Genomic DNA, 72,089 nt, shown 5'->3' with positions numbered 1-72,089 from the left:
TCTCACATCCATACACGACCACAGGAAAAACCATAGCCTTGACTAGATGAACCTTTGTTGGCCAAGTAATGTCTCTGCTTTTGAATATGCTATCTAGGTTGGTCATAACTTTCCTTCCAAGGAGTAAGAGTCTTTTAATTTCATGGCTGCAGTCACCATCTGTAGTGATTTTGGAGCCCAGAAAAATAAAGTCTGACACTGTTTCCACTGTTTCCCCATCTATTTCCCATGAAGTGGTGGGACGGAATGCCATACATAACTACTGCAAAAATGATAGCTTTGGCTATATGGACCTTTGTTGGCAAAGTGATGTCTCTTCTTTCTAATACACTGTCTAGGTTTGTCATAGCTTTTCTTCCAAGGAGCAAGGGTCTTTTAATTTCATTGCTGCACTCAATATCCACAATGATTTTGGAGTCCAAGAAAATAAATTATGTCATTGTTTCTACTTTTCCCACATTTATTAGCCATGAAGTTGAGAGGGTAACAGGTAGGAAGGCTAGATGCCCCCAAGTGAAGGAAATAAACTGCAAGTGGCAGATTTTTTCCCCCTTCTCTATACAAAATTAAAAGGAGGTTTCTTTTTTTAAATTTAAATTTATTTATTTTAATTGGAGGCTAATTACTTTACAATATTGTATTGGTTTTGCCATACATCTTTGTTGTTATGATGACACCTGGTTCCCCCTAAACTTAACTTTTCTCAAACCTTTAGCTAACCAATGAATTTTTCTTATGGAAATGTTTTTCTTAAGCTATGTTAATGAACTATGTATTTGCCTTGGAATCTGCCTTTCTTCTAAAAGGTTCAGCCTAAGACTCAAACCTTGAACAGAAAATGGCCCAACAAACCAGTATGTCTTACTCATGGAAATGTTCTCCTAATCTATGCTCATGAAGCTATTTATTTAATTGGAAATCCACCTTTCTTTAAGATTCATGTCAATTGTTTTATGGTGGGGATAATTCACCTTGTGCCAATGTTATCTTAAAATGCATGCTATAGGAGAGGGGCCTGGCGGAACTCTTTCAGTTTTGAGGTGATTCTTTATTTGACTAGCAACTTGTTAACAGATATATAACTACTACTACTACTACTACTACTACTACTAAGTCGCTTCAGTCGTGTCCGACTCTGTGTGACCCCATGGACTGCAGCCTATCAGGCTTCTCCGTCCATGGGATTCTCCAGACAAGAACACTGGAGTGGGTTTCCATTTCCTTCTCCAATGCATGAAAGTGGAAAGTGAAAGTGAAGTCGCTCAGTCATGTCCAACTCCCAGCAACCCCATGGACTGCAGCCTACCAGGCTCCTCCATCCATAGGATTTTCTGGGCAACAGTACTGGAGTGGGGTGCCACTGCCTTCTCCCAGGTATATAACTCCTTGCTAAAAAAATAGCAAGAGGGGCAGTCTTTCTGTCCCTTTCTGATATCTATATCAGAAACTTCCTCTGTCTCTTTAATATTTTAATAAAACTTTATTACATGAAAGCTTTGAGTGATCAAGCCTCGTCTTTAGCCCCGGATCAAAATCTTCTCCTCTGGAGGTCACAAATCCCGGTGTAGCTCATGGCTCGCAGCCAGGCCTTTCAAAGTGATGGGACTGGATGCCATGATCTTAGTTTTTTGAATGTTGAGTTTTAAGTCAGCTTTTTCACTCTCCTCTTTCATCCTAATCAAGAAATTCTTTAGTTCCTCTTCACTTTCTTCCATTAGAGTGGCATCATCTGCATATCTGAGGTCGTTGATAACACCAATACAGTATACTAACACATATATATGGAATTTAGAAAGATGGTGACAATAAACCCTGCAATCTTGATTCCAGCTTGGGATTCATCCTGCCCAGCATTTCATGTAATGTACTTTGCATATAAATAAGCACAGTGACAATGTAGAGCCTTAAAGTACTCCTGTCCCAATTTTGAACGAGTCAGTTGTTCCATGTAATATTCTCACTGTTGCTTCTTGACCTGCATATAGGTTTCTCAGGAGACAGGTATGGTTGTCTGATTTTCTCATCTCTGAGAATTGTCCAGTTTATTGTGATCTACACAGTCAAAGGCTTTATCATAGTCAATGAAACAGAAGAAGATACTTTTCTAGAATTCCTTTGATTTTTCTATGATTCAGCAGTTGTTGGCAACCTGATCTCTGGTTCCTCTGCCTTTTCTAAATCCAGCTTTTACCTTTCCCTGGTTCAGAATCAGTTAAAAGCAGATGAATGGATAAGAAAGCTGTGGTACATATACACAATGGAGTATTACTCAGCCATTAAAAAGAATACACTTGAATCAGTTCTAATGAGGTGGATGAAACTGGAGCCTATTATACAGAGTGAAGTAAGCCAGAAAGAAAAACACCAATACAGTATACTAACGCATATATATGGAATTTAGAAAGACGGTAACAATAACCCTGTATACGAGACAGCAAAAGAGACACTGATGTATAGAACAGTCTTTTGGACTCTGTGGGAGAGGGAGAGGGTGGGATGATTTGGGAGAATGGCATTGAAATACATATAATATCATATATGGAATGAGTCACCAGTCCAGGTTCAATGCATGATACTGGATGCTTGGGGCTGGTGCACTGGGATGACCCAGAGGGATGGTATGGGGAGGGAGGAGGGAGGAGGGTTCAGGATGGGGAACACATGTATACCTGTGGCAGATTCATTTCGATATTTGGCAAAACCAATACAATATTGTAAAGTTTAAAAATAAAATTAAATTAAAAAAAAAATAAACAAAAGAAGGTCAACCATAAAAATTTGAGGTTTTACTTTCATTGTCCAGTAGGTGACAGTATAGCAATTACAAATTTCTTCTGCCTGAACTGCCTTTGTTTTTTGTTCTGCTCGTTCCACCTTCCATCGCCTCTATCAGAGGTGTCATCCTGAGACTTAGTTATTGTTTCTGGTGTCTCTTAGACTGTTGTTACCTTGCTGCTGACAGTGTGGCTGGCTTGTTGCCTGGTACTCTGGGTGGGTAGATTTTCTGATGCACCTGGGAACTCCTGGGACATATGATGTCATAAGGTTAGAGTGATGGTAGGTGGTGGAGCTGGGGTTATAAGGGTGCTATGGCATGTTCGTGGTGGCTCAGATGGTAAAAAATGCATCTGCAGTGCAGGAGACTCAGGTTTGATCCCTAGGTAGGGAAGAACCCCTGGAGAAGGAAGTGGCTACTCACTCCAGTATTCTTGTCTGGAGAATTCCATGGAAAGAGGAGCCTGGTGGCTATAGTCTATCTTGTCATAAAGAGTCAAACAGACTGAAGTGACTTAGCATGCACACACATGACATGTTCAGTGTGGTAAGATTCAACAACCTCAGTCACTGTAGGTGTGGAACTAGGAGGAAGAGTCATGGAACCCTAGGTGACTATGGGGACAGGATCCCATGCCTCATGGCCACCTGTACTGACACACCTAATTAGAGATGACATAGGAAGCTCCCTACAGTGCATGAAATCCATGCACAAAATACTGAAATTAATTTCTTTATGGTAAAATATAAATGATAGCATTTCAACAATGCAGTAATGCCAATTTGTGTGAAAATTAGTCATGTTATTTTCCCCTTTTCTCATAGTCTACACCACCACATGGCACCAAGGAACCTAACAGCAGTTTCTTAATTTCTTCTTATGGGATTTTCAGAGGAATCAGAACTGCAGACCCTCTTATTTGTTATTTTTCTCTCCATGCACCTGATCAGTGTGTTTGGAAACCTACTCATTATCATTGCTGTCCAGTCAGACCTCTTCCTCTCCAACCTGTCCTTTGTAGACATCTGTTTCACCTCCACCACCATCCCAAAGATGCTGTGGAGCATCCAGAGACAGAGCAAAGTTATCATCTATGAAGGCTGTGCATCCACGTTCATTTTTTCTTACTTTTTTGCTGGACTGGATATCTTTCTCCTGACAGTGATGGCTTTTAATCGATATGCGGTCATCTGTCACCCCTGCACTACATGGTCATCATGAACCCCCGGCTCTGTGGACTGCTGGTGCTGGTGTCCTGGGTCATCAATGTCCTGCATTCCTTGTTAGAAAACTTAATGGTGTTGTGACTAACCTTCTGTAACGTCTTAGAAATCTCACACTTTTTCTGTGAACTCAGTCAGATGATCCAACTTGCCAGTTCTGCCACCTTTATCAATAATGTGGTGATGTAATCTGTAGCTCTGTTTCTGGCTGATGGTTCCTTCATGTGTATCCTTTACTCTTATTCTAAGGAAGTTTCCTTCATACACAGAATCTCATCAGGTCAGGGGAACAATAAAGCATTTTTACCTGTGCATCTCATCTCTCAGTTGTCTCCTTATTTTATTGTACAGGCTTAAGATGTATCTTAGCTCTGCTGCTACTCACAGCTCAAACTCAAGTGCAACAGCCTCAGTGATGTACATTGTGGTCACACTTATGCTGAACCCTTTCATCTACAGCCTGAGAAATAAAAACTTAAAGAGGGGTCTAAACATGTTCTTTGGAAAGGTAAGTATAAAGGGTCCAGTTGTCCTAGGGCTTAAGGAGTACCTGTGATAGCAAAGCTCAAATTCTTAGCCAAATGTTGCCAATGTTTTGTCAGACTGTGAAGATAGAACGTATCTCTTCTATTTTTCTTGGAATTTATATTTTAATTTTAACCTCTTTATATAATTTAGATAACTCACTCTTTTTTTTTAACTTAAATTTACTCTCTTAAGTTTTGTTATATCTATGAGTGCCAAGTTGTTGGTTTTTTTTTTCCTTCTAATTTCCCTTTGTGTGTTAATCACACAGTCGTGACTGACTCTGAGGCTCCCTAGACTGTAGCCCATCATGCTCCTCTGTCCATGGGATTCTCCCAGCAAGAACACTGGGGTCAGTTGCTATTTCCTTCTCCAGGGGATCTTCCTGACCCAGGGATCAAACCTGCATTGTCAGACAGATTCTTTACCACAGGGAAAGCCAACCTGAGGAAGTATACTAATAAGTTTTTCTGCCTTGTTATGTAATTATTATAAAGGAAATGCCCAAACATTCTGTTTCTTTACTTCTGAAGGCCATGCAGAAAAGGGATGCTGTGAGAAAAGAAATGAAAACTGCAAAAATACTTGTATAGTCCAAAGAATACATTGAAGGGTAAGGGGTCTATGTATATGTGTGCATTCAGTTCAGTTCAGTTCAGTTCAGTCGCTCAGTTGTGTCTGACTCTTTGGGACCCCATGAATTGCAGCACGCCAGGCCTCCCTGTCCATCGCCAACTCCCGGAGTTCACTCAGACACATCCATCGAGTCAGTGATGCCATCCAGCCATCTCATCCTCTGTTGTCCCCTTTTCCTCCTGCCCCCAATCCCTCCCAGCATCAGAGTCTTTTCCAATTATCTGTATATATTTTATTTTAAAAAGCACACTCACACACAAACATGTACACACACACAGACCCATATATATTCCCATTTATTATATTGAGAATAACCTTTACAGAAAATGGAGAGTAATAAAATGAAAATAATGAATATCTTTATTAATATGGACTTTAAGTAATGTAGAAATCTAGATAATAACATTTGAAATAGAATATGAAGATTGGGATACATGTCTCTTTCAATTCTGGTTTCTTCATTGTGTATGCCCAGCAGGATGCTTGGAGCTGGTGCACTGGGATGACCCAGAGGGATGGTATGGGGAGGGAGGTGGGAGAGGGGTTCAGGATTGGGAACACGTGTACACCCGTGGCAGATTCGTGTTGATATATGGCAAAACCAATACAATATTGTAAAGTAAAAAAAAAAAAAAAAAGAATATGAGACCTTATCTTTGATGTGAATTACTTTTCCTGTCTTAACCTCTCAAAATAAAACTGCATTTACATTTATGTATCCAGTGTGTGCACACAGGAGAAGGCAATGGCACCCCACTCCAGTACTTTTGCCTGGAAAATCCCATGGACAGAGCGGCCTGGTGGGCTGCCGTCTATGGGGTCGCACAGAGTCGGACAGGACTGAGCGACTTCACTTTCACTTTTCACTTTCATGCACTGGAGAAGGAAATGGCAACCCACTCCAGTGTTCTTGCCTGGAGAATCCCAGGGATGGGGGAGCCTGGTGGGCTGCCGTCTATGGTGTTGCATGGAGTCGCACACGACTGAGCGACTTCACTTTCACTTTTCACTTTCATGCACTGGAGAAGGAAATGGCAACCCACTCCAGTGTTCTTGCCTGGAGAATCCCAGGGACGGGGGAGCCTGGTGGGCTGCCGTCTATGGTGTCGCATGGAGTCGCACACGACTGAGTGACTTCACTTTCACTTTTCACTTTCATGCACTGGAGAAGGAAATGGCAACCCACTCCAATGTTCTTGCCTAGAGAATCCCAGGGGCAGGGGAGCCTGGTGGGCTGCCTTCTATGGGGTCACACAGTGTCGGACACAACTGAAGTGACTTAGCAGCAGCAGCAACCAGTGTGTGCACACCGGCTTAGTCATGTCCTACTCTTTGTGACCCCAAGGACTGTAGCCTGCCAGGCTTCTCTGTCCATGAAATTCTCCAGGCAAGAGTATTGGAATGGGTTGCCATTTTCTCTTCTAGGGGATCTTTCCAACCCAGAGATTGAACCCAAGTCTCCTGTGTCTTCTGCATTGACAGGTGGATTCTTTACCACTGTGCCACCTGGGAAGCCCATCAATGAACCAGGTGCTTGGAGTGGATAAGTCCCAATATGGGGGCTGCATTCCTGGTGCCTCTGAAAATTCCAGAAGTCATTCTGAAATTCGGGTAACTTCTGGTTCCATGTGGTACAAGTGACTGCCAATAAAGTGTTTTAAAGATTAATATTCACACAAGCTCATGTTCAGTTCAGTTCAGTTCAGTTGCTCAGTCGTGTCTGACTCTTTGCGACCCCATGAATTGCAGCACGCCAGGCCTCCCTGTCCATCACCAATTCCCGGAGTTCACCCAGACTCACGTCCATCGAGTCAGTGATGCCATCCAGCCATCTCATCCTCTGTCGTCCCCTTCTCCTACTGCCCCCAATCTTCCCAGCATCAGAGTCTTTTCCAATGAGTCAACTCTTCGCATGAGGTGGCCAAAGTACTGGACTTTCAGCTTTAGCATCATTCCTTCCAAAGAAATCCCAGGGCTGATCTCCTTCACAATGGACTGGTTGGATCTCCTTGGAGTCCAAGGGACTCTCAAGAGTCTTCTCCAACACCACAGTTCAAAAGCATCAATTCTTTGGCTCTCAGCCTTCTTCACAATCCAACTCTCACATCCATACATGACCACAGGAAAAACCATAGCCTTGACTAGATGAACCTTTGTTGGCAAAGTAATGTCTCTGCTTTTGAATATGCTATCTAGGTTGCTCATAACTTTCCTTCCAAGGAGTAAGCATCTTTTAATTTCATGGCTGCAGTCACCATCTGCAGTGATTTTGAAGCCCAGAAAAATAAAGTCTGACACTGTTTCCACTGTTTCCCCATCTATTTCCCATGAAGTGATGGGACCAGATGCCATATTCTTCGTTTTCTGAATGTTGAGCTTTAAGCCAACTTTTTCACTCTCCACTTTCACTTTCATCAAGAGGCTTTTGAGTTCCTCTTCACTTTCTGCCATAAGGGTGGTGTCATCTGCATATCTGAGGTTATTGATATTTCTCTCAGCAATCTTGATTCCAGTTTGTGTTTCTTCCAGTCCAGCGTTTCTCATGATGTACTCTGCATATAAGTCAAAATAAACAGTGACAATATACAGCCTTGACATACTCCTTTTCCTATTTGGAACCAGTCTGTTGTTCCATGTCCAGTTCTAACTGTTGCTTCCTGACCTGCATAAAGATTTCTCAAAAGGCAGGTCAGGTGGTCTGGTATTTCCATCTCTTTCAGAATTTTCCACAGTTTATTGTGATCCACACAGTCAAAGGCTTTGGCATAGTCAATAAAGCAGAAATAGATGTTTGTCTGGAACTCTTCTGCTTTTTCCATGATCCAGTGGATGTTTGCAATTTGGTCTCTGGTTCCTCTGCCTTTTCTAAAGCCAGCTTGAACATCAGGAAGTTCACAGTTCATGTATTGCTGAAGCCTGGCTTGGAGAATTTTGAGCATTACTTTACTAGCGTGTGAGATGAGTGCAATTGTGTGGTAGTTTGAGCATTCTTTGGCATTGCCTTTCTTTGGGATTGGAATGAAAACTGACCTTTTCCAGTCACTGTCATATAATTTTAAAGCAGAGAAGTTTATTTTTTTAATATAAATTTATTTCAATTGGAGGCTAATTACTTTACAATATTGTATTGGTTTTGCCATATATCAACTTGAATCTGCCATGGGTGTACACGGTTCCCCATCCTACACCCCCTCTCCCACCTCCCTCCCCATACCATCCCTCTGGGTCATCCCAGTGCACCAGCCCCAAGCATCCTGTATCATGCATCAAACCTGGACTGGCAATTCATTTCATATATGATATTATACATGTTTCAATGACATTCTCCCAAATCATCCCACCCTCTCCCTCTCCCACAGAGTCCAAAAGACTGTTCTATACATCTGTGTCTCTTTTGCTGTCTCATATACAGGGTTGTCATTACCATCTTTCTAAATTCCATATATATGCATTAGTACACTGTATTGGTGTTTTTCTTTCTGGCTTTCTTCACTCTGTATAATAGGCTCCAGTTTCATCCACCTCATTAGAACTAATTCAAATATATTCTTTTTAATGGCTGTAATACTCCATTGTGTATATGTACCACATAACCTTCTTATCCATTCATCTGCTGATGGACGTCTAGTTTACTTCCATGTTCTGGCTATTATAAACAGTGAAAGCAGAGAAGTTTCATTTTAATATTTTCTTTATGAATCAGTGCCAAATGGCAACCCACTCCAGTATCTTGCCTGGAGAATCCCAGGGACAGAGGAGCCTGGTGGGCTGCCATCTATGGGGTCGCACAGAGTCGGACACGACTGAAGCAACTTAGCAGCAGCAGCCCCTTTAGGATATTCTATTTCCATTTCTTGCCAGGAATTCCTTTACTAGTCTCAGGATCTTTTTCAAGCATAATTTATACCATTTTTATTAAAAATATCTTTCATTTAATTGAGGAATATATATTGAGTATCAGATATTTTTCAGGCACTACCCAGGCAAGGAGTATTGGATACCGAGGAAAAAACATCTATACAATCCAGTAACAGAGAAAGAATACAAACAAATAAAATAATGATATAATAGGTCAGATGGTGACAAGTGTGATGAAGAAAACAGAAGCAGGTATAAAAGAAAGAGTGAAGAGCAGCCACTATTTTTTATTGGGTGTTCTGGCAGGACTGCAGTCAAGATTATGTTTCAAAAGAGACTTTAAGGAAGAGACAGCAGTGGGAATGAACTCATCTGGGGAAGTGTATGACTGGCAGAGGGCATGGCCCCTGCAAAAGTCCTGAGGAAGGTGCCTGTTTCAATCAGTCAAGTATAGGAAAGGAAGGCAGTGTCTGGTAGGGGAATGAGAAAGATGGAGGGTGATGAGAGATGATGTCAGAGAATGTTGAGCAACAAGGTGACCTCCCTGATGAAGTAATTTCAAGTCACAGGTGTCCCTCCTCCACACCATGTACCTTTACACCTTATTAATCTGGTTGCAAAGACATCCCATGAATTGTTACCATGTTGGTTGAGTTCTGGTCTCTGTATTATTAAGGGTCATCTTGAAAATATAAGCCCAGTTACTTCTGCACAGAAAAGAAACAGTCATTGTTTTCCTTGTTTGATTTTTTCTGTGTTTTGTTTTCAAGCAGTTTATTAAATTTCTTTAAGAGGATTATTATATATATTTAGTTAGACAGTTTACAGAGCTCTATTTCTTTAGGGGCATTCATAGGAGCTGTATTAGTTTTCTTGCAGTCTGTGTGTGTTCAGTCATGTCTGACTTTTTGCAACCCCATAAACTGTCGCATGCCAGGCTCCTCTGCCCATGGAATTTTCCAGGCAGGAATATTGGAGTGGTTTCCCATTTCCTACCCAGTGGTCTTTTGGATACAGGCATGAACCCATGTCTCCTGTGTTTCTTGACTTGGCAGGTAGATTCTTTACCACAGCGCCACCTGGGAAGTCCTCTAAGTGGTTTCTTATTTTCCTTGAGTACTTGTGATCCTCACAGCCTTGCATCAGTGTGCATTTAAAGAAGTTGGTATCTCTTCCTGTCTTGGCATAGAAAGTCCTTCACCAGACAGTCTGTCATGGGCCAGATGATTATGTCTTTTGGTCAGCTTCCTTCTGGAGTCCTAAAATGGGCAGGTCTTATGTCTGGGCAGGTGATTGATAAGGTCTGATGCTTGGGGCCCTGGGGATAGACCTTGACTTTGGGTTTGGAGAGGTTGATGAGGCATCAGGGAACACTGGAATGGGCCTGGCAGTTGGGCTGCAAGAGCTGGCCTCATGCTGGGGTAGACTGAAAGCTCTGGTTAAACAGGAGTCATGCTGACTTGGTGCTTAGATGAGCTTGGAGCCTAAGGTCTCAACAATCATATGGTATCCTATTCTCAGGACCGGCCTACAGCTTGGGTCAATGCAGGATGTCCTCAGGTGTGGGGGCATGGAACATTGTTCTACTGGAGCCTCAGGCTGGGGAAGTCTGCCTGGAGCCTGAGGCTGCAGGGGGTGGCCTGGTGTATGGGTTACAATGAGGTCAGACAAACACTTCAGCTTCTTTCTGTCATGGTGAGGGTGTCTGTCTAAAATGCTTTGTTGCCCACTTGTGGAAAAGTTGTAATGAGGATAACAGAAAAATGTCTTTACTAATTTTTTCTCTTATTAATGTACTATAATCAACAGCCTAGAATCCTGACACTTACAAAGGTACTGTTGTATACAGACAGTTATTCAAATTGATGTTTCTAGTGGTGGAAGAGGAGACGGCGATGGCACCCCCTCCAGTACTCTTGCCTGGAAAGTCCCACAGGCAGAGGAGACTGGTAGGCTGCAGTCCATGGGGTCACGAAGAGTCGGACATGACTAAGCGACTTCACTTTCACCTTCACTTTCCTGCATCAGAGAAGGAAATGGCAACCCACTCCAGTGTTCTTGCCTGGAGAATCCCAGGGACAGGGGAGCCTGGTGAGCTGCCGTCTATGGGGTCGCACAGAGTCGGACATGACTGAAGTGACTTAGCAGCAGCAGCAGTGTTGGAAGAATGCTAGAAATCCTTATATACCTCATATCGAGAAAGGCATGGCAACCCACTCCAGTATTCTTGCCTGGAGAATCCCATGGACAGAAGAGATTAGTGGGCTACAGTCCATGGAGCTACAAAGAGTCAGACATGACTGAATGACTAGCACACACACACACACACACACACACACACACACACACCATCATATACCATTTTACTGACATTCAGTTCAGTTCAGTCGCTCAGTCGTGTCCAACTCTTTGCCACCCCAAGAATCGTAGCAAACCAGGCCTCCCTGTCCATCACCAACTCCCAGAGTTCACTCAGACTCACATCCATCGAGTCAGTGATGCCATCCAGCCATCTCATCCTCTGTTGTCCCCTCCCCGTCCTGCCCCCCAATCCCTCCCAGCATCAGAGTCTTTTCCAATGAGTCAACTCTTCACATGAGGTGACTCAGAGAAAGTATTTCTCGTGCATCTATCACCTGTACTTTTAAAATATATGTTGCTTAATGTATATCATTATATTCTAATAGGGTTTCCCAGGTGGCACTAGTGGTAAAAAGATCCAGTGCTAATTCAGAAGCTTCAGGAGATGTGAGTTCGATCCTTAGGTTGGGAAGATACCCTGGAGGAGGACACGGCCACCCACTCCAGTATTCTTGCCAGGATAATCCCATGGACAGAGGAGCCTGACGGGGTCACAATGAGTTGGACACAACTGAGCATACAGCATGATACTCTAATAAATTAGTTAACAGGAAAAAATTAAATTTGAGGTATTAATTAAAAATTAATAAGTCAGATAATATTTAGAGTGAAGTATGGAATATAGGTCTTCTAACTGGGAAGAAAGCAAAGTGCTATATATGGATATAGGAATTGTGACATTAGGTAAAGGGATTCACATTTCAGAAACTCATTTTTTCTGTAAATGGGTAAACTGGATATAGACAAGGAATGAGCTGACCATAAATATGTTCAAGACAAAAGAACACAAGAAACACAGTTTCATGGATGAGCCTTAGAAACACAATGAAGAGACTTCTAGCTGAATAAAGACTCATCAAGTGGCAAACAGGGCTCAGGACCACTCCCTATCATACTGTCTCATTCAATAATAAAGTCATTATGACAAGTTATTTTATTTTATGTTGGCTTGTTATGCTGCAATAACTGATACAATAACCCAAAGGCACAGAACTGAAGGCAATGAAAATAATCTACCTTATCTTATTTTTGACATTTATTCTGATATTTGAAGATAGCATTTCTGATTGTATCATTATTTATGATACAAATCTCTGCCTGCAATTCCTGGGTCTAGAAGAGCCACTGGAGAAGGGATATTCTACCCACTCCAGTATTCCTGGGCTTCCCTTGTGGCTCAGCTGGTGAAGAATTTCCCTGCAATGCGGGAGACCTGGATCCAATCTCTGGGTCGGGAAGATCCCCTGGAGAAGGGAAAGGCTACCTACTCCAGTATTCTGGCCTAGAGAATTCCATGGACTGTATGGTCCATGGGGTCGCAAAGGGTTGGACACGACTGAGAGACTTTCACTTTCACAAGTAACAGTAGTAAAAAATGACTACACTGATATCCTTTCCAGCTACCTAGGAGAACTTGGAAGGACATGCAGGTTGGTGCAGAAACTCGGCTGACCCTGAATCACATGACTAAGAAGATTCACATTGTCTTGGGAATCATTTATGATAATAAAGATTGAAGAAATGTCCCTGTATAGGAGATATATAATAGATGATTGTGGTTATTCCCTGTCCCTCTAGTGTTCATAATGAAATTTAGAAAAGGATGAGTTATTTTACTTAGAGCAATAGAAAGAATCATGTTTGTATGCATCACTGGAAGATTTCAAGAAAAACAACAACAATGTAATTCAATTCAACAACAAAGTAATTCAATGAAAAACCTTAAAACATACCTCCCAAAAGGTCACACCAAAGAATAAACCCCCCTTAAACAAGTGATATATATCTTACTTCAAAAAGTAAGTGTATATTTTGAAAAATAAATATTATGCAGAGTGATACAAAGTATAAGTTAAAGCTTGCTTCATCATATTCAAGGTCATATGAATCCAATGGTTTATTCAAATATTCGTTTTCATGGAGACATCACTAGGAAACATGTATTTGGTAGACAAAGTTAGGGGCTAGTGTTGGCACTGCGCATACAGGGTGTATAAGAAAAATAATACTCACTCCAGTATTTTTGCTGGGTATTAATTAATTGAAATAAATGAAAGAAAACAAATGATTAGCTAAACCCACTATATGTTGCTGCTGCTAAGTCACTACAGTCGTGTCTGACTCTGTGCAACGCCATAGACGGCAGCCCACCAGGCTCCTACGTCCCTGGGATTCTCCAGGCAAGAACACTGGAGCACTATATGTTAAATCTATATAATTATGAAAAACAACTGTTATTGATACACAAGCAGTTGTGCTTATATGGTGAGAAATGGTGGTCTCAGATTTTCCTCTCCTATAAACTTATATAAATGACCTTGTTTTCTCAAATGTGTTCTTCTTTACCCCCATAGGTTTAGTACAGCCTATAGTTATGCTTTTAGGAAAACTAATGGAAGATTACATAGGATTAAATATGACATTTGAGAAAAAAATACTGAGAAATGCATATTGTCCCACGAGACAAATGAGATTCTTCAAATATTTAATATTCGAGGTTGGGAATAAATTTGGAAGACAAAAAAAGGGGAAAGTGTTCAATATCAGAGAGAGAATAAAGCAAAATAATGGTAGTTAAAGTTTTTTAGATAAATGGAAGCCAAAGAAATAAAAATTCCAGAAATAAATAGAGCAAGTTCTAGTTTCAAAATGTGATTCAAATAATCACAATTTATGGCTTTGAAGTTGTGAATTAACAGCAGTTCTTCAACATCAAGTCAATTATCTCTTTTATAGTTTCCTTTGTAAATAATATTTTTAGAGCTCCTTTTATGTCATTATTCCTGAGACTGTAGATGAAAGGGTTCAGCATGAGTGTGACCACGGTGTACATCACCAAGGTGATTACACTTGACTGTGAGCTGTGGGTATCAGCAGAAGCAATGAACACTCCTAGGACTGAAGAGTAAAATAAGGAGACAACTGAGAGGTGAGATGCACAGGTGGAAAATGCTTTATACTTCCCCTGAGCTGATGGGATTCCACATACAGAGGAGACTATCTGAGAGTAAGAGTAAAGAATACACATGGAGGAACCAACAACGATCAGCACTCCTGCAAAATACATCACCATGTCACAGATGGAGGTGTCAGAACAGGCAAGTAGGACAACCTGACTGGTTTCACAGAAAAAGTGAGGGATTTCATTGTTTGTACAGAAGGACAGCTGCATCACCATTAAGCTCTGTAGCAAGGAATACAGGAAACTCATAATAAAAGATGACAGAACCAGGAGACCACAGAGCCGGGGTTTCATGATGACCATGTAGTGCAGAGGGTGACAGATGGCCACATACCGGTCATAGGCCATCACAGTCAGGAGGAAGTCATCCAGTCCCCCAAACAGTAAGAAAAAATACATCTGGATGATGCAGCCTTCATAGGTTATGACTTTGCTGTGAGTCTGGATGTTCCACAGCATCTTTGGGATGGTGGTGGTGGTGAAGCAGATGTCTGCAAAGGACAAGTTGGAGAGGAAGAAATACATGGGGGTATGCAGGTGGGAGTCTGAGCTGACAGCCAAGATGACGAGCAGGTTTCCAAACACAGTGATCAGGTACATGGAGAGGAAAAGCCCGAATATGAGAGGCTGCAGTTCTGGTTCATTTGATAATCCCAGAAGAAGAAATCCTGAAACCTGTGTGCTATTACTGGTTCCATAAGGTAGATATAATGACTAGAAAAGAAAAAAATAATATGACTAATTTTCATACAAATGGGCATTACTAGCTAGGTGAAATACTACAATTATATATATATATATATATATATATATATATATATAGAGAGAGAGAGAGAGAGAGAGAGAGAGAGAGAGATCTATATCTAGATTTATGTAGAGACAGAGAGACAGTAACTCACTCCAGTATTCTTGCCTGAAAAATCCCATGGACAGAAGAGTCTGGTGGGCTGCAGTCCAAAGGGTTTCAGAAGAATCAGATACAATTGAGCAACTAAGCGCACTCACACTCACACACACACACACACATAGAGTTTGAATCTCATCCCTTTAAAGGATTCTTCGTGGCTTCTTGTCTCAGCTTTGTCCTACAAAAGTCCTACAATGTAATCATGAATGAGGAAAGAATATTAGCAAATACATTTCATGCCAGGTGGTGGCAGCTGCTATGAAGTGTTCACCCAGATGGTTACGAATTTTGCCTGCAATGCAGGAGACCTGGGTTCAATCCCTGGCTTGGGAAGCTCCCGTGGAGAAGGGAATGGCTACCCACTCCAGTATTCTTGCCTGGAGAAGCCCATGGACAGAGAAGCCTGGCAGGCTACAGTCCATTGGGTAGCAAAAAATTGGACATGATGGAGTGACTAACATTTTTACTTTCATAAGAGAGAGGGCTGTTATTTTTTATTGGGAATTCAGGAATCCTATAAACAAAATGATATTTAAAAAGATACTTCAGGGAGGACACAGCTGGTGACAAGAGGTTATCAGGATGGCATGTGTGTCCTTAAGGGAAAAGAACCTGTGAAAAAATCTGAGGGTCTTTTTTTCCCCAGATATACAAGTTTCAAACTTAAGCCATTGTTTGGGGGAATGTAAGAAGGAGGTTCCCTTGGACTGCAAGGAGATCCAACCAGTCCATTCTAAAGGAGATCAGCCCTGGGTGTTCTTTGGATGGAATGATGCTGAAGCTGAAACTCCAGTACTTTGGCCACCTCATGCGAAGAGTTGACTCATTGGAAAAGACTCTGATGCTGGGAAGATTGGGGGCAGTAGGAGAAGGGGACGACAGAGGATGAGATGGCTGGATGGCATCACTGACTCGATGGACGTGAGTTTGAGTGAACTCCGGGAGTTGGTGATGATGGACAGGGAGGCCTGGCGTGCTGCGATTCATGGGGTCTCAAAGAGTCAGACACAACTGAGCAACTGAACTGAAGAAGGAGGTGATGAAGGGTTGTATTAGAGGCTGCTGAAGAATAAAGTGGCTTCCCTGATATTGTTAAAACTTCAAGACACGGGGAGTCTCTTGCCCATGTGTTCTTTGCACTCTGTGTATCCCCTGGATACACAGATTAACTAATAAAGCAGAAAAAATATGTAAATGATAAAAGAGATATGACTATGATATCAAGTCACTTTATCAATTCAACATCCCATTATAAAAATAAGCAATGGGAATAAATCCACAATTTAAAAAAGGAAATGCATAATATACAATAGTGGGAGATTTTTAAGGTGAAATGGTAAAAGAAACTTCTAAACTATATTAATAACAAATTTTAAAATTAAAAACTTGGCACTGCATCTTGGATCTACCACATATTAGCTGTTTGAATTTCAAGAGGCAACTGAACCATTCAAAAAGTTTACATCTTTTCCCAAATAGTGGGAATAGGAGTATTTATCCTCCTGAAAGTGTTAGTCACTCAGTCGTGTCTGACTCTTTGTAACCCCATGGACTGTAGCTTGCCAGGCTCCTCTGTTCATGGAATTCTCCAGGCAAGTATATGGAATGGGTTGTCGTTCCCTTCTCCAGGGGATCTTCCCAACCCAGGGACTGAACCCAGTTATCTCACATCGCAGGCAGATTCTTTCCCATATGAGCCATGAGGGAAGCCCCTATTCTCCTAAGGAGATGGTTGACAATCTATGTAAAAAGATTAGCATGAACACTGGGCTTGGGTCCCTTGTGTTATATAGCAGCTCCCCATTACCTCTCTTGACAGTTTATATAGATCAATGCTAGCAAACTCTGGGCTCTGGGTTTGCTCTCAGGTGATCTCAGGTACACATGCATGGATTTGATCTTCTTGGACCCTTTCCTGCAGTAACTCCTGGACTTGCCAACTCACCTGGTTGGGAACTCTGAGAGGAAGATCACTGCGAGAAGGTCCAAACTCCTCCTGGATGGTTAATAGTGGAAACTGAAGCTCTGGCCCCACAAAAGACAGTGTAAAAGAGGCTTGCATGAGTCTCCCAGCCAAATGTAGGACTCTAACAGCAATAACCACGTTCCATCCACTGCAAGGTTGTACAGACTGAGGGATGCAGCAGAGGAGATATTTACAGCTACCCCTGTCTACTAATCAGCATGTTTCCCTCTTTCTACTCCAACCTTTAGGCCCATGATTTCCCTGTGGGACACTGGTCTGAACAGGGAAGGAAATGTCCTGGAGATTCTGTGTTCCCAAGAGACCAGGTTAGAGTCAAGAGAATCAACTTCTAATTATCGTTGTTCTTCCTCATGCAGTTTGCTGACTTCTTCAGTCTAACCTTTGAAAAATGCCTCATCCCAAACCTGATTTTCTCCAAGTTTAGGAATAGATCACATTCCTTCCTGGAGTAGATCCCTTGACTCTTCAAATATTGACTTGTAGTAGAGACACAACCCCTGATGTCTAGAAAAAGTTGCTCTTCTCCTCCTCAGCAAGGACAAGGAGGAGCACTGTACAGCTTAGCTTGGTGCCACATAGTCCAAAATCACTAGGAATTTCTTAATTATATCACAAGTTGAGTTCTGATTTAATCCCTCATATTGAAATGTTTGTTCATTGTAATGAATATATTTATATTCTTTTCCTACGATAGTCTGAATGCAAAATAGGGAAATAAATAGATTCTTCCCTCTAGCTTCCAGAGGAAATCAAGCCCTGCAAACATGTTGCTTTTAGTCCAGAGAAACCCATATCATGCTTCCGAACTCCAGAATTGTCAGAGCATAAGTTATTTATTTAAATCACTAGTGTGGTAATTTTATCTTAACATTAGAAATTGAATACAGATATTTTTTTCCCAGTAAAATTTTGTTCAGGAAATGGAGATTATACTTCTCAGTTCATTTATTGAGCTTCCCCTGGGGAAAGATATTTTGTGTTATAATCCCATCTTAAGTGGGAAGAGGAAATTTAAATTCAATTCGGGGATATTCAGTCTCTTTATCTGATAGAGATTTTCTCATGGCATGAATGTAAACTTGCTTAAGATTGTGATGTCCATGAGGCATTAAGGTAGGAAAAGTAATTATTTAATTTGTTGTCTACCATTTACACTATATTTTGTGCCTAATTTTCTACATTATTTGATTTTATATCCAGACAAGCATTCATTATTTTTACATGTTTCCTCTCCATCTTTCTCACACATTTCCTCCCAACATAAAACATTAGACTGTGTACAAATCAGTGTGCACATGTTTATTTGAAATAAAAATTTATATAAATTAATACATATATACATGACTGCCTTCTTTGAAGGTTTCGTTTGTACCCATCAAAATATATCCACACAATTAATTTGTTTCTTACAACATTTGTCTGAAGTTATGTTTACTATCTCACATTTTATTCAGAAACAAGGACAGTAAGACCCAGGAGATTAAATTTTTGACAGTTTTCAAAAAATGGAAATTTTTATCATTTTCCTAAAAATGATGTTAGAGTTATTGTGAACTTTCCTGAACTATACATAAACAGAACTGTGCAGTGTGTCCTGTTATTTCTATAAGACTTCTATATTTTGTTAAAAAGTGCATTTTAACTATGTGCAGATTATAGGATGTAAATAATGCCAGTAAGTTTATCATTGTTGCTCAGTCACTAAGTCTTGTCCTACTCTCTGTGACCTTGTGGACTATAGCATGCCAGGCTCATCTGTCCTCCACTATCTCATGGGGTTTCTCAAACTCATGTCCATTGAGTCAATGATGCCATCCAACCATCTTATCTTCTGTTGCCCCTTCACCTCCTGCCTTTAATCTTTCCCATCATAAGTGTCTTTTCCACTTTTCCAATGAGTCAGCTCTTCGCATCAGGTGGCCAAAGTATTGGAGCTTCAGCTTAAGCACCAGTCCTTCCAATGAATTATTCAGGGTTGATTTCCTTTAGGATTTGGTTTGATCTCCTTGCAGTTCAAGGAATTCTCAAGAGTTTTCTCCAGCATCACAGTTTAAAAGCATCAAATTCTTTGGTGCTCAGCTTTCTTTATGGACCAACTCTCACATCCACACACGACTAAATAAGTCTGCTGCTGCTGCTAAGTCATTTCAGTCGTGTCCGACTCTGTGCAACCCCATAGACGGTAGCCCATGAGGCTCCCTCGTCCATGGGATTCTCCAGGCAAGAACACCGGAGTGGGTTGCCGTTTCCTTATCCAATGCATGAAAATGAAAAGTGAAAGTGAAGTCGCTCAGTTGTGTCCAACTCTTAGCGACCCCATGGACTGCAGCCCACCAGGCTCCTCCATTCATGGGATTTTCCAGGCAAGAGTACTGGAGTGGGGTGCCATTGCCTTCAGAAATAAAATACAGCTGGGCATGGATCAAAGAGGAACCTGAACCCCGGGTACCTGATTCACACTGAGCAGTGTTAGTGGATGTCTCATCTGCCTGTGAAAAAGGAAAATGTAGATATAGGGACTCTCAGATCAGATCAGTCACTCAGTCGAGTCTGACTCTTTGCGACCCCATGAATCGCAGCACACCAGGCCTCCCTGTCTATCACCAACTCCTGGAGTTCACTCAGACTCACTTCCATCGAGTCAGTGATGCCATCCAGCTATCTCATCCTCTGTGGTCCCCTTCTCTTCCTACCCCCAATCCCTCCCAGCATCAGAGTCTTTTCCAATGAGTCAACTCTTCGCATGAGGTGGCCAAAGTACTGGAGTTTCAACTTTAGCATCATTCCTTCCAAAGAAATCCCAGGGCTGATCTCCTTCACAATGGACTGGTTGGATCTCCTTGCAGCCCAAGGGACTCTCAAGAGTCTTCTCCAACACCACAGTTCAAAAGCGTCAATTCTTCGGCACTCAGCCTTCTTCACAGTCCAACTCTCACATCCATACATGACAACAGGAAAAACCATAGCCTTGAGTAGACGAACCTTTGTTGGCAAAGTAATGTCTCTGCTTTTGAATATGCTATCTAGGTTGGTCATAACTTTCCTTCCAAGGAGTAAGCGTCTTTTAATTTCATGGCTGAAGTGACCATCTGTAGTGATTTTGGAGCCCAGAAAAATAAAGTCTGACACTGTTTCCAGTGTTTCCCCATCTATTTCCCATGAAGTGGTGGGACCAGATGCCATGATCTTCATTTTCTGAATGTTGAGCTTTAAGCCAACTTTTTTACTCTTCACTTTCACTTTCATCAAGAGGCTTTTGAGTTCCTCTTCACTTTCTGCCATAAGGGTGGTGTCATCTGCATATCTGAGGTTATTGATATTTCTCCCGGCAATCTTGATTCCAGCTTGTTTTTCTTCCAGTCCAGCGTTTCTCATGATGTACTCTGCATATAAGTTAAATAAACAGGGTGACAATATACAGCCTTGATGAACTCCTTTTCCTATTTGGAACCAGTAGTACTAAATTAAGGCAATTCATACTTGATGCACTTTTTTCCCAGTAAAATAGAAGGTAAAATAGGTGAATAGCAGAAACTGATAATATATTTGTTCAAGAGAGAAGAGCACCATGACCACATCTTACATCATTAATGAGATGCAGAAGCACAGGGTAGAGACCCAGATAGACTCAGGAGGAGAACAGCAGAGCTCATGACAACATTTCACCATAGAATCTGATCACTGGCTTTTTGGATATCTGGCACAACATTAGCTAACTTATATCTAATCAAAGTGAACAGAAGTGAGGGCAATGATAATAATCTGCTGCTGCTTACTTTTGGCTTGTTATCATATGTGAAGACAACATTCATGACTTCTTTTCAGACAGCTGTATTAAAAAGATTATCCTATTGGGATTCCTTTTCAGGTAACCAAGAAAGATTGAAAGGATATACATTTTTGTGTAGGGAAACTGATGACCCTGATTTATATGCTTGGACAGGAATTCAAGCTCTTGCTTGAGGCATTCTTTGACCAGAAAGATGAAGAGATTTCTGACCGTAGAGGGGATATATAATGAAAGATACTGATAATGATTAATCATGATACCTTTAGTGGTTATGGCAATACTTTAAATCAGGGAGTTATTTCATTTAGAGCAAGGCAAGGAGGAGCCATATTATCAGCAATATCAATAGAAGGCACATGACAGGCTTCAGTCCTTGGGGTCAAAAAAAGAGTCAAAGCAAAAGAGACACAGAAGTATAGAACAGTCTTTTGGATTCTGTGGGAGAGGGAGAGGGAGAGGGTGGAATTATTTGGGAGAATGGCATTTAAACATGTATAATATCATATATGAAATGAATTGTTAGTCCAGGTTTGATGCATGATACAGGATGCTTGGGGCTGGTGCACTGGGATGACCCAGTGGGATGGTGTGGGGAGGGAAGTGGGAGGAGGGTTCAGGTCGGGGAACACGTGTACACCCATGGCTCAAGTTGATGTGTGGCAAAACAAATACAATATTGTAAAGTAAAAAAAAAAAAAGAAGAAGAAGAATCAGTACAATGTGATGATGGTTAAAATGTAAAGAATGGATACAAAAGACATGAAGAATTAAAAGACTTTGGGTTAAAGATGTAAAAAAAAAAAAAGAGTCAAACACAACTTAGTGACTAAGCAACAACAGTTCAAGGTAATATCAATTCACCTTTTTATTTTAATTTCTGTTTCTGTGCAGAAATCACTAACAGACATGTATTTGATAATCGATTTTAATCAAGAGCTAGTGTTGGAGCTGTGTACACAAAGGTGAGTTAGAGAAGAGGATTACCCTAGTCAGGAGAATAAAAACAAATAGGCTGCTATAAGACACTGTATGTTAATTTATATTATTATGAAATGCAACTAAATTAGTAATATACTATGATTGGTGGACATATAGTGAAAAGCTGTGGTCTTAGATTTTCCTGTCATATAAACTTATCAACTGACTCTTTGGTAAGGACCCTGATACTGGGAAAGATTGAAGGCAGGAGGAGAAGGGGACAACAGAGGACGAGATGGTTGTATGGCATCACCAACTAGATGGACATGTTTGAGCAAGCTCTGGGAGTTGGTGATGGACAGGGAAGCCTGGCATGCTGCAGTCCATGGGGTCACAAAGAGTCGGACACAAGGGAGCAACTGACTTGAACTGTTAAACCTATCAATTGTATTTGTTTCCAAGTGTGTTTTTTCATAGAGTTTGTACAACCTAGTACTCTTGGGAAACCTAAGTAAATATTGCATGGGATTACATTTTTCATTTGAGAAAAATTATTAAGAATTGCATATAGTCCTACGAGATAAATGGGAATGTCCAAATATTTCTTTTCCAAGATGGCAAATAAATTAAGAATAATAGGAAGACAACAAAGGGGGAAACTCTCAGTATCACAGAGAGAAGAAAGCTTAATAAAGTGAGTTAACTTATATAGATAAATGGAAGCCAAAGAAATAAAAATTCCAGAAATAAATAGAAAGAGCAACTTCTACTTCAAAATGAAATTTTAAAAATTCACCATTTATGGCTCTGAGTTTTAAGCCCTGCAATCAGTGGCAGTTCTTCAGCCCCAGGACAATTAACTCTTTATTAGTTTCCTTCCCAAATATTTTCAGAGCTTTTTTAATGTCTTTATTCCTGAGACTGTACATGAAGGGATTCAGCATGGGTGTGACCACACTGTACATCACCGAGGCGATCACACTTGAGTGTGAGCTGTGAGTATCAGCAGAGGTAAGGTACACTCCCAGGACTGAACAAGAAAATAAGGAGACAATTGAGAGATGAGATGCACAGGTGGAAAATGCTTTATACTTCCCCTGAGCTGATGAGATTCCATTTATGCAGGCAATTATCTTAGAGTAAGAGTAAAGAATAGCACCAAGGGAACCACCACCCAGCACCACTGATACAAAATATACCACCATGTCACAGATGAAGGTGTCAGAACAGGCAAGTTTGATCATCAAGTTGGCTTCACAGAAAAAGTGGGGGATTACCTGCTTTGTACAGAAGGACAACTGTACCACCATTAAGCTTTGCATCAGGGCATATAGGAAACTCATAATAAAAGATGACAGAACCAGGAGACCACAGAGCCGGGGTTTCATGATGACCATGTAGTGTAGAGGGTGACAGATGGCCATATATCGATCATAGGCCATCATGGTCAGGAGGAAGACATCCAATCCCCCAAACAGTAAGAAAAAATACATCTGGATGATGCAGCCTTCGAAGGTTATGACTTTGCTGTGAGTCTGGATGTTCCACAGCATCTTTGGGATGATGGTGGAGGTGAAACAAATGTCTGCAAAGGACAGGTTGGAGAGGAAGAAGTACATGGGGGTATGGAGGTGGAAGTCTGAGCTGACAGCCAGGATGATGAGCAGGTTTCCAAACACAGTGATCAGGTACATGAAGAGGAAAAGTCCAAATATGAGAGGCTGCAGTTCTGGTTCATTTGATAATCCCAGAAGTAGAAATTCTGAAATCTGTGTATTATTACTAGGTCCATAAGATTGATGTGACAACTAGCAAAGGAAAAAAAAAATATATATATATATATGACTAATTTTCATACAAATAGCCATTACTAAAATAGGTGGAATTTTACAATTAATATTTTGAGGTTAAGCTACATATGTGTGTGTGTGTGTGTGTGTACATGCATACTAATTGGCTCAGCTGTGTTCCACTCTTTGCAACTCCCATGTACTGGAGGCCACCAGGCTCCTCTGTCCATGGAGCTTTTCAGGCAAGAACACTGGAGTGAGTTGCCAATATATATATTTTCTATGGGATTCATCCTGTTACATGGGTCTCTATGACTTCTTTGTCTGTGAGTTTTTGTCCTAGACTTTGCCTTTCAAAAATCCCTATAGTCCCATTACAGAGAAAGACTGTAAGCAAATATATACCATGCTGGGTGGTGTTAGGTGCTATGAATAAAGGAAAGATGCAGGTATAAAAGTGAGTGGATGGCACTTATTTTTCATTGAGAGTTCAGTTAATCTGCTAACTAGATGATGTTTGAAAACAGAATTCAAGGAAGACACAATAGATGACAAGAGTTTATCAGGTCATGTACATGTCCTGTAGGTAAAAGAACCTGCAATGATACTGAAGATCTTTTTCTAGATATTTAAGCTCAAAAGTAAGCCAGTGTTCAGGGGAATGTAAGAGGGAGGACGATAAAGGATTGTGTCAGAGGATGCTGAAAAATAAAGTGACTTTTGTGCTATTACTAAAACTTCAAAACATGGGGAAAACATCATCCAGTGTATTGTTCCTTGCTCTCTGTACATCTGCTTGAGGCTCAGAATAACTAATAAAGCAAATATATGTATATAATATATATACATGCATATATATATACACATACAAAAGTTTGTCTAGTCAAGGCTATGGTTTTTCCTGTGGTCATGTATGGATGTGAGAGTTGGACTGTGAAGAAGGCTGAACACCGAAGAATTGATGCTTTTGAACTGTGGTGTTGGAGAAGACTCTTGAGAGTCCCTTGGACTGCAAGGAGATCCAACCAGTCCATTCTGAAGGACATCAGCCCTGGGATTTCTTTGGAAGGAATGATGCTAAAGCTGAAACTCCAGTATTTTGGCCACCTCATGCGAAGAGTTGACTTATTGGAAAAGACTCTGATGCTGGGAGAGATTGGGGGCAGGAGGAGAAGGGGACGACAGAGGATGAGATGGCTGGATGGCATCACTGACTCGATGGACTTGAGTCTGGGTGAACTTCAGGAGTTGGTGACGAACAGGGAGGCCTGGCATGCTGCGATTCATGGGGTCGCAAAGAGTCGGACACGACTGAGCGACTGAACTGAACTGAACATATATACATATTATATATATATGTTAGTCTCTCAATCATGTCTGACTCTTTGTGACCTTATGGATTGTAGCCTGCCAGGCTCCTCTGTCCGTGGCAGTTTCCAGACAAAAGTACTGGAAAGGGTAGCCATTCCCTTCTCCAAGGGAGGATCTTCCTGACCCAGGGATCAAACCTGCGTCTCCTGCACTCGGGGCAGATTCTTTGCTGTCTGAGCCGCAAGGGAATATATGTATATACATCTCCAGATTGAAAAAAAAAAAAAAGAGTTACATCTTTATGATAACAAGTCATCCTATCAATTCAACATCCCATAGAAAAATCCGTGAAGAGAATAAACCCAGAACTTGCAAATGGAAATGCACAATATACAAAAATAGTGAAAGGATTTTAAAGGGAAATGGTAAAATACACTTCTAAATTGTATTAGACACATCCTTTTAAAATTAGGAAAATTTCATCAAATCTTGGATCTACCACGTAGTATCTATTTATAAAAGGCAATTTAATCATTCTATATTTTTACATGTTTACCCAAATAATGGGAAGAGTGGTATTTATCTTCCTGAGGTGGTTGACAATACACGCAAAAAGATTAGCCTCACCTTCCTATTTGCAAAAGAATGGTTGCCAGTGGTGATGAGTCTCCATGTTCAGTCCTGTGAATGACAGGGCAAAGAGAAAGCTGCTTGATGCAAGTGTTTAAGCAATAAATCCGAAGCTAACGCTGCAAGATGAATGTGCAAAGGGGAAAATGATGAAAGGAAGTGTGAAAGAGTGTCCAGGAGTGAAACATCCAGGAGTTTTCAAAATGTGAGTAGCACAGCCATAGCATCGAATATTAGGCAGACATTGAAATAGTGAATGAGCAAAACACTGGTGGACTGGAGGCAAGTCCATGAGGTTTTAATGAGTAAGAAGGAACAGTGGACACAAAGAAGAAACAAGACAGCATTAAAAAATAAAGAGTGCATATGACATGCACATAATTCTATTTATTTATTGAAATACAAGTATATGAATATATATGCAAATATATACATTATATATAGATTATATATCTACAGGAAAAGAAGTTTAAAAAGAATTTATAATGTAGAGAGTGTCAGTAAGAATTCAATTAGACTAGAATTAGTGGTTTCTATGCAGGTCAGGAAGCAACAGTTAGCACTGGACATGGAACAACAGACTGGTTCCAAATAGGAAAAGGAGTACATCAGGCTGTATATTGTCACCCTGCTTATTTAACTTATATGCAGAGTACATCATGAAAAATGCTGGGCTGAAAGAGCACAGGCTGGAATCAAGATTGCTGGGAGAATAACCTCAGATATTCAGATGACACCACCCTTTTGGCAAAAAGTGAAGAACTAAAGAACCTCTTGATGAAAGTGAAAGAAGAGAGTGAAAAAAGTTAGCTTAAAGCTCAACATTCAGAAGACTAAGATCATGGCATCTGGTCCCATCACTTCATGGGAAATAGATGGGGAAACAGTGGAAACAGTGGCTGACTTTATTTTTCTGGGCTCCAAAATCACTGCAGATGGTGATTGCAGCCATGAAATTAAAAGACATTTACTCTTTGGAAGGAAAGTTATGACCAACCTAGACAGCATATTGAAAAGCAGAGACATTACTTTGTCAACAAAGGTCCGACTAGTCAAGGCTATGGTTTTTTCAGTGGTCATGTATGGATGTGAGAGCTGGACTATAAAGAAAGCTGAGCACCAAAGAATCGATGCTTTTGAACTGTGGTGTTGGAGAAGATTCTTGAGAGTCCCTTGGACTGCAAGGAGATCCAACCAGTTCATCCTAAAGGAAATCAGTCCTGAATATTCATTGGAAGGACTGATACTGAAGCTGAAACTCCAATACTGTGGCCACCTGATGCAAAGAGCTGACTCATTTGAAAAGACCCTGATACTGGGAAAAATTGAAGGCAGGAGGAGTAGGGGACAACAGAGGACGAGATGGTTGGATGGCATCACCAACTCAATGGGCATGGGTTTGGGTGGACTCCAGGAGTTGGTGATGTACAGGGAGGCCTGGCATGCTGCAGTTCATGGGGTTGCAAAGAGTCAGACACGACCTGAGTGACTGAACTGAACTGAACTGAATCAACCATATGAAGCAAAATTGAATGACAATCCAAAACTAACTTATACAGCAAAATTATATGATAAAAATTTGACAGTAACATCATGGGTCTCTGGCTACAGATTAAATTTCCAATGACTTGGAAATGTAAGGATATAAGGGAAGGTCTTTTAAACTCATAGAAGAAGCAGTGCAGTGTAAGGATATAAGGGAAGGTCTTTTAAACTCATGGAAGAAGCAGTGCAGTGCCTAGTTTTATTTTCATCCTATATAAGAATATACTGATTCATATAAGTTTATGCAATGCAAGAGACACAGGAGATGAGGATTTGATCCTTTGTTTGGGAAGATTCCCTGAAGGAGAGCATGGCAACCCACTTCAATATTCTTGTCAGGATAATCCATAGACAGAGGAGCCTGGAGGGCTACAGTTCATAGGGTCGTAAAGAGTCAGAGATGACCTAGTGACTGAGCACGCTTCCACACATACAGAAGAATATTCACTTTCATTTTTGTTTCTATCAAAGATCTTTAAGAATACTAAAGTGACAGCTCAATTTTTCAGTAAAGAAAAATATGGAGAAAACAGAATAGACTGAGTGATATATTTGACCACATACTATGAATAAACACTCACAATCCCTTACATATACACCTGTACATTCATAAAAGAACTCAGTCTTAAACAGAGATTTGGTTGAAAAACTCCAGTTCCTTATTTGGGACAATGTAATAAAAAACAAGAATAAAAATTCTCCAACCCTTCCTACACAAATGTAAAGATTTTGTATAGACTATAATAGAGAATACAAATGAAAAAGTAATCCATAAATAGTATTCAGCTTCACAGGAAAATAAATGCAAAATAAAGCTATTTAGCATACTGCTTTTTAATTCTCAAAGATATTTTTAATCTGAATACCCAGAGTGAAAAAGAGATAATGTAACATTAATGTATCATGAACTTTTATTACAAAGTAATATTTGCAAACAATACATTGGTCTGGATCTTTCTTACAAATATAGAAATGTTTCAAAAGTAGCCCATCTTAAAAATTAAAAAAAAAAAAGAAATACCCACAATTCATCGGACTACCTCCACACCAAATGATTTTTATTTACTTTCTTTTTTTCCAAAACCCCTTAGATAAGTCCTGCTTTTACTAGAAGCACTATACACCAGCCGTTCTTGACTCTAATGGGTTACCTTCACTTAATAGTCAACAGTCACCCCTGTGAAGGTGCATGCTCACATCCCTTTTCAGCATGATAAATAAATGTATTAATTAGTTAATCAGAAAAGCAAACAACTAGCAATATCTTAGCATTGGGCCCAGCAAGCGGCTATCAGGTGACCTCAAGGATATGTTCTTGGATTTGATTTTCTCTGATCCTTTTCTGCAGTACCTCTTGGACTTGCTAACTCACCTGGTTGGGAACTCTGAGAGGAAGGTCACTGAGGGGAACTCCAAACTCCTCCTGGATGGTTAATGATGGAGACTGACACTCTGGCTCCTCAAAAGACAGCAGGAAGGAGGGTGACAAGAGTCTCCCAGCCATACTTAGGACTCCAAGAGCAACTACCATGCCCCATGCAGTCCAAGGTTGTACAGGCTGAGGGATACAGCAGAGGAGATATTTATAGCTCCCCTTGTCTGCTCATCAGCACATTTCTGTCTTGTTACTCCAAAGCCTAAGCACATGATTTCCCAGTGGGACACTAGTCTGAAGACGGAAGGGAATGTCTTGGAGACTCTGGGTTTCCAAGAGACCAGGTTAGAGTCAAGAGAATCCACAGCTTATTATCATAGTTCTTCCTTGTGGACATTCTGAATTATTCAGTCTAACCTTCCAGCACCTCATCTCAAACCTGACTTAAGATTTTCTCCAAATTTAAGACTACATTACATACTTGCATAGATTAGATTCCTTGAGACTATAAAGTATTTTGTAGTAGAGACACAGCCCCTGATGGCTAGAGAAAATTGCTCTTCTCTTTAACAAGGTCAAGGAGGATAACTTTATTCCTTTGGTACAAACCTTGAGCTCTGCACACCTCAGTTTCATGCCACATTGTTCAAAATCATTTGGAATTTCATAATTATATCACAAGTTAAGAATTGTCATTTAGTACCTCACATTGAAATGTTTATTAATTGTAAGGTATATATTTGGATTTTTTCCCTCTGTAATATTTACTCCGAATAGGAAAGTAGATATGTTCTTCCTTATAGCTTCCAGAAGAAATCCAGTACCACAATCATTTTGACTTTGCCCAATGAGACTCATTCAGTCTTTTGACCTCCAGAATTGTAGGAGCATAAATGTGTTTGTTTAAATCATTAGTGTGGTAATTTTACATTTGCATTAGGAACTGGCTATAGATATTTATTCAACTTCACTGGTTGTTCAGTCGGTAATCTACCTACAATGTAGAAGATACCAGTTCAGTCCCTGGTCCAGGAAGATCAGGTGGAGAAGGAAATGGCAACCCACTCCAGTATTCTTGTCTGGAGAATCCAATCGACAGAGAAGCCTACAGTCCGTAGGGTCATGAAGAGTCAGACACGACTTATCGACTAAACCACCACCAACACCATAGACATTTAGCCAATAAAATTGTGTTCAAGAAACTGAGATTACATTTCTGAGTGTATTCATTTAGCTTCCCCTGGGGAAAGACATACTGTGTTGTAATCTCCTCTTAAGTAGAAGAGGAAATTTAAATTCAATTTGGGGATATTCACACTTTTTAGATGATAAAGATTTTCTCATTGCATAAATGTAAATGTGCTTTAGATTGCGATGTCCTTGAGACATTAATATAGGAAAAGTAATTATTTAATTTGTTGTCTACCATTTATACATATTAATTCTTCTGATCCAAGAACATATGATATTGCTCCATTTATTTGTGCCTACTTCCACTTCTTTCATGAAAGTCTTAAAAATGGTTTAGTGTATAGGAATTTGACCTCTTGGTTAAATTGATTTCTGAATATTTTTACATTCTTTTTGATGCTATTGTAATTGAGAGTTTTCTTTTCTAGATTGTTCATTGTTAATGTATATAGACATAATTGATTTTTACATATTGATTTTCTATCCTGCAAACTTACTGAATTTGTTTACATGTTATAATGTTTTTTGATGGAGACTTAAGGTTTTCATATAGATAGATAGATAGATAGATATAAAGATTTATCTTCTTCACGCAGAAAAATTAATGTTTTTCCTTTCAATTAGGATGCCTTTATTTTCTTTCCTAGGTACTCTAATGAGAACTTTCAGGACTATGTTGAATAGAAGTTGTAAGAGTGGACCCTCTTGTCTTGTGTCTGATCTTAAAGAATATGTTTTCAATTTTTTACCAGTCAGTATAGTGTCATCTATGGGCTTTTCATATATGGTCATTTTACTGTTGAGGTTCATTCCTTCTACATTGACTTTGGTAGAATTTTTATCACGAAAGAATGTTGAATTTTGTCAAATTATTCTTCTGCATCTATGGTTATTAACATATGATGTTTACCTTTAATTCCATTCATATGGTGTATTACATTGATTGATATGCTTTTGTTGAACCACACTTGTGTCCCAGAGATTAACCCCATGTGATCCTTGGTTATGATCCATTTAATGCTCCATAGAACTTGGTTTACAATATCTTGTTTAGAAATTTTTAATGTATATTCATCCAATATATTGGACTATAGTTTCCTTTTTCCTTCTTTAAAGATTTTTTAACTTTTAAAATTAGCTTTATTGAGGTATGATTCACATGCCATCCAATTTGCCAATTTTAAATGTACAATTCAATTTTTTTAGCACATTCTTAGATATCTACAACCATCAACAGTTTTAGAACATTTCCTGATAGAATTCATGAAGCAGTTGTTAGAATCTGCTTATCTATGATTCCCTTCAAGAGTCCCGGCTGCTGTTATTCCAGTCTCTCTCTACCCCCTTGTCATGAAGGTTATGTCAGTTTTCTGGATGGACATGTAGTCACTGAGTCTCCTGCACAGCTGGGGACGCTTGACTCTCACTCATATGCTTTCACTTTTTTTGTGGGAGAAATCAGAAGACCAAACGTTGCACATGGCATTGACCTGTTCCACCTCAGAGGAGGCATGATGCCAGAGAAACTAGCTAACTTGAAACATAAAGAAAGACAGACACCCTCAGTGAGAGTCATGAATGAGGATGTGAGAAACAACTTGCCTGGAAAAGACTAACAGGAGCAGCAAAAATGTAATAATTTATGTTTTTGCATAAAATATTAATCAATTTCTAGAGGTCAGGTATGGACTTGCTGTATGAGAAGAAGTACATTGCAGGGGGTATTATTTCACTGCAACTACTAGATAGTCATGCAAGTTGACAGACCAGGAAAAGTTGATTGTCAAATAAAGCTCTTGGGCAAATAATTACAGAAGCTGGCAGTTTGTAGTTGGGCTGAGAAATTTTATATATGGAAAGAATCAAGATGATACATGTGGGACACACCAGTATCTAATATAGATACATGTAGCATGGTTCATCCCTTGGGGATTTGTTGAAAATCTACTATTCTTGAATTTATTGATGTGAGGTGAGCACACAGGTATGGAGTGAGCACATTGGGATGATAGGATGATACACAATGTACACAATGTTGTACTCAGCTATATGGACTTATGAGCATTTGAATAGTGATCAGAGCACCTCCAGCTATTTAATTTCACTTGATAAGAAAGGCATTGTAATAAACTATATGATATAGGATGTTATGCAGCAATAGCTAACTGAAACAACAAAGCAAACAGTAATGAGAGCACGCATAAAAACCCACTGCTTTTTATTTTTGGCATACATCTTGATTTGGGGACAATATTCATGATTATTATTTAAACTTGTTTCAGATAACTAGATTATCAATTGGTTCATTGGTTTCTCCTTAATGAGGAACTTGTTCTAAGAAACTTGGAATGGTTGGAAGGATATGCACATTGTGCCAAAGTAAATGGTGATCTGGAATCACATGACTAGGAGAAATTTCAGCTTGCTTGTGAGTCATCCTTTGATCCTGAAGAATGAAGGTTCCTGAGGAGGAAGGACATATGAAATCATTCAGCTTGATATTGTTCATTCACTGCTCATGATTCTTTAGTGGTTATGATGAAATTTAGAAAAGTGAAGATCCTTCGTTCAGAGCAACAGAGGAGTCATAACTGTAATCAGGACAGGAAATTTTAAAGTCAAAGTTGAGTGATCCAGGAAAACAATTATAAAACACACGAACCAATAACTAACTCCAATGTATAGACTCCCTCTCTCAGACACCAATTTTCCACTTTTCAATGAGTAGATATATATAGATAGAAATTTTTTACATGTAAGGTTGAAAATTTGCTATGACATATTTAAGGTTATCTGTGACAATAGGACCATACTGTTGCTGTTGTTCAGTTGATGTTATGTCTGACTCTGTGACCCCATGGACTGCGGCAGGCCAGGCTTCCCGGTCCTTCACCATATACCAGCGTTTGCTCAAGCTCATGTCCGTTGAGTTGGTGATGCCATCCAACCATCTTATCCTGTCATCCCCTTCTTCTGCCTTCAATCTTTCCCAGCATCAGGATCTTTTCCAATGACTCTGCTCTTCACATGAGTTTACCAAAGTATTAGAGCTTCAGCTTCAGCATCAGTTCTTCCAGTGAATATTCAGGGTTGGTTTCTTTTAGGATTGACTGGCTTGATCTCCTTGCAGTTAAGGGACTCTCAAGAGTCCTATCCAACACCACAGTTTGAAAGCATCAGTTCTTTAGTGCTTGACTTTATGGTTCAACTCTCACATCCATACAAAACTACTGAAAAAACCATAGCTTTGACTATTTGCACCTTTGTTGGCAAAGTAATGTCTCTGTTTTGTAATATGCTGTCTAGATTTTTCATAACTTTTCTTCCAAGGAGCAAGAGTCTTTTAATATCATTGCTGTAGTCACCATTAGAAGTGATTTTGGAGCACAAAGACCATATTAGGTCAGTCTGTTTATTCACATTTGCATTTCAATATAGATTTTACTGGGAGATACACATTTGATGATGATTTTTAATAGGTGACTATGATAGATACTCGGAGAAGGCAATGGCACCCCACTCCAGTACTCTTGCCTGGAAAATCTCATGGACGGAGGAGCCTGGTAGACTGCAGTCCATGGGGTCTCTAGGAGTCAGACACGACTGTATAACTTTCAAGTAGACAACCTGAGCGACTTCACTTTCACTTTTCACTTTCATGCATTGGAGAAGGAAATGGCAAGCCACTCCAGTGTTCTTGCCTGGAGAATCCCAGGGATGGGGGAGCCTGGTGGGCTGCTGTCTATGGGGTCACACAGAGTTGGACACGACCGAAGCGACTTAGCAGCAACAGCATGGTAGATACTAGGGACACGGGTTGAACAAGCAGCATATAACCCCAGAAGAGCAGTTATAAAACTCAATAGTATGAATAAAGTTGATATTACCAAAATATCATGGAAATAAGGTTATGATATAGACAAAAAATGAGAGACTCAAAATAACAAACTGATTTGGATTTCACTCTGCAATGGAATTATATAGGTTACTCTAGCTGCTAAGTGTGGTCTTTCTATGTGAGTGATACAACTCAAGACAATTCTTTATGGAAAATTTAAAAAAAATTACTTGGGAAGATAGCTCTCATTTAAAGGGAAAAAATGAGGAACAAAAATTTTCCCATGAAGTAAATGGAAATTTTCAAATATTCCTTATCCAATTTCAGAAAAAAATAAGAAACTTAGAGAAGAAAGGAAAGGTATCCATATACCAGACAGAATAGAAAGCTTAATCAAGTGACTTACTTAAATTATATGGAGAAGTTGAAATCAAAGAAATAGAAAGACCAGGAAATAAATGTAAGGAATAAGAGCTCTTTCTGCAATCTGATCAAGAATCACAATTTCTGCCTCTAATGCTTTGAGTGCTGTAATAACTGACACTTCTTCAGCCCCAGGACAATTGGCCCTTTTACAGCTGCTATCCCAAAGAATCTTCTTAGAAATCTCTTTATGTCTTTGTTTCTCAGACTGTAGATGAAGGGGTTCAGCATGGGTGTGACCACTGTGTACATCACAGAGGCTGTTGCACTTGAGTGTGAGCCATGGGTAACAGCAGAGCTAAGGTACACTCCTAAGCCTGTACAATAAAACAAGGAGACGACTGAGAGGTGAGATGCACAGGTGGAAAAGGCTTTATACTTCCCTCGAGCTGATGAGATTCCACATATGGAGAAAACTATCTTAGAGTAAGAGTAACATATCCCAGTGAATGGACCACCACCAAACAGCCCAATTGCAAAATACATCATCACATTATTGAGAAAGGTATTAGAACAGGCAAGTTGGATCACATCTTTGAATTCACAGAAAAAGTGGGGGATTTCCAAGATGGTACAGAAAGACAGTCGTAATGCCAGTAAGCTTTGTAACAAGGAATTCAAGGCACCTATTAGCCATGATATCAGCACCAGCAGTCCACAGAGAACAGGGTTCATGATGACTGTGTAGTGCAGGGGGTGGCAGATGGCTATGAAGCGGTCATAGGACATCACAGTCAGAAGAAAATTGTCCAACTGTACAAACAGTAGGAAAAAATACATCTGGGTGAGGCAGTCTTCGTAGGTAATGACTTTGGTTTGAGTTATTATATTCAGCAGCATCTTTGGAATAGTGGTGGAGGTGAAGCAGATGTCTACAAAGGACAGGTTGGAGAGGAAGAAGTACATGGGGGTGTGGAGGTGGGAATCTGAGATGATAGCCAGGATGATGAGCAGATTTCCAAACACAGTGATCAGGTACATGGATAGGAAAAGGCCAAATATAAGGAGCTGAAATTCTGGTTCCTTTGAGAATCCCAGAAGAACAAATTCTGAAATTTGTGTATTGTTGCCTGGTACCATGTGGTAGTGATCACTACTAGGACAGAAAGAAAAATGACTAATTTTTACACATATACACCTTAGCATAGTGAAATGCTGTAAATTATATTCAGTCATTTTAAATGGCCTTCTGTGACATCATAAGTGTTATCAATTCATTTCAGTTCAGTTGCTCAGTCATATCTGACTCTTTGCGACCCCATGGACTACAGCCCACCAGTCTCCTCCATCCATGGGATCCTTCAGGCAAGGATACTGGAGTGGGTTACCATTCCCTTTTCCAGGGGACCTTCCTGACTCAGGGATTGAACCCTGGTCTCCTGCATTGCAGGCAGACTCTTTATGGTCTGAGCCACCAGGGAAGCTGTGACAACAATGAATAGAAATTCCCATAGGCAGGTTTTCCACCAACAGGTACTCTTATTACACAGTTTAAATGCAAAATTCTCTCATACATTTGAGGAATTTATGTTGAATACTGTCTCTTGGCCTTCTCAGGTGGCTCAGTGTTAAAGAATCCACCTGCCAATGCAATAGATGAGAGTTCAATACCTGGGTCAGGAAGATCCCCTGAAGAAGGAATGGCAACCCACTCCAGTATTCTTGTCTGGGAAATCCCATGGATAGAGGAGCCTGGCAGGCTATAGTCCATGAGATTGCAAAAGAGTCAGACATAAATTAACTATTAAACAATAATTGACTGTATTCTGGGCTAAAATTATAGGATGTTGACAATGAGACTCCCAATGATAAATAATAAAGGAATAATATAAATTAGCAAACAAAAAGTATATACCTGGTGATAGGTTTTAGGGGAAAAAATAAGTATAAATAGAGTGAATGAAGGTGTTACATTTGAATGCAAGTTTAACCAGATCTGCAAACTAGGAGAAATTTGAACAGAAGCCTGAAGAAAGACAAAGCAGAGACACAAAGTTACCTGGTGAAATAGTGTGCCCTGTTGGAGAAAGAGTCAGTGAGAAGGTCCTAAGTATGTCACTTGCTTCAAATTCTAGACTTAAAAGGAAGGCAAAGTGTCTAGGGGAATAAGCAAGAGGGAGAGTTATGAGAGATGGTGTCAGAGGCTGCTGAGGAACAATGCGACCTCCCTGCTACAGGTGAGACCTTAATTCACATGTTGTTCCTCTCACATTTTTTTGTTTGTTTTGATTCATTCCTCTGAGTAGAAGTGGATCCACTCCTTATGCCCTTCTGCTGTTAACATTGCAGGATTTGTCCATTTTGGAGTACATAAACTCAGGTATCACTGCCCAGAGAAAAGCTCATTGCAAACACACACAAATACAGCATATTATGGTTTGCTGGGTTTGTTACTTCTTGGCTTTTCCTACTTCCAATCACAATAATTAAGACATTGTGCTATCTACTAATAGCAAATTATCTTTACCATAAAGAATGTAGAAATAGTACCTAAATTAAAGTTGGCAAGCCTCTTGAGGAAGTGGCATTCTGTTTAATATGAGCTCTTTTTTTGCCTTCTCTGAAAATAAAATTTATGTGGGCTGCCCTGGTAGCTCAGATGGTAAAGAATCTGCCTGTAGTGTGGGAGACCCAGGTTTGATCCCTGGACAAGAAGTTAAAAAAAAAAAAAAAACACTGAGAGAGAAGAAAGAATAGAACATGTGGAGGAAAATAAACACTGCCTATATATCCCAACTCTTGGTGGTTGCCTTGCTCTAGGGCACTGTCCTTGGAGTATGTGTATCTCAGTTCTGCAGGTATTTCATCTTCTTGGATAAGTCTGATGGCCTCAGTGATCTACACTATGGTAACCCCCATGCTGAACCCCTTTATTTATAAAACAAGATCTAATAAGCTCAGGCAGTCTCTGGGAGACAGTGAAAAAGAGAGACTCCTTGGTTTCAGCAGCATCCCAATCCCAGTTATACTCCCTTGATGCCCAGAATACTTAATAAGGTACCCTAAAGGAATTTATCAAAGGAAACATGAATCATTATCTTTGTAATGATAATGCATTTTACTAACTGAACTCTACTAGAAAAAGGAGCAAAAGGAATTAGCCCACAATTTACAACAGAAAATATACAATGTTCAACAATAGATGAGGATTTTAAACTTAAGTGGTATAGAGGTTCTAAATGATTTTAAATGAAAAGTTTTTGAGTCAGAAAACCCCTGTTTGAATCTCAGAACTACCGTCTATCAGCTGTTTGTAATTAGTGAGACTACAGACCCATTCTAACTGTTAATATCTTTACACAAAAAGTGAGGGAAGAGGTATCCATTCGTCTAAGTTGGTAGACAAATTTACTCAATGTGTATACAAAACTTAACATACTTGTTTCATGTCACTAAGTGAATGATCATAACTTGTGATGAGTTTGGCTGATTATTTTCTTCTACCTCACAAATGTCTCCATTGCCTTCCCACCACTTGGTAACGAAGAGTTGCAAACTAAAGCTCAGTAGTATATCATCTTGCATATCAAATACAGCTTTTTCATGTGAACACTCAATGTGAGAGAAGATACTGTGAAATGTATGTCTCAAGAACTCTGTTCCAAGGCAATACCTAATTCAATAGATGTGGGGAAAAAATGGAAGATGCCAAATATATCCCATCTTAGAATGCTGAAAAAAGGTGTATGTTTCACTGCTCATGCCTCCAAACCTAGGTTTCTTTTTCTCTGTAACTATGAACTTCTAACCTGCTCTACTTTACCTAAACCAGTTTGAGGTCCCAATTCCTCCTTCATTCATGTCTCCGAATCAGACTTCCATTCCCATCGCTTAATTGTCAGCAAAGACTCTTGTGTTGCTGAGTCTATCAGACACTTCTCATTTGAACATTAAATAAGAAAATTATAATTAGTCAACCGAGCAAAACAGCATGACTAATATCTCTGCTCTGTTATAAGATGATTAGGCACTCAGGTGACCTCAGGTAAAAGTTTTCTACTTCCATTCTCTCTGAACCTTTCTTGAAGTACCTATAGAACTCTCACACTCACCTAGATGGGGACTATGAGAAGAAAGTTCCTGTGTGGAAATTCAAATTCCTCCCTGGATGGTGAATGATGGACTGGAGCTCTGTTCCCAAGCAGGTCAGAAGGAAAGAGAGAAGCATTGGTCCTTATTCAGATGTAGGACTTCAAAACCAACAACCCATGTCCTGTGCAGGTCTAGGTTGTATAGACTGAGGGACTGCAGCAGAGGAGATACTTACTGCTCCCTGTGTCTGCTCATTAGGCACTGTTTCCATTGTTACTCCCACCTCTGAGCACAACACTTCCCTGTGGGCACTGGTCTAGTTAGACAAGAAATTATTCTTATGATACTCTGTTCCAAGGAGACCAGGTTAGATGTCAGGAGAATCTAGTTCATATTGTTGTTGTTGTTCAGTTGCTAACTTATGTCTGACTCTGTGACCCCATGGACTGTAGCTCTCCAGGCTTCCCTGTCCTTCACTATCTCCCAGAGTTTGCTCAAACTCATGCCCCTTGAGTCAGTGATGCCATCCAACCATCTCATCCTCTGTCATCCCCTTCTCCTCCTGCATTCAGTCTTTCCCAGAATTAGGGTCTTTTCTAATGAGTTGGCTCTTCGCATAAGGTGGCAAAATGTTGGAGTTTCAGCTTCAGCATCAGTCCTTCCAATGAATATTCAGGGTTGATTTCATTTAAGATTGACTGGTTTGATCTTGCAGTCCAAGGGACTCTCAGGGGTCTTCTCCAGCTCCACAGTTCTAAAGCATCAATTCTTGAGTGTTCAGCCTTTTTTGTGATTCAGTTCTCACATCTGTACATGACTACTGGAAAACCATAGCTTTGACTATAGGAACCTTTGTCAGCAAAGTGATGTCTCTGCTTTTTAATACACTGTCTAGGTTTTTCATAGCTTTTTTCCCAAGGAGGAAGTATCTTTTAATTTCACGGTTGCAATCACCATCCACAGTGATTTTGGAGCCCAAGAAAATAAATGAAAATGTAGAATTCCTCTCCTGAGGGTGCAATTATTATACCACTGTCACTGTCAGATAGCCATGCAAGTAGGCAGAGAGATTTTGTTGGTCAGGTAAAGCCCCCAGGTAAAGAGATTTAGGAGGTAACTATTGGCAGTTGTACTTAAAACCTCAGAAATGTAAAGGATCAAGGTGATATGGGTGGGACTCACAGGGCCTCTGCTTTCCTTGTGGCTCAGTGGTAAAGAATCCATCTGGAATGCAGGAGATTTGGGTTTAATCCCTGGGTTGGGAGGTCGTCTGGAGAAGGAAATGGCAACTAACTCCAGTATTCTTGCCTGGAAAATTCCATGGACATAGGAACCTGGAGGCTGTAGTCCATGGAATTGCAGAGTCATAAACAACTGAGTGTGCACACACACCACACACACACACAAATATAAACACTACTATGTATTATATATTATATATATTATATATTATAATATATAATACAGTATTCAGTATATATTGTATATGGTATATATACTATATAATATGTATTTTACAATATGTAGTGTATATTATATAGTATATATTATATATCTATTATATGTAATAATGAATGACATTTATATTGTTAATCACTGAACATTTAATGATCATAAAAATTTTAATTTTGTTTAGAGCAATGGAAAGAGTAGCATCTACAGGCATCATTGAAATATTTCAAGATGAAATCAGGAAGAAAATTCAATAAAAAACAACTTAAGCATAACAAACCATCACCTCAGTGAAACACATCCTTCCACAGGGACATCGATCTTCCATACTTCAATGTGTGAGTGTATAGCATAATAAGTATTCCACTTAGTAATACAAAGAAAATTTAAAAATTTTCTTTGTATTCATGTTTTCCCTAACTCAAAAGCCATATTAAGTATAATAAGTAACATTAAATAAATAAATTTTATTTAATCAAATTTGTTTCAGTGTAGACTCCGCCTGCTGATGTGTATTTGGTGACCATTTCAACAGTCACTCAAGCAGGCACTGTGGACATGGAGCTGAATAAGAGAATAGGATCCTTTTGAGGAGAGTAAAACTCAATGCCCACATATACACACACTATTATTTAAGTCTACAAATGGCTGCCGACTCTAGTTTTCTTGCCTGGAAATTTCCATGGACAGAGGAGCCTGGCAGGCTATATAGTTCATGGGGTCACAAAAGTTGGACACAACTGAGAGACTAACACTTTCACTTTATCAGAACAAACAGTTAAAATATGACATACAAAGGAATGATTTACACAAAGGTGAAAAAAATTATGGTCTCAGATTTTCCTCTAGTAAAAAATTCTACAAATTATTTTGGTTTTTAACTGTATTTCTTAAAATGAGTAATATAACGACAACTACTGTTTTGGGAAAACAAGAAAAAATTACTTGGGATAAAAAATGCATCACCATGTTATTAAGAAAAATGTCAGAACAGAAATTATCATTGAGAAATTGATCTCTCACCCTATAAAGAACTGAAAATTTCCATATATTTCTATGCAAAGATAGGCAAAGTTTGTAAATTTAAAAATATACAAATAAAAAAAACTGGCTTTATATTAGACTGAGGAGAAAGTTTAATAAAATGAGTTACAGACACTGCATAAAGAATTTTAATTAAAAAAATAAAAATCCCAGGAAGTAAATGGACAGAACGAAGCTGATTCTACAATGATCAAAGTACCACAATTTTTAGTTCCAAGGCTTTGAACTGTGCAGTTGAGAGTATTTTATCACACCCAGGATATCTGTCCATTTTATTCTTGTCATCATACAGGAACTCTTCTGAACTTCATTTATGTTTTTATTCCTCAAACTCTAGAGAAATGGGCCCGTCATGAGTTTGACACCTATGTACATCACTGAGGCTTTTGCACTTAAGTTTGAGCTGTGGGTAGCCACAGAACTAAGATATATTCCTAAGCGCCTACAATAAAATAAAGAGACACCTGAGAGCTGAGATGCACAGGTGGAAAATGCTTTATTCTTTCACTGAGGTGAAGAGATTGCATATATGGAGGATACTAATTTAACAAGGGGATCACCAGCCAGCAGCACTGATGCAAAATACATCACTGAGTTATTAAGAAAGGTGTCAAAACAGAACATGAATAATTTTCACACCAGTGGGCATTACCCATATTACTTAACCTGAACAATTTTTATTTTGCAGTCAATATTGATTTTAATTGGCTATAGATAAGTTCTTCTTGAGATTATGCCCCACTCATTTCATCTCTGCATAGGAAATTTTGCCCCATTCTCAGCATATTCTCAAAAATATCATACATGCTGCAATTGTAGGAAGAAATTCTTGCATGTATTTGAGGAACATATTTCAAGTGCCAACCACATTCCGAGAACACATAGGCAATAAGCATAGGGTGCTTAAAAATAAATACCCCACCATCCAATGACAGTGAAAATGATATGCAAATAAGTATATCAGGTGGTGACAAATGCTATGAAGGAAACAAATCCATGTATTAAAAAAAAATCTTGGTAGGAGATATTATCTTGTGCTGAGTGTTCAAATAAGGCTGGCAAACAGGTGATAATTCAGCAGGTACCTCAAGAAGGAAAGAGAATGGTGTAGTATGACCTCAGGAGGAGCATGTGCCTGGCAGAGGGAATGGCCACTGCCATGGACCTGAGGAAGATATTTGTTCCACATGTTCAAATGCAAACAAGGAAGCCACTGGGGCAGAGGGATAAGCAAGATGGGGAGTGATTAGAGATGGTGTCAGGGATGCTGAGGAACAAGGTGGCTTCCCTGATACATATTACATTTCAGTCCACAGAGAATCCCTTTTTGTATGTTCTTTCTTGCATTTGATTAATTTGTTGCCAAGGCTTCCTGTGAATTCAAACAAATTTCTTAATACTATCTGTTGACTGAATTTCTGACCTCCGTGTTACGTCACCTTAATATATAAGCCCAGGTGCCTCTGCTTTAGGAACTGCTCTCAAGCCACAGGGCACAGACACATACCAAATCCTCCTGGGCTGTGTTACTACCATGCACTTCTCACCCAGAACTACCTGCCTGTGTCATTACAATTGAGGCTGGTCAAATCAGATTATCTTTCTCTTAAATAATGTATAAATGGTACCCAGAAATTCCACTTCCTAAGCTTTCCATGGACCAATAAACCAGGGGTTCCTTTTAGGTATGAGTTTTTCTGCCATGTATTTTTAAAAATAAATTAAAAAGTAAGAGAGAGCGCTTCCCTGATGGTCCAGTGGTTACGAATCTGTCTGCCAACCTGAGGGACACAGGTTTGAGCACTGCTCCCAGAAGATCCCATATGCCACTTGGCAACTAAGTCCATTCATCACAACTGCTGAAACCTGTGCGCCTAGAACCCGTGCTCAGCAACAGGAGAAGCCACCAAGATGAGGAGCCAGTGCACCGCAATGAAGAGTAGCGGTGCCACAATGAAGAGCAGTAGTGCCTCTGCACTAGCGGTGCCATAAAGTATGTGTGTATGTATTTAAGTACAAGAGAGACTAAAAGAAATGAAATGGATATTGTGGGAAAATGATCTACTAAGCTCAAATGTTCTCTAAGACAATGTGATGAAGAATAACTTCTTCGGTTTGGCAAAATTCCAGCCCCTGTAAGATTTCCTTGATGTCAAGAGGAAAAAGTACCTGTATTCCAACAACACAGACAGTGATATGTGTATGATGTGAAACACCATACAGATTGAATATCCAAGAAAAAATAAGCAAAAGGAATAAATCAACAGTTCACAAAAGGGCATATACAGACACAATAAGAGTTTAGTATGTCTTGCATTAAGCAGTATAAGATTTGTCCTGAGACTTTTTCATTTTTGTGGTCTTGAAGTAGGAGATAGATGAGCCTTGCGCCTGGACTGGATAGCTGGTGTTGGTCAAATGGAGTAAAATTGAAGTTTTGCTCTCACCCAGATACTCCAAGGACAAAGCTAGAGGCAGAAGCTGATTTCTGCTGAAGTAAAGAGATAAAGAGCCCACTCCTAAGGTCAAGGAAGACTTCCGTGTCTGCACGTGTGCAGGGAGGCTCCTTGGGAGTCGAGAAGGGAGGGGGTGCCATCCAAAAATAAGTGTGGACATGCACCCACAGGTCTGTGATGGGACCCATCTTAGCAAAAAGTTCTGTATGCATCTTGGTGAGGGTCCTAGGACCAATCAGGTGTGATAAAAGAAAAAAAGTTGACTGGCCAAGTGTAAGCAAAGACCCAGAAGGACTGTCCTTTGTATATGATTTAAATCACCTTTTTACTGTGCTCCTTATTCAGGACACCAGCACTCCTCTCTGGGGGTGTATTTCTGTGCTGATTTAAATAAATAAACTGCTTCTCTGGGTATCCTTCCATTTTTTGTGCTGTGTCTCTTAATAATAAACTTTGTACCTGTTTTGCAGTCTTTGCCTCCTTGAAACATTTTTGCTTTCAAACGGGGTGAGAATCAGGGAACTTTGCTTCTAGCCTTGGTGGTCTAAGGCTTCCTTAATAGCTCAGTTGGTAAAGAATCCACCTGCAATGCAGGAGACTCCCATTCGATCCCTGGGTCAGAAAGATCTGCTGGAAAAGGGATAGCCTACCCACTCCAGTATTCTTGAGTGTCCCTTGTGGCTCAGCTGGTGAAGAATCTGCCTGCATTGAGTGAGACCTGGGTTCAATTTCTGGGTTGGGAAGGTACCCTGGAGAAGGGAAACACTACCTACTCCAGTATTCTGGCCTGGAGAATTCCATAGAGTCGGTCATGACTGAGTGACTTTCACTTTCACTTCTTGGTGGACTAATAGCTAAATTCAATACAAGGACAGGGAAATAAGATCCTGCTTCAAGACTACTGTCTCTCTGAGAACAGTCTGATAGGGAATGAAGCAAGCCCTGTCTCAGTTTTCTTATAGGGCACTGCTTTTTTTTGTTTGTTTTTGTAAGCATGTTTTTAATTAACATTTTTAATAAGTATTTTTCATATTAAATATTTCAAATACCATTAATCTAATACAGATAAACCTGAAACATGAATTTAATATCTCACTGTTCATTTATTTAATAAATATCTATTGAGCATGATGTTATAAAAGATATTAATGTCTAACATTTAGGTCTTCCCTGAAGGCTCAGTGGTAAAGAACCTGCCTGCCAATGCAGGAGACTTGGGTTCAATATCTGGGTCAGGAATATCTTCCGGAGGAAGAAATGATAACCTACTCCAATATTCTTGTCTGGGAAATCCCCTGGACAGAGAGGCTTGGCAGGCTACAGTCCATGGGGTGGAAAAAGAGTTGGACACGACTTATGGCTAACAACAGCAAGTGGCTAACACTTAACTGAATATTTAACATGAACCAATGCATTAAATGGATTGTTTTCACTTAATCTTCACAACTTACAAAGCAGTTTCATTATTATCTGAATTTTTGATGATACGAAACTGAAGCACAGAGCAGTGAAATGACTTTCCCAGGGTCTCAAAGCTAGACAGTTGGTATTTTAACCCAAAGAGTTTGAGTCCAGAGGCCAGGTTTTTAATCATTGTTATGAAATTTGATGTGATTTACAAAGAATAATAAAGCCCTTTTTTTGTTTTGCATTTAATTAATTTATAGACTATAGGCAATTGCTTGTCTGTTATTTTTGGTTTTAATATTTTGTCTTATTTTCCTTTTATAAATACATGGGTACACTTTAATCCTGGTTCCTGTCTTTGTCCAAAATGCAAAGACTTTTCCAGACCCTGCTCTGTAAATCTTGAGCACATCCTGAATATCCATTCTTTTATTGTGGTAACTTTCTTCAAATGATTTAAGCCCAAGAACACTATGTCACACATATGTTTATTTCACTGTACTATGATGTTGCCATCTAAAAATAAAGTGATGCTAGTGGTAAAGAACCTGCCTGCCAATGCAGGAGACATAAGAGATGCCAGTTCCATCCCTGGGTCAAAAAGATCCTCTGGAGGAGGAAATGACAACCAACTCCAGTATTCTTGCCTGGAGAATCCCATTGACAGAGGACCCTGGTGGGCTACCATCCACAGGATCAGAGTCAAACATGACTAAAGCAATTTAGCACGCCTAATGTTGCCACTATAATGTAAGATCTTAATCATTAGAGACTTCACTTACTTTTTCATTTCTTATTTTCAGAAAGATGTGTGACTATATCTGTACTTACACAGAAAACATTTAAGTAAATGTGAAATTATGAAATAAAAAGAAGGGCAGATAGAATGAAGCCAGGTTAAATAGATTAGTTTCAGAGAAACTATATTAAACAAAATTTAATGGAGCATCAAAAACTAACTGAAAAAGTAGTTCATTCTCTACATCTGTGAGTCTGTTGGGTATATTCTTTTTTTTTTTCTTTTTTTAGATTCTACATATAAGCATTAACATTTGCTTTGTCTGTCACCATTGAGGAAAAGGAACAGGGAAGTGTCAAGATAGAAGCATGGAATTGAGAAGCACAAACTACTATGTATAAAATAAATAAATTGCAAGGATACTTTGTACAGCATAGGGAATATAGCCAGCATTTTATAAAAACTTTATATGGTGTATAATCTATAATAATGCTGTCATCATGTCACACATCTAAAACGAATATAATTTTGTAAATCAAATATACTTCAATAAAAAAAAAACTAAAGGTGGCAAAAATTTATAAAAGAAAGGTGGCAAAAATTGTAATGACTTAATGATGTCACATGGATTAGTAATTAAATTGGCAAAGCTATAGGCATAAGTGAATATAATAGACAATGTTCCTAGAAACAGTGGCATATAGTAGATGCTCAGTTATTATTTGTTGACTGAATCAGGAATTAGGTCTCAGTATAGATGTATACTGAATATATGATAAGGTTATATTTCAGTTTATTTGGCAAGGCTAGATTATTGAATAAAAGTTGGTAAAAGTGGATATGTACCTGGAAGAAAATGAAGTTTTCCCCCTCCCTCATTCATATTACCAAAAAAATCACAGGGATTATCTATTCACTGTAAGAGTAATAATTTTGGGTGAACATCTAGAAAACTACATATTACAATCTATAGGTGGAGCAAGGAATTTTAATTAAGGCAAGAAACTGACAAGTAAAAAGATAACCATATTTAACTAAATAAAAGGTGAAGTATTTGTACGGCCAGAACATCCTCCAAATGCCAACTGAAAAACCCTAGCTTTTAAAAATTTATTTGAAAGGCTGATAATGGTAGAGTAATAAACATATAATGTATATGTATACATGAACATAAATATTTGGCCATAAAAATATTTCACATCCCCTGGAGTAGGAAATGGCAACCAACTCCAGGATTTTTGCCTGGAGAATTCCATGGACAGAGGAGCCTGGTGGGCTATAGTCCAGGGGGTTGCAAGAGTCAGACACAACAGTGACTAAGCACACACACAAGCAATATACATATAATATATCGCCATATGATAATAACAGCCAAACTAGAATGGTGATCAAATATGTGACTATGATCAAACTCAGTACTAGTTTAGAAAACAACAAACTTTTCCACACCCCACAGCCTTGGAAAACACTTAAAGAGCCATCACGCTGTTTGCAGTGGTACCTTGAAACAAGGAGCAAACAGGTACTATCTATTCCTGCTGACAGAAATTTATAGTGTTACAATGTTGGGAAAACATTCTGAAGAATGGTATAGATATTACAAGTATAGAAGTTCTTTAACTCAAAGTTTCTCAGTCTCAGCATTATTGACATTCTCAAGCAGGTGTTCTCTGTGGCGGGGTCTGTCCTGTGACTTATAGGATGTCTAGAGCATCCCTGGCCTCCAGCCATCCCTCCTCAGTGTGACAGACAGACATTTGTACGAGCATTTCTCAGTGTTCTCTGGAAACATAGCTTCTCCCAGTCAGAACAATAGTTAGAACTTAACCATCTCAAATATTTTTGTAGCAATGATACAATAGCACTTTAAAGGGAAAGATTATGGAAGATCATTCATAGTGTAAATAGCACATCCCCTACCATGAATTATTAAATAGCTATTGAAAATAATAAACTAGTACTGCACAGGAAGAAAGCCCCTGGTGCATATTGATAAATAAGGAAAATGAGAAACAGGTAGAAAAAAGACTGTACTGAAATATAAAGAGCATTTATGCATTTGTAGAAAAGTGCATGAATAGATATGCATACATAACACAGAAAGAGAAATTTTAAAAGAAACCAAGAACCTATGTGAAAATGTGAATGAGAATGAAATTAAGTATGAAGATTTCAAAATAATTGAATATAACAAAACTGAATGAAAGTCTACAGTTCATTTATATGAAGATATAAAATGGGAATAATTTAATGACATTAATATGGGCCACAGTTCAATATTAAATTGTCAAAGACTTGGAAATAAAAGATTATAGCAGAACAGATTTTAAAATGTGAGGAGAGAGGAATAGTCTAGTTATAATTTATTCTCATATAAAGATATATGGATTCAAATACATTTACAGAAGATTGAAGTGAAGTGTTAGTTGATCAGTCTTGTCTGACTCTGTGCAACCCCATGGACTGTAGCCTGCCAGGCTCCTCTGCCCATGGTATTTCCCAGGCAAGAATACTGGAGTGGGTTGCCATTTCCTCCTCCAGGGGATCTTCCCAACTCAGGGATTGAGCTTGGATCTCCTGCATTGTGAGCAGATTCTTTACGTCCTGAGCCACCAGGAAATCCCTATGGAAGATTAAGGTGACCTTTTTTATTCCAAAGATAAAGAAGAATGTTCTCTACATGATGCCCGAAGGTAATATAACTTTTAGAAATACATTTAATCACAAACGCTGAATGGAACAATACAGAAAAATAGATAAAGTTAGAGATATGTGTACAAATTTATTTATTCACAGTATGCATGAGAACATTTATTATTATTCTTGTTTAAAACAAGATTTTGCACATGAAGAATATAAAGTGATAGGTCAGTTATTTCAGTCAGAAAAAATTTTTTTAAAAAATTATAAGCAATGGGAAGAACACCATATGGTTGATAATTTAACCATACATAGTTTAGAATCTCAAATATCCCCATAAATATATCTATAGATACATAAAATAACTGAACTACAGACAATAATTTTGTGAAAAAGTAAAACCTCAAATTATTTTTTATGCTTATAATCCAGAAATACTATACAAAAGCTAAGGGTTCTCACAGACAACTTTTCGTGGAGAAAGCAAATGGTTAACAAATGGAAATATATATACAACCTCACAGATAACAAAATAATGGCAAAGTAAATCTCTTTAGTTTGCCCATGTTCACATGTTTTTTATGTGAGTATCCAGAAAGAGAGAGAAGAGATACTAGGATACATAAGTTACAAAAAATGCTGTTGTAGGGATATATTTGCATAAATCCCCTGGTTAGGATCTTTCTAATTAATATGGAACTGTCAAAATGTCCATCTTAAAATAAAATGAAATGCCTTCATTTCACTGTATGTCACTCAACCACTAATAACGTTATTTTTCTACTCTTGTTATTTAGTAATATCATAACACTTATATTCCACTTTTACTTGGGTCATTTTATGCCTCCCATTCCCTCTTCTTAATCGACATGTTTTTATATTGAATTGTCAACACTGAGCCTGCCTTACTGAGGCCAATATTTGCTTCTCTGGCCAATAACCTTTGATATCTGAACTAGACTGGATTGGCTCACAGGTGACCTTTGATAGAGGTTCAAGGATTTCTTTTTCTCCAGTCCTCTCCCATTGGCTTCCCCGGTGGTGCAGTGGTAAAACATCTCAGGAGACACAAAAAACATGCATTCGATACCTGGATTGGGAAGGTCACCTGGAGTAGGAGATGGCAACCCACTCCAGTATTCTTGCCTGGAGAATCCATGGGTAGAAAAGCCTGGTGGGCTACAGTCCATGGGGTCACAAAGAGTCAGACATGACTGCAGCGACTTAGCACCAGCACCAATCCTCTCCTGCAATAGCTACTGGGCTCTCAGACTCACCTGGATGGGAACTGAGAGAAAGGTCTCTGTGTGGAAGTTCGAATGCCTCCTGGAGGGTTGATATTGGAGACTGAAGCTCTGTCTCACAAAACAGCAGGAAGGACTTGAAGACCAGACAGACTTAGGTCTCCAAAGGAAACACATCCTATGAAGTCCAAGATTTCTCAGGCTGAGGGAATTGCAGCAGAGGAGTTTTATAGCTCACTTTGTATTCTTATTAGGTATCTTTTCTGCTGTAACCCACATTTATGTCATGATTTCCCTGTGGAACACAGGTCTGGACAGAAGGAACTATTTCCACCTGACTCTCTGCTCCTAGGAGACCACGTTACAAGGAAGATGAGTTTAGATTTTATTCCTCCTTCTTCATGAACTCTCCTGCATCTGGAGGTCTAAACCTCTCAGCACATTGTCCCAGCCTGAATTAAAGTTTCCTCAAAGTTTAAGACTGTGAATTCTCTCTTGATTAGGTCCCTCAAATCTACCAATCATTGACTAGACAGCTCTTGATAGCTCTAGAAAATTGTTATTCCCCTTTTCACAAGTGGAATAACATTTTTCTTTCATATAAAACTTTGGGCACTACAATGCTTGCATTCCTGAATCTTTTCCCAAAGCTATAAGAAATTTCATACTTGGTTTCAGAAGTTAGAGCCATCGTTTAGCCTCTCATTACAAAATGTTTGTTATTATGAGACATATTTAGATATTTTTATATACCATTACCTTCCTTGGAAATTACAGTCTGCTTTAATTTTATAGAAGATCATTCTCTGATGTTGTCCTCTTATGCACTTCATTCTCCATTGTACAAAAGAGATTCAGACAGGTTTAATGTTCTAATCAAAGTTTTAAACAAGTAAGACAATGCATTTTGACTGGACTCTCTCAGGATTCTTCCAGTTCTCTCAAACTCTGAGACAGTGATTGTCAACCAAAGACCATTTTACAACTGGTGATATTTGGCTTATCTGTAGGGCTACCACTGAAAACCTGTGCAGGACAGCATCCAACACAGATGATTATACTGCCCCAAATGTCAACAGTGAGAAAGTGAGAAAATTTATTCTAGACCAGCATGTCTCTAATTCACTATTTCCACAAATTGTTAAGGTTGTAGTTCAAATTCAAATCATGATTCAACAAGTCTGATTCATGTAGCCCAGGATCTCTGCATTTCTATCAAGATGCTAAATGTTATTGATGCCGCAGATCCTGGTCTGTGGACCACAATTTGAACAGCAAGACAGTGGTCCTAAATTTGACTCCTGTGTTGGTAGTCTTAGGTCTTTACCAAAAATATTTCGTGTATGTAATTTTGAAAAAAAATAGTTTCACTTACTTTATAGTGGTAAATTTATTTGATTTTTTATTTATGTAAAATAAATGAGTAACATCAAATAATTTCTGTCTGAAAAATACTTTGCAGTAGGCAGAATAAAGGAGCTTCCCAGGTGGTGCTAGTGGTAAAGGATCTGCCTCCCAATGCAGAAGCAAGAAAGGCAATTTCAGTCCCTGGGTTGGGTTGTTCCCCTAGAGCAGGAAATGGCAAGCTATTCCAACATTATTTCCTGGACAGTTCCATGGAAAGAAGAACCTGTTGGATTACAGTTCACCAGGTTGTAAAGAGTCAAAGTGACAAAACACAGGCAGAATAAAATCCTCAAAAACTATGTCCTCATCATATTCCCAAGAACTTTTAAATATCCTAGCTTGCACTGCAAGAAAAATTACAATAGCAGATGCAATGAGATTGTTAATTAATCTTGATATAAGAAGATTAGCACAGATTATCCAAGTTGGACTAATGTAATCACAGTAACCCTTTAAAAGTGGGAAAGAAGAAGAAGTGAAGTTAGATAGGCAGTTTAAAATGCTATGCATCTGTGTTTGAAGATAGAGGAAGGACCATGAGCCCAGGAATGCTGGTGACCAATGTAAATAAAATAAGAAAGGGAATACTTGTCCTCTGGAGTGTCCATGAGGATCAAAGACCTGCCAACATTTCAATTTTAGCCAAAGAGATCCATTTCAGTTTCCTGACTTTCTAGAATTTCAATACAGATATTTGTTCAATCAGATATTGTCCCTCTGAGCTGAGTTTAAGCTTTTCAATAGTCAGTGAGCTTCCCTTAAAAGGCATTCTGTGTTGAATTCCTATTTTAAGTATAAGAAAATTAGAGTCAGTTTGGAGAAATTTTGCCCCATTAGCTGGTACAGGGAATTTCACATTGCCCAATATAAATATTGGAGAAGGAAATGGCAACTGTCTCCAGTATTCTTGCCTGGAAAATCCCATGGACAGAGGAGCCTACAGGGCTATAGTCCACAGTGTCACAAGAGTCAGACACAATTTAGGGACTAAACAATAACAACAAATGTAAATATGGTTTTGACTTTAAGGTCTTGGAGAATTTAAGAGGGATGGTACAGGGAGGGAGGAGGAAGGGGGGGTTCAGGATGAGAAACACATGTACACCAATGGTGGATTCATGTTGATGTATAGCAAAACCAATACAATATTGTAAAGTAATTAGCCTCCAATTAAAATAAATAAATTTAAATTTAAAAAGTAAGTCATTATCAAAATTAAGATCATACACTCTATTTTACATCTTCCTGTTAAACTTTTTATATTCAATTTATGTTAATTCAAGCATTTATTCTTTCATGACTATCCTTCCAACTTTCTCTCAAGTTTTCTTCTAAAACAATGGATGGGATTACAAATGAGACTGTGTCCATGTATATGTATGGATGAGTGTGACTGTTTGAGAGAAAGGTGTATACAAATAACATACATGTACTTCTAAACTTGAAAATTGTGGACTCAGCAAAGTATTTCTATATATTTAATTCATTTTTCACAATGTTCAAGTGAGTTAGAATTAATCATCTCAAAATTTATTCTGAAATAAGCAAAACTTAGGCTAAGAGCAAATTGTATGATCAACAATAACATTAAAAATGAATTAAAACATCTTGTGCACCTTCTGAAATCATACACAAATTGAATGATGTTTTTATTGTTTTGAAATCCAGAAAATTGCATATTTTAAACATGTGCAGTTTATTCTATGTAATTACACTTTAATAAATTAGTTGAGAATTAAACATTTCATTGGTACATTGTTTAGCATAGTATGTTAAGCACATGTAGTTGAGTTAAACCTAAAACTGGTGAGAGATTGCTCCTCTACGTGCTCTAGTGGTAGTCAGCTCCATTGGCTCAGCCAGTGAAGAGTGTGCAGGGGACCTGGGTTTGATCCGTGGGTCAGGAAGACCCCTTGGAGGAGGAAATGACAACCCACTGCAGTATCCTTGCTTGAGAAATCCCATGGACTGAGGAGCCTGATGGGCTATAGCCCATGGGGTCACAAAACACAACTTACTGACTAAACTACCACTAGCTCCTCTAACTAGGAAGAAACAAAACATCACTTATGGATATAGTAATGGTGAAATTTAGATAAAATAGTTAACATTTGAGAAACCCATCTTTTTTCTTGTTAAACTAACCTGCATATATAAAAGGAAGAATTTTACATCAGTTCAGTTCAGTTCAGTTGCTCAGTCATGTCCAACTCCTTGCGACCCCATGAATTGCAGCACGCTAGGCCTCCCTGTCCATCACCAACTGTCCATCACTCAGACTCACGTCCATCAAGTCAGTGATACCATCCAGCCATCTCATCCTCTGCCGTCCCCTTCTCCTCCTGCCCCCAATCCCTCCCAGCATCAGAGTCTTTTCCAATGAATCAACTCTTCGCATGAGGTGGCCAAAGTACTGGAGTTTCAGCTTTAGCATCACTCCCTCCAAAGAAATCCCAGGGCTTCTTCAGAATGGACTGGTTGGATCTCCTTGCAGTCCAAGGGACTCTCAAGAATCTTCTCCAACACCACAGTTCAAAAGCATCAATTCTTCAGCACTCAGCTTTCTTCACAGTCCAACTCGCACATGCATACATGACCACTGGAAAAACCATAGCCTTGACTAGACGGACCTTTGTTGGCAAAATAATGTCTCTGCTTTTCACATAAAGTGGTTCAAAACAGAGAAGCATTACAACTGCACACAACATCATGGATGAGCTTTTATAACACAACATAGAGCCTGACAGCTGACAATAGACCCACGAGGAGACAAATCAGAACTCAGATAAAATCCCCATCATAGAAATCCATTTGATCATAAATCCATTATATTAGACCATTTGCTTTTAGGATGACTTTCTATGTAGCAAGAGCTAACTGCTGCAATAAGCAATGTGAACAAAACTGAGGTAAGTTATAATAACATGCTGCTTTTTTCCTAGGCAATTGTTGTGATATTTGAATAGCATTCATGATTTCCCTGTTATTCAAGTTTATTTCATACAGTTGTGTTAAAAAGGGATTCCACTGAGGTTTCCTTTTAGGTAAGCAAGAAAATTTAAAAGGATATACCTGTTTGTACAAAACTTGTTACTGAACCACAGGACTGTATAGGAGTTTAAGCTGTCTAGTGAGCCACACTTTGGAGATTATACACACACACACACACACACACACACACATATATATATATATATATATATATATATATATATATATATACACATACATATAATATTTATATTATTAGGACTTCCCTGATAGCTAAGTTGGTAAAGAATCCGCCTGTAATGCAGGAGATCCTGGGTGATTCCTGGCTTGGGAAGATCTGCTGGAGAAGGGAAAGGCTACCCACTCCAGTATTCTGGCCTGGAGAATTCCATGGACTATGCAGTCACAAAGAGTTGGACACAACTGAGTGACTTTCACTTTCATATTATTCATTGACTACTCTTTTTGTGGAAATGACAGAACTTGGAATGTGGGAAATACTTCATTTAGAGCAGAGGAAGGAATCATATTTGTAATCAGTAATGGAAAATTTCAAGCAGAAACAGAAAGATATAGTTAAACCAAACACTACTTCACCCCAACAATAAACCCCTTCATGAATGAACACCATGAAAAACTATTTGGCATGGTAATAATCTGACATAAAGTTTTGCTACATCATGCTTAGAATCCTCTTTGAATCAAGACCTTATAATGTCAAAGTCTTTATTGAAATTTGCTTCAGATAGACAATTGGAGACATACATCTGATGCTCCATTTTGCCAGTATGTCCTGTAGGCAACATGGACACTGAGCTAAATGGAGAACAGTACACTGTGAGGGAGTAAAATCAGATGACCAGTTATGAAACACACTCTCTGCTAATGTCTATGAATACATTTTCAGATAGAGTAATTATTGTAGTGATGTTCCAAGCTATACTGAACTAAAAAGTGATAAACTGGTTTCATATTTGTCTCTTCTATGGAATTATGTAATTGTTTTTGTTGTCACGATTTTTATTCTTTTTTCCATATAAGTAGCACAATTCATGATTATACTTTTAGTAAAGTGAAAAAAAATGACTCAGTGTAAAGTATTTTATCTAACAAGAATTTATTCTTAAGAAATTGGAAATTTACATATATTTCACATTTTCAAGTCAATTTTGGCGACTCAAAAAGTGACAAAATAAAAACTATACATGACAGAGAACAGAAGTATAGAGAAGTTGAAATCAAAGAAAAGTAAATGCCAAGCAGTCAATTGAAGAAACAATTGCTATAATCACAAAACAATCAAAGAGTCAAAATACTTGGCTCTGAGGCTTTCAGCCAGGGTATCATGGACATTTCTTCAGCCGAAGAGAAAATGGCCCTTTTATAAAAGTTTCCATCCCAAATAATCTTTTCAGAGCCCTCTTTATGTCTTTATTTCTCAAACTGTAGATAAAGGGGTTCAGCATGGGTGTGACCACAGTGTACATCACCGAGCCTGTTGCACTTGAGTGGGAGCTGTGGGTAGCAGCAGAGCTAAGGTACACTCCTAAGCCAGAAAAATAAAATAAGGAGACAATGGAGAGATGAGACACACAGGTTGAAAATGCTTTATACTTTCCATGGGCTGATGAGATTCCACAGATAGAGGACACTATCTTTGAGTAAGAGTAAAGAATACCAGTCAGGGGACCACCACCCATAATCACAGCTCCAAAACACAGCGTTGTGTTATTGAGGAAAGTGTCATAACAGGCAAGTTGGACAAGCTGTTTGGTTTCACAGAAAAAGTGGTGTATTTCCAAGTCTGAGCAGAAGGACAAATGCAACACCATTAAGCTGTGTAACAATGAGTACGTTGCACTTATTACCCAGGACACCAGAACCAGACATCCACAGAGCCATAGGTTCATGATGACTGTGTAGTGCAAAGGGTGGCAGATGGCCACGTAGCGATCATAGGCCATCACAGCCAGGAGAAAGTCATCTAATGCTCCAAAGAGAATGTAAAAACACATCTGGGTGATGCAGCCTTCATAGGTTATGACTTGGCTCTGCATCTGGATGTTCCATAGCATCTTTGGGATGGTGGTGGAGATGAAGCAGATGTCTACAAATGACAGGTTGGAGAGGAAGAAGTACATGGGGGTGTGGAGGTGGGAGCCTGAGCTGACAGCCAGGATAATGAGCAGGTTTCCAAACACAGTGATCAGGTACATGGAGAGGAAAAGTCCAGATATGAGGGATTGCAGTTCTATTTCCTCTGAAAGTCCCAGAAGAAGAAGTTTTGAAAATTTTGTATTGTTCCTTGGTTCCATGTGGTGGAAGTGACTATTGGGAAAAAGAAAATACTAAGAATAATTTTCACTTTAACAGGCATAATTTACATAACTGAACTACTTTAATTTCTATTTTGCTGGCAAGAAATTGATGTTAAGATGGTATATACAGATAAATTCTCCTTGAGGGCATACCCCATTTCACCTGTTATTAAAAAATTTTGTCCTATTCACAGTATATTTTTAAAGAGTTCATGTATTGGGTGGGCCAAAAGATTTGCTCATTGTTTTTCTCCTGTAAGATGGATATAGTAGCACTCACTTGTCTTTAACGTCATTTGAAACAATTGTGTTTGATTATATCGTGACAGATACCATACTGGCATGCATTAAAAAACATAAAAATTGGTGAATTTTTGTATAGCTATTTTAATATTGAAAATGGAAGAGAAACACAACATTCTCAGAATTCTATTCTTTATTATTTCAAGAATGGTAAAAACACAATGACAAAAGGTAAAAAAAAAAATGACAAAAAAAATTTGTGAAATGTATGGAAAAGATGATGTGACTGATCAAGCGTGTCAAAAGAGGTTTACAAAGTTTCATGCTGGAGATTTCTCGGTGTACAATGCACCTTGGACAAGAATACCAGTTAAACATGATAACAATAAAATCAAGATGTTCACTGAGAATAGCCAACATTACACCAAGAAGGAGAGAGTTAATAAACTCAAAATATCCAAATCAAGTGTTTACAATCATTAGCTTGGTTTTGTTAATCACTTTGATGGTTTTTTTTTCTGTTTTTAACTTTTTTAAAAATTTTTATTTAATTTTTAAACTTTGCATAATTGTATTAGTTTTGCCAAATGTCAAAATGAATCTACCACAGGTATACATGTGTTCCCCATCCTGAACCCTCCTCCTTCCCCATACCATCCCTCTGGGTTGTCCCAGTGCACTAGCCCCAAGCATCCAGTATCGTGCATCGAACCTGGACTGGCATCTCGTTTCATACATGATATTTTACATGTTTCAATGCCATTCTCCCAAATCTTCCCACCCTCTCCCTCTCCCACAGAGTCCATAAGACTGTTCTATACATCACTGTCTCTTTTTCTGTCTCGTTCACAGGGTTATTGTTACCATCTTTCTAAATTCCATATATATGCATTAGTATACTGTATTGGTGTTTTTCCTTCTGGCTTACTTCACTCTGTATAATAGACTCCAGTTTCATCCACCTCATTAGAACTGATTCAAATGTATTCTTTTTAATGGCTGAGTAATACTCCATTGTGTATATGTACCACAGCTTTCTTATCCATTCATCTGCTGATGGGCATCTAGGTTGCTTGTCACATAAGTCAAAGTTGTTCAGCTGTGTCCAACTATTTGTGACCCCATGGGCTATACAGTCCATGGAATTCTCCAGGCCAGAATACTAGAGTGAGTGGCCTTTCCCAACTCCAGTGGGTCTTCTCAACCCAGGGATCAAACCCAGTTCTCCCACATAGAAGCAGATTCTTTATCAACTGTGCAACAACGGAAGCCCTTATCACATAAGTTAAGCAAAAAAAAAAAAAAGAAAAAAAAAGAAAGAAAGAAAGAAATAAAATCCTTTTTGACCACATTTCCACATGTGACTCTACTTAAATTTAATGAAAACATTCTACTTTTGAAACAATATGTGATGGGCAATGGAAAGAGTACTGCACAATAATGTGGAATGGAAGAGCTCATGGGCCAAGCAAAATTAACCCACCACCAACCATCAAAGAAGGTGATGCTGTGTATATGGTGGGATTGGAAGGGAGTCCTCTATTGTGAGGTCCTTCTCAAAAATCAAAAGATTAATTCCAACAAGTACTGCTCCCAATTAGACCAGCTGAAGGCAGCACTTGATGAATAACATCCAGAATTAGTGAGCAGAAAATGCATAATCTTCCATCAGGAAACCACAAGACTGCTTATTTCTTTGATGAACAGGAAAAAATTGTTACTTCTTGGCTAGGAAGTTCTGAGTCATCCACCATATTCACCATCATTGTACCTTCAAATTTCCATTCATTTCAGTCTTTACAAAATTCTCTTTATGGAGAAAAAAAATTTTTTTCCCTTCCCTGGAAGACTGCAAAAAGCACCTGGGGCAATTCTCTGTTCAAAAAGGTTTAACATTTTAGGAAGATGGAATTATGAAGTTGCCTGGAAAATGGCAGAAAGTAGTGGAACAAAACATTGAATATGCTGTCCAATAAAGTTCTTGGTGAAAAGGAAAAACATGTCTTTTATTTTACTTGAAAAAATGAAGGAACATTTTTTTTTTTTGTCAGCACAATATGCACAGTTCTAATGAGAAACTCTTTCATGACTTTGAGAAGTGTATATTGAGAGTCAACATATTTCAAACACATACTGGGAATAAACAGAGATACAGAGAAACAAATCCCCCACATTCCAAGAAAGATGAAAGATAATATTCAAATAAATATATATAGACTATATCCACTGATGGCAGATTCTATGAAGAAAATAAAACCAGGTATAAAGGAAGGAGAGGCAAGAGGTGCTCTTCTGTACTGAGTGTTCAGGCAAGGCCAGCAAACAAGATGATGATTGAACAGATAGCTCAAGAAAGGATCTTCCCTGGTGGCTCAGATGGCAAAGCATCTGTCTATAATGCAGGAGACCAGGGTTTGATCCCTGGGTGAGGCAGATCCCCTGGAGAAGGAAATGGCAACCCACTCCAGTACTCTTGCCTGGAAAATCCCATGGTCTGAGGAGCCTGGTAGGCTACAGTTCATGGGGTCGCAAAGAGTCAGACATGACTGAGAGACTTCACTTTCACTTTCAGCTCAAGAAAGAGAGAGAAGGATCTAGAGGGATCAGAAAAAATGTGTGCCTGGCACAGGGAATGGGCTTTCCTGGTGGCTCAAATGGTAAAGAATCTGCCTGCTAATGTAGGAGTCACTGGCTCAATCTCTGGGTTGGCAAGCTCCTCTGGAGAAAAAAATGGTAACCAGTTCCAGCATTCTTGCCTGGGAAATCCCATGGACAGAGGAGCCTGGTAGGCTACAGAGCATGGAGTTGCAAAAGAGTCAGACATGATTTAGCGAGTAACAAAAACAAATACACGAGTCCAAGTGCCTCTGTTTTAGGAACTTCTCTCACTCCACAGGCACAGGTTTGCAGACACACCATGGTCTCCTGGGCTGTGTTTCTATCATGAATTTCACTCCCAGAACCACCCTCCTTAAGCCATTGGGGATGACAATTCAAGCTGGTCAGATCAGATTAGCTTTCTCCTAAAGAATGTGGAAAACCCAGAAATTCCAGTTTATAAGCTTCCAAGAGAAGAATAGATTTGAGGTTCCTTTTTGCTATGGCCACTTTCTGCCCTGTTTTTAAAGAAATAAAAAAGTTATGGGAGAGGGATAGAGAGGGGGAAAAAATGAAGGAAAAATATCTAATAAGCTCAAATGGCCCCTGAGACAATGTGATGAAGAAAAGCTTTCTTAGTTGGGCAGCCTTCCAACTTCAGCTACATTCTTTGGTGCCACAAAAAAATCATAAACATAAATACCTTTCTGTTTTCCCCAAGGACAGAAACAGTGATATCTGTATGATGTGAGAAACCATAGCATATGTAGTCTAATATGTCTCATCTTAAAACAAAAAGAAATGTCCTTATTTCACTGGATATCCCTCTCAGGTAATAACCTATTTGTCTAGTCCTGTAATTTATTGTATTATGAACATTCATTGGAAACATTGATACTGAAGCTAAAGCTCCCATACTTTGGCCACCTTTTGGAAAAGACCCTGAAAAATTGTGGAGAAGGGGGAGACAGATGATGAGATAGTTGGATGACATCACTAATTTAATGGACATGAGTTTGACCAAACTAGGGGAGATAGCAATGGACAGAGAAGCCAGGCGTGCTGAAGTTCATGGGGTGGCAAAGAGCTGGACCAGACTTAGTGACTGAACAGCAACAACTACTTTCATTGGAAGCAATTTATAGCTCCCATTCTTTCTTCCACTGGGCTTCCACTAGCACACTTTAATTGTCAACATTGGCAATTGAGTTTCTAAATGCAATGTTCCTTTGTCAGCATCATAAATAAATGCATTATTAAGAAAGCCAGCAAACAACCTGAGTGATCTCTGGCCTCTGGGCTATGCTGTATTGGCTCTTAGGTGACCTCTGGGACAAGTTCACGGCTTCCTTGCTCTCCGGTCCTCTCCTGAAGTGCCTATTAAGCTCTCAGACTCACCTGCATGGAGACTCTGGGAAGAAGCTTTTGGTGTGGAAGTCAAAATTCCTTCATAAATGATTGCCAATGGAGATAGGTTTTGTTCCCAAACCACACAATAGGGAAGAGGATCAAGCACTGATCACCCAGCTAGACTTAGGACTGCAAAGGCAGCAACCACATTCTGTCCAAAGTTGCACAAGCTGAGGGACTATAGCCAAGGAGGTATTTACATCTTTCTATATCAGCTCATTAGTCATGTTTTCCTCTTGTTACTCCAACCTCCAAGTACATGATTTCCCTTGGGGATGCTGATATGGACATAATGAATATTTTTTATTGCTTCTCCATTCCTAGCAGACTGCATTACATTAGATGAATCCAGTTTTCATCACTCCTTCTCCTTTATCTCTCCTTCTTCCAAAGCTCTGACTCCCAGCACTTCATCACATCCCTGAGTTCAAATATTCTCAAAAGTATAATATTGAAGGTTTGTCTTGACCAGGTACCTTGGTTCTTCAATGCTTTGATTTGTGGTGGAACACAACCTCTGAAATATCTGAATGTGACTATTCCCACTCATCCTAGAGGGGGATAATTTTACTCCTTTAATAAAAGTATTGGGTATTATAATCATTGGTTTCATGAAAGTTTTGCAGTTCCAATACGGATTCCCTGCTTATATCAGAAGTTAAGAGCTGTCATTTATCCTTCTTTATAAAATATTTGTAACTATTGAAGACCTTTATAGATACTCTTATGCACTACTAACCTACATACTATAGAGACCGTCAAATTTAATTTTTAAAACACTTTGTTCTATGAGTTAGAACTTATATGAATTTCATTCTCCATTGTAGAGATGGAACTCAGAGGGATTTAATGTTCTGCTTAAAGGCACATACCAAGTGAGGGATGAAACCTTGAAGATACTTCCAGTTTTCAGATTCTGGGCAGAGGTTCTTAACCATAGATGATTTTTCTCCTAGGAATATCTGGCAATGTTTAAAGGGATGCTCACTCTGGGAAATCTCATGGACAGAGGATCCTAGTGGGCTATAGTCCATGGGGTTGCAAAGATTCAGACATAACTGAGCGACTAAACAGCAGCAAAGGGATTCTGTTAATCTCTTATATACTACAAGATAGAGTCCAATAAAAGTAATTGTACTGTCCCAAATACCAACAGTAAGAAGGTAAGAAAAGTTATTTTGGACCAGAACTTCTACAAGTTCATTTTGCATAAAAATCACCAAGGTCTGTGGTTGAAATGCAAAATCTGTTTCATGAGGACTCTAATTGGCCCATGGAATGGATTTCAAATAAGCTCTTAGTTATTGAAACTGCAAGTATTGGTCTGTGGACGACAGTTTGGGCATCAAGGCAGCACTCCTATGTTAGGGTCAAGTGTATATAGCTTTAGTCTACTCCACAGAGGCTCTTTTATGTATGTAATTTTGAAAAAAAAATTCACTCATTTTATAGGTGGCAGTGAATTATGTGGCAGATCTTTTAAATATAAGAGCTCTTGAGTATCATAAATAAAATATACATATTAAGAAGAGTTTGTGATAGAGAAAATAAAGGACTCCAAAAGACATCACATTCTAAACCAAATAACTTTCTAATATATTAGTTTACATAGCAGGATAATTAAGACAGTAGATGGAATATAGCTACTAGTAATGTGTCTTAGTGATCTCTGTTCTTTTCCAAGGCAAACCATTCAATATCACAGAAATGCAAGTCTATGCCCAAACCAGTAACTCTGAAGAAGCTGAAGTTGAATGGTTCTGTGAAGACCTACAAGACCTTTTAGAAGGAACACCCAAAAAAGATATCCTTTTCATTATAGGGAACTGGAATGCAAAAGTAGGAAGTCAAGAAACACCTGGAGTAACAGGCAAATTTGGCCTTGGAATACAGAATGAAGCAGGGCAAAAGCTAATAGAGTTTGCCAAGAAAATGCACAGGTCATAGCAAACACTCTCTTCCAACAACACAAGAGAAGACTCTACACCTGGACATCACCAGATGGTCAACACCAAAATCAAATTGATTATATCCTTTGCAGCCAAAGATGGAGAAGCTCTATACAGTCAGCAAAAACAAGACCAGGAGCTGACTGTGGCTCAGACCATGAACTCCTTATTACCAAATTCAGACTTAAATTGAAGAAAGTAGGGGAAAGCACTAGACCATTCAGGTATGACCTAAATCAAATCCCTTATGATTATACAGTGGAAGTGAGAAATGGATTTAAGGGACTAGATCTGATAGATAGAGTGCCTGATGAACTATGGACTGAGGTTCGTGACATTGTACAGGAGACAGGGATCAAGACCATCCCTATGGAAAAGAAATGCAAAAAAGCAAAATGGCTGTCTTGGGAGGACTTATAAATAGCTGTGAAGAGAAGAGAAATGAAAAGCAAAGGAGAAAAGGAAAGATATAAACATCTGAATGCAGAGTTCCAAAGAATAGCAAGAAGAGATAAGAAAGCCTTCCTGAGCGACCAATGCAAAGAAATAGAGGACAACAACAGAATGGGAAAGACTACAGATCTCTTCAAGAAAATTAGAGATACCAAAGGGACATTTCATGCAAAGATGGGCTTGATAAAGGACAGAAATGGTATGGACCTAACAGAAGCAGAAGATATTAAGAAGAGGTGGCAAGAATACACAGAAGAACTGTACAAAATAGATCTTCATGACCCAGATAATCACGATAGTGTGATCACTCACCTAGAGCCAGACATCCTGGAAAGTGAAGTCAAGTGGGCCTTAGGAAGCATCACTACGAACAAAGCTAGTGGAGGTGATGGAATTCCAGTTGAGGTCTTTCAAATCCTGAAAGATGATGCTGTGAAAGTGCTGCACTCAATATGCCAGCAAATTTGGAAAACTCAGCAGTGACCACAGGACTGGAAAAGGTCAGTTTTCATTCCAATCCCAAAGAAAGGTAATGCCAAAGAATGCTCAAACTACTGCACAATTGCACTCATCTCACATGCTAATAAAATAATGCTCAAAATTCTCCAAGCTAGGCTTCAGCAATAAGTGAACTGTGAACCTCCAGATGTTCAAACTGGTTTTAGAAAAGGCAGAGGAACCAGAGGTCAAATTGCGAACATCTGCTGGATCATGGAAAAAGCAACAGAGTTCCAGAAAAATATATATTTCTGCATTATTGACTATGGCAAAGCCTTTGACTGTGTGGATCACAATATACTTTGGAAGATTCTGAAAGAGATGGGAATACCAGACCACCTGACCAGCCTCTTGAGAAACCTATATGCCGGTCAGGAAGCAACAGTTAGAATTGGGCATGGAACAATAGACTGGTTCCAAATACGAAAAGAAGTACGTCAAAGCTGTATATTATCACCCTGCTTATTTAACTTATATGCAGAGTACATCATGAGAAACGCTGGGCTGGAAGAAGCACAAGCTGGATCAGGATTGCTGGGAGAAAAATCAATAACCTCAGATATGCAGATGACACCACTCTTATGGCAGAAAGTGAAGAGGAACTAGTAGTCTCTTGATGAAATTGAAAGTGGAGAGTGAAAAAGTTGGCTTAAAGCTCAACATTCAGAAAACTACGATCATGGCATCTGGTCCCATCACTTCATGGGAAATAGATGAGGAAACAGTGGAAACAGTGTCAGACTTAATTTTTTTGGGCTCCAAAATCATGACAGATGGTGATTGCAGCCATGAAATTAAAAGACGCTTACTCCTTGGAAGAAAAGTTATTACCAATCGAGACAGCATATTCAAAAGCAGAGACATTACTTTGCCAACAAAGGTCCATCTAGTCAAGGTTATGGTTTTTCCTGTGGTCATGTATGGATGTGAGAGTTAGACTGTGAAGAAGGCTGAGCGCCAAAGAATTGATGCTTTTGAACTGTGGTGTTGGAGAAGACTCTTGAGAGTCCCTTGGACTGCAAGGAGATCCAACCAGTCCATTGTGAAGGAGATCAGCCCTGGGATTTCTTTGGAAGGAATGATGCTAAAGCTGAAACTCCAGTACTTTGGCCACCTCATGCGAAGAGTTGACTCATTGGAAAAGACTCTGATGCTGGGAGGGTTTGGGGGCAGGATGAGAAGGGGACGACAGAGGATGAGATGGCTGGATGGCATCACTGACTCGATGGATGTGAGTCTGAATGAACTCCGGGAGTTGGTGAATGGACAGAGAGGCCTGCCATGCTGCGATTCATGGGGTCACAAAGAGTCAGACACTACTGAGTGACTGAACTGAACCGAATGTATTTTAAGATATAAAAATTAGCCTGAATTTTCACTTTGGACTAGTGTAAGGACAATGACCCTCTAAGTGTGAATGAGAGGAAGAACTGGAGTCAGAGAAACATGTGAAGATGTTATGCTGCTGGCTTTGAAGATGGAGGAAGGATATAAGAATATATATCATTCCAGGATATATGGAATGCAGGTGGTCCCTGAAAATTGGAATAGGAGAAAGAATTATTCCTCACCTGGAACATCCTGAAAGATCCAAGCCCTCCAGATGTTTTGATTTAAACCCAATAAGACTCATTTCAAGACACAGTGTCAGAGGAAGCATACTGACTGAAACAGCCCACCCTGGCCAGGCTCTCTAGTAACCATTTGCATGACTTGTTTTACAACAGGAGGTCCTGGTAAGGAATACGGAATTAATAATCCACCACCAATTGGAAGAGTTCAGGAAAAGTCATAAGGAGATGCCACAAGTCTGTCCACCTCCCAGAATCCCTCTCGCTAGCATCCATCCTGGCTAAGTGATGCGTGCACCAGCAGGAAGGATTCTGAGTCAGAATGATTGGCCAAAGACAACCCAGAAATTAATCCCATTACCATAAAACCTGAGACTGTGAACCAAGTGGCAGAGCAGTCCTCCTAGGTTCTCTTAGCCTGCTGCTCTCTGCCCGGGTGCCTTCTTCCAGTAAAGTCTCTTACTTTGTCAGCACGTGTCTCCTTAGACAATTCTTTTCCAAGTCTTAGACAAGAGCCCACTCTTGGGGAGCTGGAGGGGTGCCCCTGCTTCCTACAACAATGTGTGAGTCTGTTTAGTTGAAAGAGGGATGTTCACGAATGCACATACATGTATATATACACACTCCTTACTCCTGAAGGTTTTCTTTGGACTCAAAATATATCCACCATTTCATGTATTTCACAACTTTCATCTGAATTAAGTTGTATTATCCCATACTGCCTTCAGAAATAAGGGTCTTATTCCCAGGTGGATTACATTTTAACAATTATTTGAGAAAGCAGTTCAAACTTATTCAGTATCTTCTTCAGTTGCATACAAATGAATCCATATATTATGTATTATCAGTTTTGTAAGAATCCTTTAATTTGGCAGATTGTACATTTTTTTTTCAAGCACAGAGAGTCAGTGTTTTTATTTTTTTTTCACTGTTACATTATGTGAAGATTACTGAATATGATTGTACTCTTGTAAATTAATTAAAATTAAAATTTTAGTGTTCATGAGTCAGGTCATATCTATATATAGCTGATTCACTCCAGACACTGCTAGAAGAGTCACCTTATAACTGTTGCAGGAAGGGGGACCCCTTCCAGGGCCCCTGAAACTGGACTATTGTCTAACACTCAGAAATGAATTGTCCAAGGAGATTTTATTGGGAAAGGGTGGCCAGGTGGAGAGTACTAGGGTAAGGGAACCTAGGAGAACTGCTGTGCCACTGGCTCTCTGGTTTTATGGTGATGGGATTAGTTTCTGGGTTGTCTTTAGACAATCATTCTCACTCAGAGTCCTTCTGGGTGATGCCCGCCTTATTCAGCCAAGATGGATGCTAGTGAGGATTCTGGGAGGTGGTCAGATATGTAGTGTCTCCTTTTGACCTTCCCCAAACTCTTCCGGTTCATGACGGCTTATTAGTTCCATGTTCCTTCCCAGGACCTCCTGTCTTAAAACAACTCATGCCAATGGTTACTGTGGTGCCTAGCCAGAGTGGGAGGTTTCCTAACATAACTATGAAGAAAGAAAAGTGTTATATATTGATAGAGAAATAGTGAAATTAAGCCAATTTAAATTTGTAAACTATTTCTCCCATAAAGGGTTAACATACATATATAAATGGAGTAAACATCATATACTGGTTGAAGAAAGGAGAAGAGTACAGATGCAACATCATGCATAAGCTTCAGAAACAAATGACAGCTGAATTAGATCTATGGGCAGCCCAGAAGAGGTTGGAAAAATCTCACCAAACAATCACTGGATTGGTAATGGAACTATCATAAAATAAGTGTTTTTAAGTTAGCTTCTTATGCAGTAAGAGCCAACCAATAGAACTAATAGAGTTGTTTTAGAACTATCATAATATAAGTGTTTTTAAGTTAGCTTCTTATGCAGTAAGAGCCAACCAATAAAAGCTAACAGAACTGAGGAATGTTAGATAAATTAAATAGACTTGTTTAGGCTTCAGGGGCAAAACAGAGCAGGCCTCTGACCTTGCTTCTAACCTGCCTGGACACTGACCTGAATATGGGTGACTGTGAATGACTGCTTACTGTGAGTGCAAGACTTGCAGCACCTTAGATGAGATGGGGGAGGAATCTTGAGACTGTTGAGCGCCTGGAGATGGTCTGGCCAACAGGCCCCAGGCTTAACCACTTTTCAAGTTTCACATGACAAAACCAACAGCATAAACATGAAATCAGAGGTGCAATTTGCTCACACACTAATGATGATATTAGTTTGAGTCCTGGGATTATATCTGGGAACCCCAAACTGCAATCTTTGAAGTCTCACCTATAGATAGGACACACTGCCTGGAAACCTTTTCGATGGGGACTCCAGATGAGCTGTGTCACGGGACTTCTCAGTGCTGTTTGAGTCTGGATGCATCCACTGCTGTTTCTACTTTTCTTTTAATGTTAATATATTAAAAGTAAGCTAGATAATTCTCTAATAAATATTGGTAATATTTACTTGGGTATAATGAGTGGCTTATTTTGTTAACAAATCCTTTGAACCTGAGACAAAAGTGAAAACTTCTGGAAAAACCAGGAAATTATAATAATTTGTTTTATATCATTCTAAGTATTTTTATTGATATTTGAAGATAAAATTCGTGGTTAAATACAGATAATTGTGTTTATGAGAGACTCTGTGGAAGTTCCCTCCAGGAAATCATAAGAAGTCAAAAGGACATGTGCCTCTCTGTACAAAATGCTGACCTGAGTCACATGTACAGACATAAATTGAAGCTCTCTAATGAGTCATTCTTTGATCATGAGGATAAATGGATATTACATATGATTATGTAGGTGCTCAGTCATGTCTGACTCTTCATGACCCCACGGACTGTAGCCCACCAGCCTCCTCTGTTCACGGAATTCTCCAGGCAAGAATACAGGAGTGGGTTTCCATTTCCTCCTCCAGGTGAACTTCCCGAACTAGGGATCAACCCAGGTCTCCCACATTACAGGCAGATTCTTTACTGTCTGAGCCACCAGGGAGGCCCACTTCCTATTCATGGTTATTAAAAAATTGAAAAGAGGATATATTTTGTTTAAAGCAGTAGAAAGAGTCATTTCTATGCAGCACTGGAAGTTTGCAAACAGATACAAGTAGATACTTCAATTTAAAAAGTGTTAACAGTTTTTGTAAAGTGTAAACCAGCCAATCCTTCACCCTACTGAAATAAGATTTGTTCCCATAGACACCAAAACCCATACTTCAATGAACAGATATAGAAAATGAAAAATGATATATTTTGCTCAGAAATATAAAATGTAAATTAAAATTTTATCATTTTTAACATTTTCCCTGATTCAAAGGTAATACTAAGTGAATCTATTTGAATTTGGACCCTGACTAGGCCCTCTAGTAACCATTTGCATAAGTTGTTTTACAACAGGTGACTCCTGTTGTAGACTGCACTTGGAGTCACATAGTTGATAATCATTGTCCCACTGACTAGGGTAGGCACTGTGAACACAAATGAATGAGAGAACATACTAAAATGAAGAATAAAACTGAATAACCACCAATGTAAAAAAAAAATAACTTAAGTACTCCATTTTTAAGAAGGGCAGTTAAGACAGTGATTAACATAGGGACGATGTACACAGAAGTGAAAACAGTGGTATCAGCTTTCCTCTATCACAAAACTTTATGTCTTGCCCCAGCTATTAGGTGTAGTGTTTTTCCATATGAATAATGTAACTTGTGACTATTCTTTCAGTAATACAAAATAAAAATTACTTGGAATAATGTCTGTCACTTGAGAAGAAGTTATTCTTTAGAAATATATGTTCAGTTCAGTTCACTCGCTCAGTCATGTCCGACTATTTGCGACCCCATGAATCGCAGCATGTCAGGCCTCCCTGTCCATCACCAACTCCCAGAGTTCAATCAGACTCACGTCCATCGAGTCAGTGATGACATCCAGCCATCTCATTCTCTGACATCCCCTTTTCCTCCTGCCCTCAATCCCTCCCAGCATCAGAGTCTTTACCAATGAGTCAACTCTTCGCATGAGGTGGCCAAAGTACTGGAGTTTCAGCTTTAGCATCATTCCTTCCAAAGAACACCCAGGGCTGATCTCCTTCAGAATGGACTAGTTGGATCTCCTTGCAGTCCAAGGGACTCTCAAGAGTCTTCTCCAACACCACAGTTCAAAAGCATCAATTCTTCAGCACTCAGCTTTCTGCACAGTCCAACTCTCACATCCATACATGAGCACTGGAAAAACCATAGCCTTGACTAGACAGACATTTGTTGGCAAAGTAATATCTCTGCTTTTCAGTATGCTATCTCTGTTGGTCATAACTTTTCTTCTAAGGAGCAAGCGTCTTTTAATTTCATGGCTGCAATCACCATCTTCAGTGATTTTGGAGCCCCCCAAAAATAAAGTCTGTCACTGTTTTCACTGTTTTCCCATCTATTTCCCATGAAGTGATGGGACCAAATGCCATGATCGTAGTTTTCTGAATGTTGAGCTTTAAGCCAACTTTTTCACTCTCCACTTTCACTTTCATCAAGAGGCTTTTTAGTTCCTCTTCACTTTCTACCATTAGGTGGTGTCATCTGCATATCTGAGGTTATTGATATTTCTGCTGGCAATCTTGATTCCAGCTTGTGCTTCTTCCAGCCCAGCGTTTCTCATGATGTACTCTGCATAGAAGTTAAATAGGCAGGGTGACAATATTCAGCCTTGATGTACTCCTTTTCCTATTTGGAACCAGTCTGTTGTTCCATGTCGAGTTCTAACTGTTGCTTCCTCACCTGCATATAGGTTTCTCAAAAGCCCCTAAAATAAATGGGAATTTTAAATATTGTGCATCAAGTCTGAGAAAAAAAAAATGAGAAAGTAGGAAATGGCAAAGGGGAAATCTGCCTATAAATCAGACAGAGAAGGAAACATAATGGGATTTACTTCAACAGTATATTGTATCTATATAATATATAGATATAGTACCCAAATTCTATCCCTTATCATTTCCTGAGGTTTCCCAGGTGGCACAGTGGTGAAAAAAAAAAAAAAAAAATCTGCCTACCAGTGCAGGAGACACAAGAGACACAGGTTTGATCCCTTGGTCCAGAAGATCCCTGGGAGAAGGAAATGGCAACTCACTCCAGTATTCTTCTTGCCTGGAAATTTCCTTGGAAAGAGGAGCCTGGTGGGCTACAGTCCTTGAGGTCACAAAGAGTTGGACATGACTGAGAACTGAGCATAAAAATGGTACACACACACACACACACACACAAATATCATTTAATGCATATGTAAATATGTCTCCCTTTTAATATGATAATTTTGTGTTTTGTAATTAAAGAAACTTTAAAAATTGGTTAAAGAAACAGTGATAGAGGAAAATGGCCATAAAAGGCAAAAAAAAGTATCTAGTGAGCTCAAGTAGACCCTCAGAGACCTGAAAAGGGAAAAGATTAATCAATTCTGGCAGCAGTCCAACTGCTAAATCCCCATAATGCCCAGAATTACAATCAAAGCAGAAAAAGTCAATGTATTCAAAAGAGAAAGGAATGATATCTCAGATTTAATGAGCTAAGGGAATAAACCCACAATTTGCAACAGTAAATACCATGTACAATAGTAGGATATTTTTAAAAGATAAAATGGTAAACATCTTTGTAAATTTTTAAAAATCATTGACAATTATTAATTTATTTTTATTGAAGTATAGTTGAATTACACTACCATTTTTGTTTTAGGTATTCAGCACAATAATTCATACACACACACACACAAGTGTGTTTGTGTGTGTGTATATATATATATGTATATGTATATGTATATATATTCCTTCAAATTCTCTTCCCTTATAGATTATTACAGAACCCAGAGATGTGGGTTTGATCCCTGGGTTGAGAAGATCCCCTGGAGAAGAAAATGGCAACCCACTCCAGTATTCTTGCCTGGAGAGGAGCTTGGGGGACTAAAGTCCAAAAGGTCGCAGAGAGTCATACATGACTGAAGTGACAGCACAGCACACAATAGTGATTTTGATTATCTTTTCATATGCCTTTTAGACATCTGTGTCTTTTGAGAAATATGTAGATCTTCTGCTAATTTTTAATTGGAATTTTTTTTAATATATATTGAGCTGCATGAGATGTTTGATATATTCAGGAAATTAACTCTTACTGGTCACATCTTTAGGAAAAAATTTTTGCTTGCTTTGCTTATGGTTTCCTTCACTGTGCAAAAGCATTTAAACTTAATTAAGTACCATTTCTTTATTTTTATTTTCATTTCTATTACTCTAGGACAGAGATCCAAAAAGATACTGCTGCGATTAAGTGAAAGTCCTGCCTATGTTTTCGTCTAAGAGCTTATAGTATCTGGTCTTATATTTAGGTTTTTAATCCACTTTATTTTCTGTATGCTGTTAGAGAGAATGTTCTAATTTCATTCTTGTTCATGAAGCTGTTCAGTTTTCCCAGCATCACTTATTGAAGAGACTATGCTTATGGTTTAGTTTTTCTTCCTTTGTCATAGATTGGTTGATCTTAGGTAAGTGGGCTTAATTCTGAGAGCTTTCTATTCTGTTGCATTGATGAACACTTATATTTTTGTCCCGATACCATACTGTTTTGGTACTTTAGCTTTGAAGTATAGTCTGAAGTCAGGAAGTCTGATTCCTACTGTTCCATTTTTCTTTTGAAAGATTCCTTTTATTTAGGGGGGTTTTATTTATTTATTTATTTTTGTGCGTGTGTTTATAAGAATCTGTCTGCTGATGCAGGAGACCTGAGTTTGATCCCTGAGTTGAGAAGATCCCCTGGAGAAGGAAATGGCAGCCAACTCCAGTGTTCTTGCCTGCGAAATTCCATAGAAAGAGGAGCCTGGTGGGATACAACCCATGGGGTCACAGAGTTGGAGACATGACAGCCATTAAACAATAACATATATGGACATAGCAACAGTGACCTTAAATTAAGAATATTCACATTTAAAAGCTCATTTACTTTCTGTAAATGGGTAACTTAGTTATAAACATGGAGTAAGATGAGTATAAATATGTTTGAGGGAAAAGGGCACGAGAGTCACAGGCAGATTCGTGGATGAGCCTTAGAAACACAATGTAGAGACTCACAACTGAATATAGATTTATCAGGTGCCAGGCAGGGCTCGGTACCACTCCCCACCTGACTGCCCCATTCAATAATAAAGACATGATGATAAATCATTTTATTTTAGATTGGCTTGTTATGCTGCAATAACTGAGGAAATTGTTGATTAAATAACCAGAACAAACAGAATTGACATCAGTGAATATACTCTGCTCCTCTTTGTTTTTGTTTTTTTCAGTCACTAAGTCATGTCTAACTCTTTGCTACCCTATGAACTGGAGCATGCCCGGCTTCCCTATCCTTCACTATCTCCCTGAGTTTGCTCAGACTCATGTCCATTGAGGATTGACCTTTTCTAGTCCTGTGGCCACTGCTTTGTCTTCCAGATTTGCTGACATATTGAATGCAACACCTTGATGGTATCATCCTTTAAGAGGTCAATCCTCATTCCAATTCTCAAAATGGGTAATACTAAATAATATACTAACCATCAAACAACTTCACTCATC

General features: G+C 39.1%; 3 protein-coding genes across 3 annotated transcripts in view; all 3 read right to left on the bottom strand.

Annotated features, from left to right (window-relative positions):
* Nucleotides 1–17,310, bottom strand: part of LOC113896399 (olfactory receptor-like protein OLF4) — a 26,233-nt gene extending 8,923 nt beyond the window's left edge. The window contains exons 1-3 of the mRNA XM_027548597.1: nucleotides 17,194–17,310; nucleotides 14,544–15,055; nucleotides 1,832–1,843 (exon numbers count right to left, since the gene is read on the bottom strand). Coding sequence (XP_027404398.1) covers nucleotides 1,832–1,843; nucleotides 14,544–15,055; nucleotides 17,194–17,310 — 641 coding nt within the window. The remainder of the gene's footprint in view (nucleotides 1–1,831; nucleotides 1,844–14,543; nucleotides 15,056–17,193) is intronic.
* Nucleotides 17,311–22,770: 5,460 nt separating this feature from the next.
* On the bottom strand, nucleotides 22,771–35,126 carry LOC113896398 (olfactory receptor 7A17-like). The gene is made up of 3 exons (XM_027548596.1): nucleotides 34,630–35,126; nucleotides 25,257–25,268; nucleotides 22,771–23,725 (listed from the first exon to the last, which is right to left on the bottom strand). Exons 1-3 carry the CDS (start codon nucleotides 35,124–35,126, stop codon nucleotides 22,771–22,773), a joined length of 1,464 nt encoding a protein of 487 aa, XP_027404397.1.
* Nucleotides 35,127–54,801: 19,675 nt separating this feature from the next.
* Nucleotides 54,802–55,773, bottom strand: LOC113896397 (olfactory receptor 7A17-like). The gene has a single exon (XM_027548594.1). It carries the CDS (start codon nucleotides 55,771–55,773, stop codon nucleotides 54,802–54,804), a length of 972 nt encoding a protein of 323 aa, XP_027404395.1.
* Between the last annotated feature and the right edge of the window lie 16,316 nt (nucleotides 55,774–72,089).

This window comes from Bos indicus x Bos taurus, chromosome 7 (assembly GCF_003369695.1).
Source record: "Bos indicus x Bos taurus breed Angus x Brahman F1 hybrid chromosome 7, Bos_hybrid_MaternalHap_v2.0, whole genome shotgun sequence".
NCBI classification, from domain to species: Eukaryota; Metazoa; Chordata; class Mammalia; order Artiodactyla; family Bovidae; genus Bos; species Bos indicus x Bos taurus.
Note: the sequence above shows the minus strand (reverse complement) of the source record. Positions and strands in the feature narration are given on the sequence as shown.

Excerpts from the sequence above, each read along its gene's own strand:
- LOC113896398 (XM_027548596.1), bottom strand. The coding sequence starts at position 35,126 with ATGGTACCAGGCAACAATACACAAATTTCAGAATTTGTTCTTCTGGGA.
- LOC113896397 (XM_027548594.1), bottom strand. The coding sequence starts at position 55,773 with ATGGAACCAAGGAACAATACAAAATTTTCAAAACTTCTTCTTCTGGGA.